Source organism: Azolla caroliniana, unplaced genomic scaffold, assembly GCF_043228905.1.
Source record: "Azolla caroliniana isolate FFs.n. ecotype wild unplaced genomic scaffold, voAzoCaro1.0.p SCAF_15, whole genome shotgun sequence".
NCBI classification, from domain to species: Eukaryota; Viridiplantae; Streptophyta; class Polypodiopsida; order Salviniales; family Salviniaceae; genus Azolla; species Azolla caroliniana.
In genome coordinates, this window is record NW_028230450.1 from 4875503 (window position 1) to 4947591 (window position 72089).

At 40.5% G+C, this 72089-nt stretch overlaps 2 protein-coding genes and 2 pseudogenes across 4 annotated transcripts; 3 read left to right on the top strand and 1 right to left on the bottom strand.

Annotated features, from left to right (window-relative positions):
• The first annotated feature begins 4288 nt into the window (after positions 1 to 4288).
• On the top strand, positions 4289 to 10183 carry LOC147854439 (CSC1-like protein ERD4). Its single transcript, XM_087331055.1, has 7 exons — positions 4289 to 4672; positions 4915 to 5063; positions 5139 to 5414; positions 5718 to 5993; positions 6146 to 6696; positions 8692 to 8950; positions 9403 to 10183. The coding sequence occupies exons 1-7, from the start codon at positions 4414 to 4416 to the stop codon at positions 9775 to 9777; spliced, it is 2145 nt and encodes a 714-aa protein (XP_087187181.1). The 5' UTR covers positions 4289 to 4413; the 3' UTR covers positions 9778 to 10183.
• Positions 10184 to 17185: 7002 nt separating this feature from the next.
• LOC147854440 (CSC1-like protein ERD4) lies at positions 17186 to 21408 on the top strand. The gene is made up of 7 exons (XM_087331054.1): positions 17186 to 17477; positions 18014 to 18162; positions 18275 to 18556; positions 18689 to 18964; positions 19233 to 19783; positions 20076 to 20331; positions 20894 to 21408. The coding sequence occupies exons 1-7, from the start codon at positions 17219 to 17221 to the stop codon at positions 21266 to 21268; spliced, it is 2148 nt and encodes a 715-aa protein (XP_087187180.1). The 5' UTR covers positions 17186 to 17218; the 3' UTR covers positions 21269 to 21408.
• A 29921-nt stretch (positions 21409 to 51329) lies between these two features.
• Positions 51330 to 58368, top strand: LOC147854441 (CSC1-like protein ERD4; annotated as a pseudogene). Its single transcript, XR_015531046.1, has 4 exons — positions 51330 to 51872; positions 52164 to 52282; positions 57235 to 57371; positions 58006 to 58368. The product of XR_015531046.1 is annotated as a CSC1-like protein ERD4 (transcript).
• Positions 58369 to 62025: 3657 nt separating this feature from the next.
• On the bottom strand, positions 62026 to 71388 carry LOC147854442 (CSC1-like protein ERD4; annotated as a pseudogene). The gene is made up of 7 exons (XR_015531002.1): positions 71116 to 71388; positions 70480 to 70604; positions 70100 to 70381; positions 64438 to 64713; positions 63670 to 64208; positions 63118 to 63373; positions 62026 to 62588 (listed from the first exon to the last, which is right to left on the bottom strand). The product of XR_015531002.1 is annotated as a CSC1-like protein ERD4 (transcript).
• Between the last annotated feature and the right edge of the window lie 701 nt (positions 71389 to 72089).

The window sequence follows — 72089 nt, forward strand, 5'->3', positions numbered from 1 at the left end:
TTGTGCACAACACTTTGTTGATGCTTTCTTCTTGTCCATTACAACAGGGGGTAGTAAGGGGAAATTTTCTGGCACGCTACCATGAACTTACTGAGGAGGTGAACAACTACTTCGTTTAAAATGTGGGTGTCAGGGCCGTAGCCAAGGACAAGTTTTAAAGTGAAGAAGAGAATGAGAAGAAGAAAATAGGAGAGAAATGAGAAACAAATAATATGAGGAAATTGACAACGTATTAACATTGAGAACAAAAGAATAACAATGAGAACAAAAGAATATGCCGAAGACTTGCGTTAAATTGGAATGGTTTGGATATATGCTTATATAGCATGGTTTGGACACATATATGCTGGCCATGTCATAGGTAGGCATGATCACCACTTGTTGTTCATGCAAGTATACCACTTGGCATTCATGCTAGCATGACCATTGGTGATCATGAGTTAACCCATGCTTGGTGGCAACATTTCATAATATTGTATTTCTATCCTAATGATCTAATAAAAGTTATAAATAATAGTATATACAATATAATTTATCATAGTGATTGACGTTACACATCTTCTTTGAAGAGGTCATGGGTTTAAATCTCTATTACAAGTTTGGAGTATAGTGGGAGCCTTGGTCGTTAATCAACTCCAAAGGTTTGCCAAACCATAGTATAATGGTTTCAGATAGGAACTTAGCATTTGCGGTTTGAGATGCTTTTGCTTTAACCCATTTTGTAGCGTAATCAACTGCGATGATGATATAGGGAATAAGTTTAGAAGCCAAACAAATTGGGTTGATGAAATTGATGCCCAAATTTTCAAAGGTTTGTCAAGCCACTACAGGGTGCAAGGTATTGAAATCCTCCTTTAATGGGTGTTTATATCATTGGCATTCATCACAACATTTGACATATTCATATTCATCACAACGTTTGCCAAAGGTTAGCATGGAGGATTTTATGGGTTGTGGCTTAATGGTTGAAGTGGTTTGCCTGTATGCATTGACAATGTGCTTACTCGATGACTGCAATCACATCGTAGTCAATGGTGACTAAAATTGTCATCGCTTTAGGTTGTCTCGAAGCATGGTGAAGGGCCCACACTACTCGGGCATTTGCACAACTTAATTGTTTAAGTACAATGCCCCTTCGATGAGTACTCAAACAATGTCAGTCGCCCAAGTTGGCACAACATTGATAATGAAGAGGGCTACATCAACTACTTCATCCTTGATGCCCATGTCCTCTTTGTTGATTATTAGCCTTGAGAAATGATTGCAAAGGACATGGTCTTTGCCTTTCTGTACTATGAACTTAAAATTGAAAACAAAAAACAACAAATATAAAAATGCTAATGCTGATTAACTTAATTAAACATGCTAAAAAACAAAAACTCTTCATCCCCTATGTATCTTCGAGCATCAGGAAAACTTGCTTCATGAGCTTTACACAAAGCTTGTCAATAACTTTAAGTGTCGGTCTTATCCTTGGCCGAGGCGCCAAATAGATGTGTGGGTTCCTCACACCCAAACATGTGTATACATCGATGCGGTATACCTCCCACCAATATCGTTGTGCCTAGGATCTAGATTGGCATATACATGGTAGCAAGTAGGGCAAGAGTGGTCCTCAATCACTCTTGAGCTACAAGTTTAACTAAGCTTAATGAATAGGGCTTACACACACGCACACACACACACGCACACACTCACTCACTCACACTCACTTTACTCCCTCTTATATTAGATATATATGCATAGACAAGTTCAAGGCAAAGATAAACATATACTACTACTTATTAACAATGAGATTTAGCACCATACAAGAGTAGAGGGATTAGTGTTTGACTCACTTAGATCTTAACCCTAATCACTCTAAGCTCTAACAGAAGATTAAGGGGATAGAGTGAAAGCTCTTAATGCACTAATGAAAAGGAGAAACACAAAGATGGAGAAGAGCTACAAAAGTTACCAAAGAGTGGCTTCCATAACTTTTTACAAAGGAGAGAGGGTCTTTTCACACTAGTTCCCCATTGGCTACAATGCTTCCTATTGGGGTACTCTATCCCCCTTTTCTATTGTCTTGTTGCACTCGGTGTCCCTTGTTGGTGGCGTTGTCTCCATAACTGGTGTCTTGGATGTCAGATATTTAACAATATACAATGTTGGCATCCACAAAAGGGAGGTGAAAAACCACATTCCAATACTTATGTAGTTTCGATGTCTTAATACAAATACACTTACGAAGAAAAAGAATGATAAGTATGAGGTTTAGGGAGGGAGCTAGAAATTGTTCTTTAGGCATGTAATTAAAATGAAATGCATTTTGAATAATTAAGTTATTTTAAACGTATCAAGCAATATTGCTTTAGTACTTAGTGTTCACTATCCTTGATTTTTTTATTATGTTGACTATCAATCTTTGAAAATTAAATGTTCTTGGATGTTTCTCCAACTCATGGTTTTGATATTTATGAACTCAGACCCTCCTTGTTATCTTTTCTATCAATGATTAATCAATTTATGCGGTTTCTTTTCCTTTGTCTTTGTCATAATCTTTTTTTTCTCACAAACCATTTATTGACTACTCATGACATAGCCTCAATTAATCATATGCCAAGTGTTTATGATGGTTATTTAGAAGAGTGAATATAAAGTTTTTGGATGTAGGCGTCAACAAGTCATGTTGTTGAAACTTATTCTTTACTCATTAATTGAGTTTCTTTTTTAGTAATAGGAAAATCATTAGAAAATATGAGAGAGTCATTCAAGTCAAGTAGGACAATGACATAATTTCTGCAATATTTATATGGATCACTCGGACAATAATTCAACTACTCAACTTTCCCCTTAGAACTCTCTATATATAGATAGATATAAATGGATATTGTATTCTCTATGTATGTGAACCCACTTGTGATATGGGACCCAAAGTATAGGTGATGGACGAAGTGTGTTATGGGAAAACATTTACTTTTCCATGTATTAGAGTTAGTACTAATGTGATAGCCTTAGGTGAGACACATAGTTTGTCCACTGAATAATATGCAGTTCAATAATATTTTGTTTGAGCAGTATTAAGCTATAGTTATAGGTAATTCCCCACTCTTCTAGGAGTGCTTGCATGCCATAAGATGAATGATAAACAATACCGAGGCAGGATGTCGGAATGTTTTGTTTGTGAAAACAATGCTTTATAAAATCAGCCAACTTTCTTATATTGAAGTTGTAAGAGAATAAATTGGAAAAAGTTCGAATCAAGTAGGATACGAGCAAGAATGGCGTAGGAAGCTTACAACTTTCCGATAGTCTTTACATTCATGTACATTTATATATGTATATAGATGGATGTTTTTGATGGAAATGTGTACTAAATTGATCTTGTTATCCAATATATACACATATATATGACATAGGGAAAAGTGGTGGAAAGAAAACAATACAACCACGCAAGCTCATCAACAAAAGAACAATCACAACTTTCTCTTGCTCCATAGCTCCTACTCATGCCACAAAGCAATCTAGGGCAATAGAAATGGGCTCCCGACCAAGACATAGAAAAGGGGTTGGGCTATAGAAATTTGTCGTGCACGTAGGCCTTGGCCTCGTGGACCGCAGCCAAGACCACAATCTTACCACACTTGGCATTGACAGATGAAGACCATTATTATCTCCTGCCGATGAACAAGAAGAAAAGGTTTCATTCACTTAGCGTTGGGCCTTGATTCAATGTATTGGTCCTAGTTCACAAGTGGCTACATCAAGCCAACTAGCTAGTTGCGGGTCCACGTGGAGGATTCCACATCACCGATACATCGAGCTCACTAACAATAAGTGTATGTACCCAGAGTGTCGAAACGCCGGCTCGGCGGAGGGTGCTGACTAATAGTTTTCCAGGGTCCAAAACATGTTGGGCCACTTTTAGTTAACTACTAATAAATTTCTAGGGTCGAGAACATGTTCGGACACTTTCAGTTAACGACTGATGGGTTTTCCAGGGGATGAAAACATATTGGGGGCACTTCTAGTTAACATTAGTGTGAATGGAGTAGGGAGTCCAAAGGCCATTCGTTCAATAATAATTACAAATAAGCCTGGCCAGCCAAGAAGGCGTGGATAAGACATTGACCACTGGAATACATTTAATGCGCTGACATTTTCATGGGTTCGTTAGGTTGCCACGTGGGCGTCCACCTCACTCGGGTGTGCCACGTGGACGGCACGTCACTTGGAGGCGCCACGTGGACACGACGACTCTGATAATGATAACAGTGCGCCTCCATAGCCAGAGCTCGCACTCTTCTTCTTCTTCTTCTTCTTCTTCTTCATCTTCTTCTTCTTCTTCTTCTGCTTCTGCTTCTTCTTCTTCTCCTTCTTCTTCTTCATCATTGAATGAGTAAAGCTTGATCCTTTGCTGCAACTGCTGCCATGGATATCTCAGGCTTCATCACTTCTCTGGCCACTTCTTTTCTCACCTTCCTTGCCCTTCTCGCCATTCAAGCCCTGCTCTCGCGCAGCCCTCGAAATGCTCAGGTCTACTACCCTCGCAAGAAAGCCAAGAAGATGGCTCCTCCTTACAACCCTGGCATCTTCTCATGGCTACGCGAAGCTTGGTCTGTTACTGAGGAAGACATCATCAAGCAGGCCGGCCTGGATGCTGCCATTTACATGAAATTCCTTGCCTCTGGTACCTAATTTAAATCCAAAATTCCATCATGTCGATTTCTTGGATTCCCTGAAGTCTTTCAATCGTCTTAATTAATCGCGTGCAATCAATCTTAATGGCCTTCCAATCCGGGCCTGCTTATGTGATTCCTGTGTTTAGAGTAGTATTCGCAGTCTGTGTGGCTTAATTCCAGCCAGAGCAATTCAAATTCATCCTGCCTTGGCTTGACTTCCTGTTCTCTGATTCTCATCATTGCTTTGCAGCCTTCTCAATTTGCGTGTGCACGGCACTCTACTGCGTTCCCGTGTTGATTCCTGTTTCCATAACAGACAAGAATTTCGAGCTTCAGGAACAGAAGAATTCGACGGTTGGGTCCACTGATTTCGACAAGGCTGCCATGGGGAATGTGCAGGTAATGTTATATATACGTAACATGGATTGTAAAGACAGAAAATGGATTGAAACTGTTGGTTCTTGACTGCTACAGGATAGGAGTTTACGTCTGTGGGCCTATGTAATTGGAGCTTACTGGCTCACCATAGCCACTCTGCATAGGCTCTGGAAAACCTACAAGCATGTTGTGGCCTTACGAATCAACGACAAAACTGGCACTCAGACAGCAAAACCAGAGGAATATGCTATTCTGGTGAGGGATATCCCTGCCCCTACCAATGGCACCATAGCTGAAGAGGTGGACAAGTACTTCAGAGCTCTGCATCCCGGAACATATCAGGCCTCCATCGTTGTCACATACAGATCCAAGGTATGTATTATCTATTAGGAAATCATAATCTCCTCCTGTTCTTCCTTTCTGAGAAGAAACCATTAGGTTTTTTCTCTGTATTAGTGTTTAGTAAAATTTAACATGGCTTTTCCAAAAAGCACAGTTTTTGTTAGGGTTTTCTCTGTATTAGTGTTTAGTAAGATTTAACATGGATTTTCAAAAAAACACAGTTTGTTAGGGTTTAGGGTTGTTGTGTGGGTAAGCGTTTTACATAGAAAGCATTAGCCACTATCTTTGGGCGATGCTCCATGGAAAAAGAATGGCTTGTGTGTACCATTTCAGGCTTATATGTTCTGGAAAAAGGCACAGAGAGCTAGGAAGAAAGTTGCTCATCTAGAGGCAACCAGTCAGGGGAAGAAGACTACACCTAAACACAGGACTGGATTTCTAGGCCTTTTTGGGCCTCAAGTAGACTCCATTGACTACTACAGAGCACAAGAGGAGAAGAATGAAGAAGCTCTTGAGGAGGAACGAAGATCTAACGCAAGTTCCACGACTCAGAAAGGCGCTGCGATCGTCATCTTTAATAACAGAGCGGCTGCCACTTGTGCATCTCAGGTACAAACATATTCATACTCAAGAATTAAAACTCAATTCTTTGTGTATCTCAATGTATGTTCTAAAAAATCAAACTGGTCTTTTAAAAATAAAAAACCAGTAGTCTGATTTAATGTTCTAATGTTAGTTACCTGGTCTTTTAACTATTGCAGGTTAGCCATAGCCTTTATGCGAACCAATGGATTACGTCTGCGGCCCCTGAGCCGAGAGAAGTGATCTGGACAAACCTGGCCATCCCATTTGTACAAAGGCTCATTCGACAGGCAGCGGTCTATTCCACGGTCTCGATCACAATCTTCTTCTACATGATCCCCATAGCTTTCGTGTCCGCCATTATCTCCCTCGATAACTTGAAGCTGAAGCTACCATTCCTGGCTCCTCTGGTGGATATCCCATCAGTCAATGCGGTACTCCAAGCATTTCTACCTCAGATTGTTCTCATCGTCTTCATTTACGTCCTTCCGTTCGTGCTCTCGAGGATCTCAGAAATGGAGGGGATTCTTTCGAAAAGCGATCGGGATAGGGCAGCTGCCGGCAAATTCTTCTACTTTAATGTTCTTAATGTCTTCTTGGGTGTGACTTTAGCAGGAAGTCTGTTCAGCTCCATGAAAAGTATCCTGGATCGTCCGAAAACCATAGTCGCATTGCTAAGTGAATCCCTCCCTGGGCAAGCCAATTTCTTCATCTCATTTGTGGCCCTCAAGTAAGTCTCTAATCTCTAATGTCTGTGTCTGTTGTTTCTTTCTTTTCCATTGTTGTGATGCAGGAATCCAAGGTCCCATCTCTGTGCTTTATTGGGATCAAGATTTTTGCCCCGGCCCTGCTCCTCTGTTCCAGAGGGTTCATCACCAACATTAATTGTGTCAAAATCTGTATCGTTTTATATTGCACCATCATCCAGCTCCGAAAAGAGCATGCAAAAATCTCTTGTTCTTTTCTCACACGACGCTTAGAAAAACATGGCCTCTCATCCAAATCATGACTCTACCATGTTTGATACCAATGATTCGTCTCCACGGACTAATGGACATTGGATTGATTCGTCTCTCCACGGATAAATGGGCGGATTGATTCATCTCTCCACGGACTAATGATCCGTCGCTCCACGGACTAATGCGTGATTGATTTGTCTCCATAGACCTAATCGTGACCCATTCGGCATCGGTTCGGCGTATGTTCTTCGGAGTTCCTCTCCATTGTGTTTACTAAGTTGTTCAAGGTTAGCCCCCACGATTTTAATTCCACAATTCCGTCCCTTTGACGAGGTGACTAGTTGTGGCGTAGAACACCTTTGAGTCGTCCCATAGTTATGGACTATAAAAAGCCTCAACAATCGTGGTGCTCATAAGCTTGTTGCTTGACTCTCATGATAAGATGGCCGCGTACCACTCCTAGAAGGTCCATCATTTGAGGAGGTGAGATGTGGCACATAAAACGTTTTGACTCGTGCGTGGGTATGGACAAGAAAAAATGAGAAACTTTTAAAATCCCAACAATCGTGGTTGAACGCTAGACTCCCATAATTAATAAGATCGCCTACCACTTACTTGTCGATTAAGCACTTCTACCTAGCATGTATGTCTAAGAAATTTTGCTTGTGAAGGAAGGACTCATCCTAGCATGTCAACAAGTTATAAGGTTCCTAATGGATCAATTCCAATTATGAAAATGTAATAAAAGAAGAAAAGGGTAAGCAATCAAAGTTGTGTTCCATCCATCTCAAGGAGGCGACCAAGATGTCTCTTATCGTGCTTGTGCCCAAGAAAAACATGAAGATTATAAGGGTATGTGTAGATTACAAAAAGCTAATGAGGTTACCATCTTGAATCCCTTCGCACTCCCATTCACAGATTTATTGATATCTGATGTAGTGAACCACGAAATGTATACTTTCAAGTTTCAATAGTGTTCATATCTAAGTGAAAATGGCGTTGAGAGACAAACTTTAATGTCATTGACTAAGGAGTCTTTGTAGCCATAATGATGATGTTTGGCCTAACCAAATACAAAATTAAAAAAGCAATCTCCATCCTTGAGTAGGGAGTCATGCTAGCCAAAACTCATGATGTTTGAGTTGAGGAAAAGAGAACATAAAAAACAACCTTTGTCACCAACTAGAGAGTCTTCATAGCCATATTAACGATGATGTTTGGGTAGTCCATAACTAAACATTATCTGTAATTGCTAATTGCACTACCCAAATGGGTACTACACTCCTAGGACCAATTTGCTAATTCCCGATCCTACATCCTTCCGATTGGTTTTGTGGAGTACCCAATTTGCTTGATTGTATCCAAGGTGCATGGCAATGTAGGGCTATTCAAGCTGTTATAGGTAGCAACCTAGAGCTATTCAAATTTGATTTCTCAGTCTCAAGAGCGAAAGCAAAATGGTTGGGTTGTGGGCATTCACTAAGCTCTAAACCCTAAACTGAACCCTAAATCACATTTTTTGGTATGGAAAACCATCATCGACTACATCCGAACTGAAACCAGCGTGTTCCTCAGACCGAAATCCCTGCAGAGGAGGGAAGGGGAGGAATGGCAATCTTGATTCCACTATATGTGTGTCTCCGGTATATGACAAGGGAAACATAAGAACAGAGATGTGGGCAAACACAAGAATTAACAAATTGAAAGGCTAATGCAGGGCGGTGGTTTATTGTGATGATTTCTAATGGGTTATTCATAATGTGCAGGTTCTTTGTGGGTTATGGCATGGCATTCTCGAGGCTAGTCCCATTCGTCAGATTTCATTTGAGGAAGAGGATTGGGTGGATTAGGACCAATGCCGAAATCAAGAAGGCCTTGCGCCCGAAGTCTTTCAAATACGGGACTAATATCCCCGCAGATATGCTCATTCTGACAATCACGTTTTGCTATGCAGTCATAGCACCACTGATTTTAGTATTTTCGATCATCTACTTCGCTCTGGGTTGGCTATTCATGCGGAATCAGGTAAGGCCAATGCGGGGGGGGGGGGCATCGGATAGAATTTAAATAAGAATGCCATGAATATATTAATCCTGGCTTGCATGCTAAATGCTGCATGTGCATCTAATTTGGGGATGTATACCATATGTATCTACTGGTTTGTTTACTTGTACTATACATCTAATTAGATGTTTAGATGAATCCATATGGATGCAGCAAGTATGTTTAGATTAAGTCAGAAGATTACATACTTGTAGTATACATCTAATTTGATGTTTAGATGAATGGATATGGATGCGGCAAGTATGTTTACATTAAGTCAGAGGATTACATACTCTCTGACAATGAGGAGGCTATAAGACATTCTAATTTGTCAGGAAATGATAATGCCCCTTTGGAGATAGGAAATATGAAGCATTGCTCAGTACTTAACCGGGCCTTCTTTGTGTCTAATATTATTGACTACTTCTCTGTAGGCATTGAATGTGATGATGCCGAAGTACGAGAGCGGAGGTAGGATGTGGCCTCACATCCATTCTCGGATAGTAGCTTCTCTCCTCTTATCCCAGATCACAATGCTGGGCTATTTCGGACTCAAGCAGTTCGTGTATGTGCCATTACTGACGCCGCCTATCGTGGCGACTCTCATTTTCGCATACATATGTCGAGAGTTCTTCTACCCGTCTTTCAAAGTGTCTCCTCTCTATGCTACTTGTGGAGAACCCATTGATCCTCCCTCTATTGAGTCAATAGTTAAAGCTTATACGCCTGCCTACCTCGCTCCCAAGCGTCGAAAACACGATCTTGAGGACATTATGAGTGACATGGAGGACATGGATGAAGGGCCATAGTAGTTTCTGGGAACCCACCAGTCATCATTAGAAGAATATTGAAGATTCTTACCATTCTCTCCTTTGTATTATATGTATATATATATCATATATGTAGCCTTCTTCTTATCTGGTTCATCTGATTCCCTTTCAATTCACCATTCTCTTGTTGCATCCTACACATGGTTTGCTTCTTACCCAATTCATCTCCAACCAATTGTCTACCCATTCGATTTGTTTTTGAGTGCCTGATTTTCTAGAGAGTTTTACTATGATTGCCAAAAACATTTATTGTAAACATTTATTGTGCATTGTTAATGAAGGTCGCATGGTATTGGTAACTCCCCTCTCCATGCTCATAAAACATTACAAATTGGTCAATGCTCATAAAGCATATCAAATTAATCCATGAAGTCTACGTCCAATAGATATGTAAAGAAGACAATGAATGGTATGATGTATGTGCAGTTAATATCAACATTCTCAAAGAAGTGGGGACAATGCATCATCACTTTGTGTTTGCACTAAATGCATTTTCTTCACACCTTGTTGCTTTTCACCATAGCTGCACTAATTAGAAGCTTCTGAATCCTCAGATCTCAGACCGCAATTTCGGAGAAATCAATTCAGGTAATATTTTGTCCACGTCATGGTAAATCTTTAGTCACCTTCTTCATGCCTTTAGGTCGACTTAGGCTTTTTTTCTTGAGTATATATTTAATCAAGCATTTCCACATAGTATGTTATGCTCCACATCGTCCATGATTGTGATTTCACTTACCACCATCTCATAGAGGAGCTATTGATTTTCCCCATTGTAACTTAATTAAATTTCGACATGGTTCTCATCATTATATATAAAAACAAGTTCGATTGATCGAAAAATTCCCACTATAATTTGGGCTGGTCAAGTATCACATCAAAGAAGAGAAGGGCCTAGCAATTACAATTTGGGTTGGTCCAGTATCATATCAACGAAGATAAGGGCCTAGCATCTATTGCTAGAATGAGTCGCAATGACAGCTCATTCGACATTTTGTAATCAATGACGCTAATTAATAAATAAAAAGATGGTATATGCATGTATCAACCTATTCGTAAATATTTAAAATTCTAAATATTTTATCCAAACACGAAAATTCTAGGACTGCAGAAAAAGGATGCTGCCATAATAAAGGAGTTTATGACCGAGTAGAAACCCTAGAAAAAAATGTGGATTTATCAAGACTTGTCTTACACCACTATATTAATATGCATGAAACATGGCACGTTACATTTATGTGGATCATGATCTTGTACTCTTGCAAGAGGTGAACTAAATGTGATGGGGAAGGAGTGAAGAAGATTCAGAAGAAAAAGAAAAAAGTGTGTTAATGTCTTGGCTTGTTGGCTTTTATATTTTATAACTTGTTGGCTTGTTTGAGAGAACTTAAAAAGATATGGTGTGAGGTAAGGAGGGAGTCCAAATTTATTCCTCTGGAGTAGTGGAAACGATGAAAAGCATTTTGAATGACTATGTCTCTTTAGGTGTAGCATGTATTCTTTATAGAACTCACAATGATTACTCAATATCTCTATCCGTTGACAATTATTCCACTAGCATTAAATGCTTATTTAAGTCAATAGTTTGACTTTCTAACTTGCTCCTCTTGATTCTTTCCCTTTTTCTTTAATACTCATTTTCTCATTACCAATTATTTTTTACTTGTGACCATGCCACAATCAATTTTATACCATTGGTTTCTTTTATATTTGAATCGACAACTTATGACTTTTGCAATTGCCATTGGAAATAGATAGTGTATTGTGTTGAGAATGTTATATGATGGAGAAATAGACGCACATTTATATTTATGAAGCAGGATCCATGGTCTTCATCACTCTTCTCAATATCTATCCATTATCGGTGATCACTAATTCTTTCTTTTCTCTCACTCTCTCTATCTTTGTAATTAAAGCTCTAATTTTGTATGGAAATAAGCATGAACCAAATTAGAACTCCATCACATGTTCCCTTCCTGTTCTTTTAACAAAGAAACCCACTCTCTTGAATGTTGAATCGACTATGATTGTTGGTTGAGTCCCAGCACAACAATATTAATACAAATATTTGTCCATGAATAATGAGGAAGACATCATTGATTTTTCAACAACTTAACTATTAGAATGAAACAGTCACTCGAAATCACTAAATTTGTTTGAATTGAAGTATTGAGGGGAAATTGTTTAGTTGCCCAAGGCTTCGCTCGTTCATTTAAAGCAAAATATTACATATGAATCCATAAGAGTACTTTTGAAAGACCATAATTTGTTTAACTTAATCTCCTAAACTAGGAAAGTAAAATACCCCAAGGAGATAATTTTAATTATTCACTACATGTGAATACAAATTTTAACAATGGCTAAACTAGTCAGAGCACAACATTAGTTTTTGTTTATTGCATTGTGATTGATTATTTGATGTGTAAATGCATCAAACAATGTTGGAAGATCGGGTTGAATAATGTCATCCTACGAACTATAATCAATGCATTGCAATAAGTCAATATTAGACATATTATCATGTCGAAAAAGATGATATTTTATTTGCTTTCTTATCCCTATATAAAGAACTCCCTTTTTCTTAGTCACTTTTAATGCTCTCATGCTTGCTGACTTGGTATTGCTCTCTCATGCTTGAGCTCTTGTGCTCTCTCTCATGCTTGGGATCTCTTGCTCTTGCTACTAAGCTATGTTGCTCTCATGCTCGAGCTATCACTTTTTCTCCTTAACAAACACACAGAGATATCAAGTGGAGAGAACAAAAATTATTTTGTAAGTAAAGAAGTTTTATATATTAACTAATCTTTGTCTTCTTTTAATTTATTTTTGTGCAAAGTTGCTTTAAACTATATGCATGATCTAATTAGAGAGTCATATAGCCTAATCTTCATGAGGTGATGATGACCTTGAGCTTTTGCCATTTTTATAGTCATCACCACCCTCAACCTCACCCACTTCATTCATTTCTTGATCCTAATGCTCTTGTATGTTAACTTGTTGTCTTGCCTCAAGTCTAGGTTTGATGGTATATTGTAGCCCATTGATACATAAAATACCCAACCATGAGGAAGTTAGTGAAATCTTTAATATGGTCTCCTAGCTCTATGATAAAAGGTTCAATCTACACAAACTCTCCATGAGTTGGATTGACATGATGTACGTTGTAAAAACACCACCCCATTCAATAACGAAGGCATTATTTTATCTTCCTTTCCTTGAACCCCTTTTTTGGTTATTATATACAATAAAAAGCACTATGGAGGCTAGATTTGTATGATTAGCGGTAATGGTGGGAACCCATTGTTTCTGGAGGAAATTGTTTGAGTACCTATTATAGGTTTTAGTTGGGGCAAGGATATTGGCATTGACATGCACTAAGAGAAAGACACATTGTAGAAGCTAGAAAAAAGGCATTGTGTCCCCATGAATGTGAAAGTGGACAAAGATCAAGTGACCTTGCAAGTTGTACAGTTGAGGTAAGGAATCAATTTTAACTCCTCCTTAAGGGTTCTTCTCATTCTTTAGGATTGAGCGCTCCTTTAAACCTTTTCTTCTCTCTCCCCCTCCCTCTCCTCGTGTATAGTATTAAGTGTTTTACCCTTATCTTAGCATTGATCCTTGCATGAACTTGAATTTCCTTTGATACATACAAGCATGGTTGATCGTAAGTGCATTTTTTTATAACTGTATATATGTTAATATAGTTGAGGATTAAGTTAACCATTATCTCATTTCAATTAAATACTAATTTTTCTTGAGTGTTAATGTCATCATAGTACACTTAGAACCTATTAAAAACTCCATTTAAAAGGAGATATAGGTACTCTAGCCAAGAATTAGCCATGCTCTAAATGTGGCATGGTATGTGGATTTGGAGGCATGCTAAGTCAATGCCTAACAAATGTATCAATTAGATGACCTATTTAAAGTTATTTCTTAGTCATGCAATTGTATGCTATTAAACAATCATTTTTAGAGAATAAGTTCATGAAGTCATTAGAAGGTTCTACTAATCAAGAGGAAAGAAAAGACATTGGTGGATAAATTTAAGAAAAAGGCTAGTAGACAAGGTGTATCATGACAAGATACTTACAAGAGCAAATGTAAAATATAGATGTATAGATGATGCACAAGAACTTATAGTTATGTTTTTATGGCTACGGAGATCAAGGTCTAACAAACAAAAAGTGCTTAAATATCCTAATCAAAATTGAACAAATGATCTTCAATCTTGGGCAAAGAGATATACAAAGATATCCTCAATGCTCGAATGCTATTGATGCAAGGTTGAAGTAGAAATGGAGTGGATATCCACAAGAAATCAACATAAGTTCAATCATGTTAACTTGTGTTATTGATGACAACCAAATGCATTCATTTTGGATGTCGAAGTCCATAAGCATGGAAAAAGATCCAACAAAACAAAAGAACATTTTGATGGAGGTTCATCGGTACTTGACATTAGAAGAAATATGCTTTCATAGGGGAATAATTTAGGAGATGGTTGATGCTAGGCTTACCTGAACAAAACAAAGAAGAAATTAAGGGCAAGTAGTAAGCTTCAATTGGATGATGCTAAAATACTTATCTATGTTTTGAGTTAACAAAGACCTCACATGTACAAAAACAAACAATGTATCTTTTGAAAGAGAAGATGTGCAAATTTGACTGTGTTTTTAAATATTTTGTAAATAAAAAGTATTTACTTATTATTTTCGGAGGTGAAAGGTTGTCAAAGGTATTTTTTGTTGGATTGACTTAGCATTTTTATAATTCGGATGTATGTTTATGGGATTTTTTAAATACATAAAGAATTTTGATTAATTTTTGTAATTCATTAAAAACCTAATCCTTTTGTTCATACAATGGGTTTTGTTGCTTCACAATGTTTAATGAATAAAATAATGGTCGAGAATCAAGATATAAAAACTTGAAGGATTTTCATATAATTTCTATGAATGTTTTATACTTGATTGAGGATATTTTAGCGTTTTGGTTAAAGAACTATGATTTTTTATGGAACAAATAGGAATATACCATTTGTTCTTGTTTATCTGAATAACCATTTGTAATGCATGTATGTCCTTTCTTGTTGACTCTTATTCAGCTTGCCTCTGTATTGAAATGACTGTGTGGATTAGTAGCATTAGTTAAATTCTTTCTCTATATATACCTTGGAAGGCTCTCTTATTTTGTTAGTTTCGATTTGTTTTTTTAGTACTTCTCTCTACATAATCTTGGCCTCTTTATCAATTCAATTTTGTGTGTGGGGTAGCACGATACCACTTTTCTATAGAGAATCAAATTTTCTTCTAATTTTTAGTATGTGTCTGGAGATCACAACACTTGAAGAGTCTTCACATTTTAAAAGTCGAATCTTTTTTATGTATTCTTTATGTTTCATAAGGATTTACATTTTAAATATTTGTTTTGGATACTAGAATTAAAATTTGAGTAATTGTCAAGTAGCACATGCCCCAAATCCACTAGTTCTGGTCATTCGGTTTTGTCAACACGACAAAGGATTTCAATATAGTTTGAGGATGCATGCAACTCTTATCACAAGTCATGAGTCATGACCTCTCTTAATGATTAAAAATATTAATTAAAATTTGTCAATTATTAAAAAGCAACCATTATGCCTAATTCCTTTTGTCAAACATGGAATTTTATTATCTTTACGATTTAGTCAGAAGAAGAAAACAAAGTTGATGTCAATCAATTGAAGTCCTTGACAAACTGAATTGGAAAATGAAAAATCTCCAACGTATTGTTTAAGGATGGATGTGACATACAATGACCCACACATGTAAATACCCATAGTGGTAAGGTCAAGAAACCTTCATAATTTATATATATCTATGGATGAACATTATGGATTCAACCTATGTTATGTAAAGTGTCAACCTAAGGAGACATTGGTATAGAAAACCACTTGCATTTACCATGCTAGACATTGACTTGCACCATGATTGACTTGAAGTTGAAAGAGGTGAGAAGGCAACTGGCACATATTGGTTGGGGAACTTTTATAGTTGGTTGGGGTATGAAAGATGAGGATAAGATGAACCAAGTGACCTCAAGGGCAAAATGATATGCATTTTAACGTTTTGTTTGCTTGTCCATTAGAGATGAGAAAGAAAGACATGGTCTAAGGTCACAAGGGGGAGCAACAGTTAGAAATTGCTCCTTGAGTTTGTGGTGACAATGAAACCCAATTTGAAGTGTATATGGTAGGTTTACATCAATGTTTGGTGTCCACTATGCTTAATATGGAATTTCACCATCAAACTTTAAACATTAAATGTTTTTGGAATGTTTGTTAAGGTCAATGGTTTTGGACTTTATGAATGCATTTCTTAGCTATCCATCATTGCATTTATTCATCATTTTATGTAAATTTTCCTTTTTCGTTGCGTCATATACACTTTTTTCTTACAAAACCATTCTTCGCCATGTGATAATTAGCCTCAATGAGTTGTATGTCGAGTGTTTATGAGTGTTGTTAGAAGAGGGACAATAAAGAGCGCAACTTGAAAGGTCATAAAAAAGTCATCGTTACTATTCAGCTTGACCTATTGATAAAAAAGTCATCTTTACTATTCAGCTTGACCAATTTATCAAAAAGTCATCTTTACTATTAAGTTTGACCTATTTATGGGGGGGGGGGCAATAGAAAAGTCATTGGAAACAAGTCGGACAACGATAAGGAGAATTGACGTTCCATTCGAATACCGCCAAATGACAAGTTGAGAGCAATTGAAATGTCACCTTCGTTGTGACATATACCCGCCCCCCCCACCCTCAAAGTCTTTGTCTTTGAAGAAGTCCTTGGGTTAATGTATAGGGCATAGGCGATTCACAAAGAAACCAGGCGTTGACTTTAGTACTCACATTTATTGCTGTGGGTGCCACGTGGACGGCCTGGATCGCCACGTGGATCCACGTGGTCAATTACATGCCACGTGGCACCTCCTGTCTGCACAGGCTTCCTCCTCTCTCATGACCCTTCATAGCCAATGGCCATGGCCACTCCATACCTCAAAAGCTCAGTACCCTTCTTCTCTCCTTCCTTCTCCATCCAACGTTTACGAACAAACTCCATAGCTTAGAAGCTCTGCTTTCCCCCTCTTTTCTCCATCACTTCTGTCCATAATCTCTCCATAATCTTCTTTCCATAATTTCCTGATTCCTGATTCCTGATTTATGATTTCTGTTTTCTGATGTTTAGTTGTTCCTGCTGCGTTTACCTGCCTTCAAGCACCTGTTTCCGCCATCGCCAATCTTAGCAGACTTAATCAATAACAACCTGCACAAACCTTTACTTCCTCTTCAGCCCTCCCTCCATGGCCGTTACATCTCAGGCCTGAACCTTCTCTTAAATTCCTTTCCAAGAGAAAAAGCTTGATCGTCATTGGACATGGAAACCTCAGGCTTTGTCACTTCTCTCACCACGTCTTTCCTAATCTTCGTGGTTCTTGTAATTGTCCATTCCATCTTCTCTCGGATCCGTATCAACGAAGTAATCTATTACCCTGCCAAGAGAATCAAGAATGTCCCCCCCTATTACAAGCCTGGCCTTCTCGGCTGGCTACGCGAAGCTTGGTTTGCTACTGAGGAGGACATTATCAAGAATGCAGGCCTGGATGCTGCCATATACATGACATTTCTTGGATCTGGTAACTAATCTATATGCAAAATTTCCTGTGTTCCACTCGTTTTAGCTGATTTGGTTCTTTTAATTAATCGCTGAACGAATTTCTCCCTCTGTTTAATCATTTCAGTTTGGAATGCGATTAGTTTTAGGATGATTAATTTGGGACTGCACCGAATAGGTTTCTGTGAATTGGCCTGTTAATCAGATGCAAAAAAGACCGGCCTGCCTGCATTTGTTTGATGAATATTCTGTGTTTTTGGTTGCAACCTAAATGGACTTCAAATATGAGCTCTAACTAGTGGATTCATCGTAATCTAGTGGACTCTAGGTTCGCATTAGTTCAATTAGTTTCATTCTTATTCCGTTTTGATTCAATTAAGTTCCTCTGATTCTCATTCAATTACTTTCCTTTGGTTCTGATTCAATTACTTTCCTCTGGACCTTCTCATTCAATTACTTTCCTCTAGTTCTAGTTCAATTACTTTCCTCTAGTTCTGGTTCAATTACTTTCCTCTGGTTCTGACTCAATTACTTTCCTCTGCTTTGAATTCCTTGCAGCCTTCTCCATTTGCCTGTACACAGCAATCTTCTGCGTGCCCATACTACTTCCTGTTTCCATAACAGACAAGAATTTCGAGATTCAGAGAGACAAGAATTCGACGGTTGGATCCAGTGATTTCGACAAGGTCGCCATGGGGAATGTCATGGTAATGTAATTATATTCATCTAATCACGTCTGTGGAATGGAATCGAACCAAAAGAGGGGGATCAATGGACTGAAACTGGTGGTTTTTCTCTTCTTCTTCACTGATTCTGCAGGATGGGAGCAAACGTCTGTGGGCCTATGTAATTGGAGCTTACTGGCTCACCATAGCCACGATGCATCGGCTCTGGAAAACCTACAAGCATGTGGTGCATCTGAGAAGCGTGGATCAATCTAACCCTCAGAAAGTAAAATACGAGCAATACGCAGTTCTGGTGAGGGACATCCCTGCTCCTGTGCCTGGCAGTGGCACCATCTATGACCAGGTGGACAAGTACTTCAAAGCTCTGCACCCTGAAACTTACAGAGCATGTGTCATCGTCACAAAGATATCCAATGTATGTACCTAAAGATCTCATAATCTCTGCAAATCTGCCCAAACCATTAGGGTTTTGCCTTATCTTTCTGAGTGTATGGTGTAGCTAATTGCGTGAATTCTTTCTGTATACTGACATGGTGACATGGTTCAGGCAGCTAAGCTATGGCGAGAGAGGGAGGAATTTAGGAGGAATCTGGCTCGTGCAGAGCTGGAATACGAGAAGAGGAAGATTGGGCCTAAGCTTAGGACTGGATTTCTCGGTCTCTTTGGTCCTGAAGAAAACTCCATCGATTTCTACAAGCGAGGGAAAGATGAGAAAGAAAGAGCTATCCAGACAGAACGAAAATCTGTCACGTTTTCTGTGTCGCAGAAAGGCGCGGCTATAGTCATCTTTAGTACCAGAGCAGCTGCCAACAGTGCATCCCAGGTAATCACCTCATGCAGAAATATTGAACTCCTCCAAGATTCGCAATGAGCGGTCTAATTCGGTTGATTACTAATCTTTAATCAACCCCTAGATTGTATGTTAATCTCCTCAAAGTCTGACGACAGAGATCATTTCTCTCTACTAAATCATCATCATCATCATCATCATCATTATGAAGATGATGATCATATTAAATGATCTTATGTTAAGTTAACTAGATAATCAGTCTTCCATTGTAATGACATCAAAACCATTGACAAATTTGCAGTCTATGCATAGCCTTTATGCCAATCAATGGACTACCTGTGCCGCTCCCGATCCGAAAGCGGTCATATGGGGAAACCTCGCGATACCCTTTGTACAAAGACTTGTCCGGCAAACTTTAGTCTATTTCGTGGTTACGCTCATGATCCTCTTCTACATGATCCCCATAGCCTTCATCTCGGCCCTTATCTCGCTCGACAACTTGAAGAAGAAGCTGCCATTCCTAAAGCCTCTGGTGGATATGCCATTAGTCAATACAGCACTCCAGGCTTATCTTCCTCAGCTGGTTCTCCTTATCTTCATTTTCTTGCTTCCATCTCTGCTCCTGAAGCTCTCAAGCTTCGAGGGGATTCCTTCAAAAGCCATTCGGGACAGGGCAGCTGCCGGGAAATTCTTCTACTTTAATGTTTTCAACATCTTTTTGGGTGTCACCATAGCCGGCAGCTTGTTCACTTCCCTTAAAGGCATCATCGATAATCCGCAATCCATCATTTCACTGCTAAGCGAATCTCTGCCCGGACAAGCCAGCTTCTTCATCTCATTTGTGGCCCTCAGGTAATATAACGCGCCATTTGCTACAACACGAGGCCTATATCTATGCATTTGTCTGTGCAATCCGCATCAAGAAATCCCTTAATTCTGCTTGTCATTTATATAAAGATATTGATCGGCACATTTATAACCTTAGTTTTGAGGACTTCTAGAATCAAACATGTTGCATTTTTTCTTTGTGGATTTTGATCAGCAATGTAATGGAGTACTCAAAAACAATGTGTATTAGGCATATATATGTTATCGGCTTGATTCTAATGATTCTAATCTTCATTCCTGATGCTTACTAATGCAGGTTCTTTGTGGGTTATGGCTTGGTATTCTCAAGGATAGTGTCTCTCATCAGATTCCGTATCAGAAAGAGGTTCCATTGCAAGACTGATGAAGACATCCAAGAAGCATGGGCTCCTAAGTGCTTCAAATATGCAATTCGTATCCCAGGGGATATGCTCATCTTGACAATCACCTTTTCATATGCAGTCATAGCACCGCTGATTTTGGTGTTTGCCATTGTCTACTTTGGATTAGGCTGGCTATTCATGCGGAATCTGGTAAGGCCATTGCGCACTCTGTCGACACAAGTAATTTCATAAAATTAATGTCACACAGATGTATGTTATATGTGCTAAATGCATACATCTGCAAATTTGGTGTTTATACCACATGTATCTGCGTGATTAATGCATGTATACATATTAAGACTTGTACTATAAAAACCTTGTTTGGTGTGTAGATTAATCTACATACTAATCACAGATGTATTATACAAGTATATATAGATTAATCTATGTTAAAAGAATGGTATACATTATGATATGCGGATACTTGGATTTGAGCCAAATTCAGTATCCACATATAGAGATTATATGAGACAATTCAGTACCCATATATAGAGCATTCCAAAGTTAAGCCTCCCATATATGAGTTATTTCAAAGAATGATTGGGGATAGGATTATTTCTTCCTTACCTGTTCATGATTGAGCCCCACCATCTGGGTCCTTACATTGTCAAAGATTGCTATATGTACTTCTTTTGGAGCAAAGATATTATACCAAGGATTTATTAATATATGAAAAGCATGTTAAAATAGGTCCTCCTTTGTGATTTTGTAGGCGCTCAACGTGATTTTGCCGAAGTATGAGAGCGGAGGGAGGATGTGGCCTCACATTCATTCCCGGATAGTGGGTTCTCTCTTCTTATCCCAACTCACAATGCTTGGCTATTTTGGAGTGAAGAAGTTCGTGTATGTACCACTATTGTTGCCACCTTTGGTCGCAACTATCGTGTTCGCATACATATGTCGGAAGTTCTTCTACCCATCTTTCGATGTGACTCCTCTTTATGCTACTTGTGAGGAACCACAGAATCGTCCTAGTGTTGAGGAAATCATACGCGCGTATACGCCTTCCTATCTGTCCGACCATATTACACGTGATGACGAGGAGATCGGCAGGCGTTTACAAGATATGATACAAGATGAAGATTAGTTTCAGGAAACTCATTGCTCCATTAGAGAATATTGAAAATTTTCACCATGCTCTGGTTGATGTATTATACATGAAGCTTGCTGGGTTGCTTGCTTCTTATTCAATCTCTCTCTTTCTTGTAATGATTCCCTTTCATTTCACCATTCTCTTGTTGTGGTGTATGGTTGCTTATTCAATTTCATCTCCTTGGAACTCATTTAACTCCAGCCTCTGTAATATCCATTCAATTGGTTTTTTGAGCCACTGGCTCTCTAGAAGGTGGCATGGTATTTGTATAAGAATTTAAAGAGGAAACATGAATAACAACCATCATAGACTTTTATTTGACGGTGACTCCGACTCTTGTAATTTCAATTACATTAGATTGTGATTATTAGTAGTAAACTCAATTCTACCAATTTGCTGGATTTCTCTAATTTCGATTTTATCTAGTATAGTAGGTTCAATGATTTTGTTCGAATGCGAGTTTTATAACAAAAAATCAGTTGATAATATAGTGGTGCTTGAGGTATAATGAAGTGGCTGTGGAAAATAAGGGAATATGGAATGGAAAGAGAAGGAGAGAGGAAGAGAGAGAAAGAGAAGAAGAAAACTTAATTGAATGATAGTTTCTGTCTCTCTCTTACAACCAACCGACCACAAAGAGAGCAAATGTGGTGGTTATAGGTGCACCCTATTTTTGGGGTGCACCTTTTCATATCATAAGGTTACGTTTTTATTATTTAGTTTCCTATTTATTTATTCTACACTAATTAGTTTATTACAACAGCCCCCCATAAACTAATTAGTTGTGAATCATTGTAATCCTAAATTTTCAGAACAAGCTTCAAATTTGTCCGGAGGTAGAGCCTTTGTTAGAAAATCAGCCCACATATGATTTGTCAATGTAAACTCTAAGGTAGGCTTGTTTTCTTCGGCCAACTCTCGTATAAAGTGATATTTTAAATCCACATGTTTTGTTTTCTCCGAGTGCTTTGGATTCTTCGTCAAGTAGATACATGATATATTGTCGTAGAAGATTTTCAATTGGAGTGGTTCACATAGTTGGAGTTCTTTTAACACTGTTTGCAACCATAATCCTTCTTTAGCAGCCAATGCCACAGCTACGAATTTAGCTTCAGCAGATGAGAGTGTCACAGATTCTTGTTTTTTCGATTGCCACATCACTGTTGCTCCTGCCGTTATAAAAGAAAAACCAGCAATAGATCTTCGAGAATCAACGTCCCCCCCCCAATCCGAATCAGACCAACCAACAAGTGATTTGATTGGTCTTTCGGATTGGGATCGTTTATATGTTAATCCATAGTTAGATGTGTGTTTTAGATATCACATAACTCGTTGAAGTGATTTCCAATGCATAAGGCCGGGGTTATGCATAAAGCGCGATAGATAATTAATTGCAAAACAAAGGTCAGGACGAGTTCCTGTGACTAAATATCGAAGTTTTCCTATTAATTGTTTAAAGGGAAATTATTGCATAAAATTAATATCTCTTTTTGTCGTTGGACCATCGGATATGCTTAAGTTACATGTTAGTGATAAGGGAGTAGGGCAAGGTTTAATGTTTAACATTCTGAAGGATTTCAAAATTTCATTAATGAATTTATTTTGATGAATGATCAAGGTGCCCATACTACGATTACGCGTAACTTGCATGCCTAGAAAATAAGATAGGGGACCTAAATCTGTTATTGAAAATGCTTTGGAAAGTTCTAGTTTTGCTTGAGTAATTTCAGATGGTGTTCCAACTATAGGAATGTCATCCACATATAGTGCTACCACTAACAACCGATTAGATGTATGATTATGTCTAATGTATATATTTGGTTCTGATAACAATCTAGAATAGCCATGTGAGAGCATAAAATTGTTAAATTTTTGAAACCATAACCTAGGAGATTGTTTGAGTCCATAAAGTGACCAATGTAACCGACACACATAGTTTGGTTGAGAGCGTGACTCAAACCTAGGAGGTTGTGACATGTAGATTTCTTCGGGTAAATCACCATGTAGAAATGCCGTTTGTACATCCAAATAATGTACCTCGAGGTCAAGAATGGTGGCTAGAGCCATTAGGAGCCGAAAAGATGCCATGCGAAGAACGGGTGAGAATGTCTCAGAATAGTCAAGTTCTTCAACTTGAGAAAAACCACGAGTGACAAGTCGAGCTTTGTAACGTGCAACAGTACCATCAGGCTTTAGTTTTTTCTTCAACACCCATTTGCATGAAATAGGTGAGCATCCCATTGGGAGTGGTACTAGGGTCCACGTTTTGTTGGCCTCAAGAGATTCAAGTTCTTTTGCCATGGCAGGTTGCCATTCATTATGATCTGGGCTTTGCAATGCCTCATTGATAGTTAAGGGATCATCAGAAATGTCTGATGTGGTTGAGGGGGAACCAAGAGCCGAAAATGCAAACTCAGGTTCAAATTGATTGTCCGCAACAAGAGCGTCTATTTTTTTTGTGTGATCATAAAGATCTTGAATAGTACGAACTTTCTTTGGAGTAGATGTAGAGCTAAGTGAACTAGGTGATTTTGCAATGTCAGAACTATTTGTATGCTCTACATGTTGATTATTAGTGGAATATGAAGTATTTCTACATCCTATTTTAATTACTTTTGCATCATTGTGACCAATGGTTTTCAACTTGCCATTAAGACGTGAGGATCGTCGTAGTGGAATAAGGAGATTTTTGATAGGATGGGAGCATGAATAATCAATATGAGTCAGTTGTGTTCCATCTAAAAGTTTTTACTTATGAGTGCTATGGTGATTATTAAGGCTCTTTTTACTTTGGTTGGGGTTACTGTTTAAAATTGGAGTATGTACATCAGTTTGTTGGGATTGTTTGGTTATTAAAGGCAATAAGTTGGAGTCATTGGTTGAACCTGAGACTTGTGGGAGGACCTCTAGAGATGAGGGTATTAATGGAGGAGAGTTAATTGTGACTTGTTGAATTTCTGAGGACATTTGTGGAGCCCGCCAAGAATTAGTAGGTGATGATATTACTTCTTTATTGGATTCAGTGTTAGACATGGTAGTCGTTTCTTGTATCTTTTCATAACCATGATGTGAATGAGGATTAGATATGAATTTGTCTTCATCAAATATCACTCGTAGGCTAAATATAAATCTTTTGTAATTTGGGTCGTATAATCGATAACCCTTATAGCCATGAGGTTCGCCATACCCAACAAATATTGTGCGAACCGTGTGATTATCTAGTTTTGATCGAGTTTCTAGCGGTGCAAGTGCATATGATGGACATCCAAAGATTCTTAGATGTTTATAATTTGGATTTTTTCCAAACCACAAGGAAAATGGAGTTGTCCTAATTGATCGACTATATGTTCTATTGAATATATAACAAGCGGTCAAAATAACCTCTTCCCAATATGTTCGGGGAAGGTTTGCAACGGCGAGCATGCAACGAGTGGCATCCATATACAACCGGTTTCGTCGTTCAGCCCTTGAATTGTGTTGTGGTGTATATGTAATGGTAAACCGTTGTTGAATCCCATGATTTTGGCAATACGTTTGGAAGTTTTGAGACTTGAATTCTCCACCATTATCTGATTGGAGTACTTTAAGGGGTAATTCTTGTTGATTTGTTGCAAGTTTATGATAGGCTTTGAATTTCTCAAGGACTTGATCACTACATTTTGTCTTGAGAAATGTGACCATCGTGAAACGAGTAAAGTCATCGATAAATGTTAGGAAATATACATTTCCAGATAGGGATGGGGTAGACAAAGGACCACATATATCTGTGTGCACTAGTTGGAGGGGTTTAGTGGTCGTTGTAGGATGGGATGGAAATGGCGAGTTAGAGAGTTTTCCAAATATACACCCTTCGCAAAGGGATAGTTTCGATTTACTAGGAAGAGTAAAACCAACTGCTATATGTTGTCGGGCCATGTGAACCATTGTTTGATGGTTTAAGTGGCCTAATTGATAGTGCCATAATAAGGTCATATAGTTTGATGTGTTTGAATCATCCATGTGGTGTGCTTCTTCGGTAGGTACCACAGAGCGACCTAAGAGGTAAAGATATCCTTGTCTTGGACAGTTAACGACATAGCCTCGTCCAGAGGGTGTCTTATGACGAATGATACAATATTTGTGATAAAACTCGACGGATGTATTATCATTTGTGAGTTTATTGACAGATATCAAGTTTTTTGCTATGTTAGGTATATGGTAAACTTCATTGATTTCAATGAAGTTCCCATCAGAAAGTTCAAGATGGGCAGTCCCATGTCGAAGGGCATATTTGTTACGGGCATGACCATATAATATCCCGTGGTAAGAATTTACCGTAGTATTCTATACACGTGGATAAGTGTGAGGGTTAAACGAGAGTGTAAAGGAGGGGAGGATTACTTTTAATCCTCGGGATTGAGACAACCCATTAGGTCAAGTGTGAACTTGCCTGGGGGCCTTGGGTATCGCTATAAATAAGAGGCCTACCTAGCCTCATTTGATCATCTTTTAACTACATCGAGACTCTGCTCGTGTGGTGGGTCAACTCTTGTAGCGAGCGCGCCAGCACTAGGTACGACTCGACGCCACGGCGGTGGTATGGGACGCCGATCGAGGCTCGAGTCCGTCTCGATCCCTTCGCTCGGGGGTGGTCGGGTGGATCGGCACCCTTCTTTCTCTTTCTCCTTTCTATCTATCTTTTCATTATCCTTATCTTAAGCTTACGTTAGTGCTATGATCTATAATATTTGGTATCAGATTTTTGTACTAATGTTTCTTTGTTTTTCATTTGTCTTTTGATTGATGCTGATCGATCATTGTGCGGTTGGCCTTGATCCAGACAACGATCAACAAAGAACTTCGGTAACTCTTTCCATAATTTTTCTTTCTATTCTCTCTTCTCTCATCTAATCATGTGTTTAGTTTATATGTAATTTTTTTTCATTAAATCAATGATGTTGTAGTGGTCTTTAATTGATTATCTAAAACGTTTACATATGTGCACGAGGTCAATACCTCGTTTGACATATTAATAATATGTGATGAGTGTCGTATGCGTACGAGGTTAATACCTCAATTACGTTTGCGTATGAGTTCACGAACATATGTTACGTTTGCGTATGAGTTTAAGACCTTGATTTGTTGTAAACGATATGCGTTTGGTCTCGTATGCGTAAGAGGTCTATACCTCCATTGCGTATTACGATGATCTCTTATTTGTGGATGTTTCGTGTGCGTAGAGGTATATACCTCGATTACGTATCTCGATCACATCATTTGTGGCTATTTAATATAACGATATGTTTAATATAGGCATATGTGGTCACATATATACGTATTTGATCGTATATATGTGATAAGTAAACATATGTGTATATTCGTTATTACGTGATTATCTCGAAAGTTGTCCTTGTCGGGAAAAGGATGTTGGTGGCTGTTCTCACATTTTTGTGAGAATGGCGTTGTCACCATCCCTTTTTCAACATTTTTTTATTGTTGATAACCCCGTTGACGACCTCGATTTCGTTACGTAAAGAAACGCCAATAGCCAAAATGATGTTGAGTACGTAGGGCTTGACCCAATTCAAGTGAGGTCGCTCCAATGACGCACGTATCCAACATCTCTCCCTCGTTACATGGATACGATGCCACCATGAGCTCGTTCTTACGAGAGGCATTCGTAATGACGTGACCATGTGTTGGCCCACGTGAGCCTACTACGAAACAAGGGCTCATTTGGCTTGACCATTAGGTTGCACTTTGGCGTATGCCATCGTAATTACGAGACTTGAGGTTAGGTAACGTACCAACATAGTTTTGGTAAATGAGGGCGAAATAAGGACCCTTGACATATATGTTCTTTTAAAAAAACGTATATGATCAATTGCCTCACATATCTCTTATACGCATCAAACATTAAACATTCGAGAAGAGCAACTTACTTGGTTGGCTCAAGTGTTTAATGTATTTGTTCTCGAGGTCTCGAGTTCAAATATGACCAAGACCATACAACATCCTTGATACATATGACTATAACACATGTTTAGACTTAAGGTCTAAGTGCACCTCGGGGTCCTCGTAATAGGACTTAAAGAGCCGAAACCACATATGTGGGCACCGAAACATAGTTTATTATTAACATTTTTTTTCGTGTATAAACTATTCATGACGCGAACATACATGGTTGAGCCTCGGGGAGCCACCATGAAAAAATCGATATAGAGATCAGGGAAAGACATTTATTTGTCACCCCCATGGTTTTTAAAACACCTTTGTGTTACCATAGTAACCTGATCTTGAACCTCATCTCATACGTCTAGAGGGGTATTGACGTGAGATAATGATATCGATTAATGCTCGCCCATGATATGTTTACATCACGACATGATGTTATGACTATATCTCTGACCTTATCCTATTTCTTTTCCAGAAATAATCTTTAATGGCTCAAATTAACGACCCGATGTCATCCGCTCAAGCGGAAGGAACTCAAGGGAATCCTCCTGGACAAATGTCCACTGAGATGTATTTGGCACAAATAACCCAATACCTTAGTTTCACCGCTCAACAGATGACCGAACTTCGGCAATCTCAGAGTGCTCTTGAGGCACGTGTCATTAGTCTACAACGTGAGACTAATAGACCTGATGAGCGACAAGGTGAACCATCATTTGTCGTTAAGCCATTTACGGGAGACAAAAAGGAAAGAACCGAGGAAGCAATCTGCACATGGCTGGGACGATGGGAATCTCATTTTGAGCTCTATCCCACGCCAGATAGTACGAAGATTGCATATGTCGGCCGAGAACTCGGGGGTAAGGCCGCCGCCTGGTGGCGTGGCCTCCGTACTATGGGGAAATTGCCCGATACCTGGACAGATTTTGTCACGGTTTTTAAGGGCCAATTTCTGCAACCTCCCTCTCGATCCGAGGCAGCACAAGCTTTAATGAACCTCTCTAGCAGGAAATTTTCCTCGCTAGAAGACTATGTTCACCATGCTAGAACCCAAATCCAAAAATCGGGTCTAGAAGGGGACAATTGGTTGATAGCTTGTTTTGTCAATGGCATCCCCAATTCGGACTATCACTGGATAGTGCACGATAAGGATCCAAAATCCTTCGAAGAGGCCGTTGAAATAGTTCTTCGCTATCAACGCACTTCGAAGAAGGACCATAACAAACCCAACGAAGCGCCCGGGACTAAGCAGTCGCAATTTGTTGGGAAACGCAAGACACCCAACGAATTCCTGGATCGCGATTGTAAGCGACAACATCCTTTTTGTGTATTCTGCAAAAAGAAGGGTCATACAAAAGATCAATGTCGAAAGCTCCAACGGAAAGAGCACGACAACAAAGCTAAAACTGCAGACCATAAAGGTCAGATTCCTAATGTCCTTCAGGTCTATACACACCATTTAAGTAATTGTCATTGTTCTTTTCCTCACTATGTATTGGGTCCCAATGATTTACTACGTGCAAACGGGTATATCAATGGATCTCCCGTACAATTTTTATTTGATTCGGGAAGCTCACACAATTTTGTGAATGATCGTTTGGTTCAGATATGGGGAATCCAACCCACCGTAAGTGATCACACCTACACGGTGCACTTGGCTGATGGAAGAGTACAATACATCAACGGGGCGATTCATTCATTAGGAATTTCTATTGATACTTATATAGAGGAAGTAGACTTCCATGTAATGAATCTTTGTACCACCGATGTAATACTGGGTTATCCCCGGTTTTATAATAAAAACTCTTCTTTATTTATTGATTGGGTTCGTCATTCCATTTCTTTTGTACTGAACGATTGTACGCATTTTATTCAATGTGTAAAAAAACAATCCCTCTCGATTGTTTCCTCGTGTCCATCAATATCCGAGTTGTCTTGTTGTACATTATTTTATTGTGTACTTGATCCGGACATTCACGTTTACAATATCGATAATGTCCCGATTCAATTAACATATTTTGAACAACAACAACTTGATGAAATCTTAAATGATTTTCATGATGTTTTTCCAAGTGAACTACCTGATGGGTTACCTCCTAAACGTAATATAGACCATCGTATAGATATTGTACCTGGAGTTGCACCAATAAGTATACCTCCGTATCGCTTAAGTCGATCCGAAGAAGATGAGGTATCTAAGCAACTCAAGGACTATTTACGAATGGGTTATATACGTTATAGTAAATCTCCATGGGGTGCACCAGTTCTCTTGGTTAAAAAGAAAGAGGGCACATGGCGTATGTGTATTAATTACCGACGCTTGAATAAAGTGACGATCAAGAATTCGTATCCATTGCCCCGGGCTGACGATCTAATTGACCGTCTCCAGGGAGCTCGGTATTTTACGAAACTTGATCTCCGTACTGGCTACCATCAAATACGAATAAGTGAGGACGATGTTCCTAAAACGGCATTTCGTACGCGCTATGGCCATTACGAGTTTTTGGTTATGCCTTTTGGTTTGACCAATGCTCCGGCTACTTTTCAACAAGAAATGAATGACATTTTCCGAGAACAACTTGGAAAATTTGTCGTTATTTTCTTGGATGATATTTTAGTTTATAGCCGTACATTACAAGAACATGCTAGACATGTCCGCTTTGTTTTACAAACATTGCGTGACAAACAGTTTTATGCGAAGATCTCAAAATGTGAGTTCTTCAAGAAATCAATTACTTATCTAGGACATCTCATAACCGAACGAGGAGTTGAAATTGATCCTTCTCGCATTGAGAAAATCAAGCTTTGGCCCACTCTTCGGAATATTCGAGAAGTTCGATCATTCCTTGGTTTTGTGGGGTTTTTGCGAAAGTCTCTTCGTAATTACTCCCAATTGACGATGCCGTTTACTGATCTTTTAAAAGGTCAAACGCGTAAGTCTACAAAACCTATTGTGTGGAATGCTACACTAGACCTTGCATTTAAGGAACTCAAGGACCTCGTTTGCAAGGCTCCTTCACTTCTTTTACCTGATCCTTCAAAACCTTTTGAGGTTGAAACCGATGCAAGCGATTATGCTATAGGTGCTGTCTTGTATCAAGATGGTAAACCAATAGCATTCGAGAGTAAGAAACTTGATTCTGCTCAATGTCGGTATACCGTTCAAGAAAAGGAATTATTTGCAGTTATACATGCGCTCAAAACATGGCGCCATTATCTTTATGGAAATCACTTTGTGGTAACTACGGACCACGAGTCCTTGAAATATTTTTGTGACCAACAAGACTTGAAAGGTCGTAAGGCACGATGGGCTGATCTCATCCAGGACTTTGATTTTTCCATACGATATCGTAAAGGTTCCATGAACATTGTCGCTGATGCACTAAGTCGCATCCGTGAAGTTAACACGCTTAGCTTCACTGAAATATCATCAGATCTTTATGATCACCTTCGAGGAAAGTATCCTGATGACAGTTATTTCGCAAAATACTGGGCTAGAGTTGAGTCTGGAACAGACACCACCACATCCTCGAAGGAATACTTCCACATTGCTAACGGTTTGCTCTACCGTAATGGGAAGGTTTGTGTTCCAAATTTACCCGAGGTCAAAAAGAGGATTCTTTTTGAATGCCATGATGCACCCTCAGCAGGGCACCCTGGAATACATCGTACACTCGTTCTCATCTCCACTCAATTTTATTGGCCTAAGATGCGTCCTGACATACATAGCTATGTGACTAAATGTCACCAGTGTCAGGTTAACAAAGCCGAGCGACTTAAAGCCGCAGGACTTTTACATCCCTTGGACATTCCCAATAATAAGTGGGAAAGTATATCCATGGATTTTATTGTTAGCCTTCCTCGCACCCAAAAAGGTCATGATGCCATCTGGGTTGTCGTTGATCGGCTAACTAAAATGGCCAGATTTATTGCTACTAAAACCACGGTAACAGCTTCTGAATTGGCTTACCAATTCGTTGACGAATTGTTTCGTTTTTATGGGTTACCGATGGATATCGTGAGTGATCGAGATCCAAAGTTTACTAGTGACTTCTGGACACAAGTCTTTAAGAAGTTAGAAACTACGTTGAGCATGAGCTCCACGGATCATCCTCAATCCGATGGACAGACAGAACGAGTAAATCAAATTATTGAGGACATGCTTCGAGCATACGTTGGTGCAAAACCAACAAAATGGGAACGTTATCTCCCAATTTTGGAGTTTGCTTATAACAGCTCCAAGCATACGTCGACGGGATATAGTCCTTTTATGTTGATGTATGGTTTTCAGCCACGAGCCCCGATTGATGTTACTATACATCATGATGAGTTGCGAAGTACGCAAAACTTTCTTCGGGATATGCAAGATATGTTGCATATTGCACGAGATAATATAAAAACAGCTCAAGATAGAGCGCGTTTTTATGCCGATCATCATAGGCAACCTCGTGTATTCAACCCTGGACAGAAGGTATTTTTACGTGTACCTCACAATTCTAAGACATTGTCTACGGGTAAGTGCGCTAAGTTAGCCCCACGGTTTTGTGGACCTTTTACAGTCCTCAAACGCATTGGGTCATCAGCCTATCGTCTCGCTCTTCCCGATGGTGTCGGAATTCATCCAGTCTTTCATGTGAGTCGTCTAAAAGAACTTCTAGGTTCTGGCGACAATACAGTTACGACTGAAACTCTGGTTACTTCGGAAGAATTATCTTCTAAACCACATGTGCCAGAAAGAATTCTCGATGTTAAAACAACAAAATTACGTACTAAAGAAATCCGAGAATTCAAAATAAAATGGATGGATAAATCAATAAAAGATGCCACATGGGAACGTGAAAATACTCTAAGAACTAACTTCCCTAACTTTCCATTGCAAGAGTGCAATGTTTTAAAGAGGGGGAGTATGTTACGGGCATGACCATATAATATCTGTTACCGGCCGGCAAGGAGTCCAAAATACGGAGTGAAGGAATTAATTAGATATGGTTGTAAATGAGCATAGTGTGGACGGACGGACTGGAAACGGTATGCCGTTCCAGATCCGGACGGATCCCGAATAGGTGCGAGAAGCACCGTTTTGTACTACGGGCCGGAAACCTATTTAAAGGCCCGGACCCTATTGTAATGACAGCGGATAATTAATAGAGATTATGATGTTTATACTTCTGTCTTGATTTCCGTTCTGTAATCACTGTTATATCTTACGCGTGTAATTAACCAAAGCAATCTAATCGTGTAACCTACGTAAGTCGGTGTAATCGTTGAATCTTAATCCTATGCCGTAATCACCCTTTGGTGAAGTGTCTCCGTGACACCTTGTGTTAGGCCTTGTCCGGCTAAACGAATAACACAGTTTTGGCGACCACGATTCCTGCTTTCTCGCAGCGAACGACGGTAATGGATGACTAGACCAACGCACGACTTGGTTACAGACCGAGCTCGACGCATCGCCGAACGGCAAAGACGGCGTGAGACTTTCCAGCAAGCAGCGCAGGAAATTCGCTCGGATCGCTCGTTCTCCAACGAGATCCGGAGAGTCGCGGAGGAATCTCTCCGGTTACGGCAAACTCGCAACCAGGACGACGGAAGCAGTCTAAGTAGTCTCCGGGAAACCGAACGACTCCTGGAGGCGCTGGCAAGCGGAGAAAACGAGGCAGAAGCCTTTTCAGCCTACGAATCAGATTCCGAAGGGGGATACAGCGTGCACACGAACTACCGAAGCAGCAACGATACCCCCGGCGGGCCGGAAGACGACGGGTCGGATACCGTGCCGACTCCAGAACCGGAACCGCTCAACCAGGGCTATCCGGAACCGCAAACGGAAGCCGTCAACCCACCAACACCGGAAGTGGAAGAAGCAAAGCCACCAACACCAACGAAAGAGCCGGCAAAGGTACCGGAAGAAGAGCCGGAAAAAGAACCGGAAAAAGGACCGGCAAAAGAACCGGAAGTGGAACCGGAGAAAGAACCGGAAAAATATCAACAAACGCCACTAAACCGCGGCTTAATACTGGACGACGACATGCCGTTCCAATACTCAAAGTACCGCGATGATCCGGATGCGGAAGCACATGTGGATGACTTCGAGCAGACATGGGAAGCAAATCACACGTCCCAGCGAATGACACCGGAGGAAGAAGAACGCTCGAAGATAGCGGAATTCGGAGTCACGTTGGAGGGACCAGCGACACGATGGCGGCGGTCGCAGGACCCGGCGACCATCACAACATTTGCAGAATTAAAAGCAAAATTCTTGCATTTTTTCCACAAGGAGGTCGACCAGACGACAATGGTGGGCCTGTTTTATACGATCCGGCAGGAGGCAGGGGAAAGCATTCCCCAATTCGTCATCCGTTTCCAACGGATGCATAGCCAGCTTGCCCGTGCACCCCCGGAGGAGGAATTACGGACGATATTTTTAAACGCACTCCGGGAACCGTTACGCACGGTGTGTACGGTGATCGACTTTCGAGGATGCACCATCGATCAGGTCATTGACCGGGTCAGAGAAATGGAAAAGACAAGCTCATGGCTTACGCTGGGAACACTGCAACGGGCGTTACCCACCGAGGAAGATCTCCAGTTCCGGCAGGCAATTCAATGCACAATCTGCTTGAATGCCGGACACTCGGCAGTAGAGTGCACCATGCGCACTCAGTGTGTGATTTGTCAATCCAAGAGTCATACAACGGACCGGTGCGAGTACAACCTGTTAAATCGACAAGCACCACCCGTCCGACGGATCGAGCCAAGAAGCAGCCGAGACGAAGATGACGATCGTTGGCAAAGAGGGAACCGGTACCCACCGGCACAAGATGTCCGGTACGGAGACAGGCAAGAGAATGATGGCCGGTACGGGAATCGGCGTGATAACTACGACCGGTATGAGCGATCGGACCGTTATCGGGAGCCCAACAGGCGACACGAGCAATACGACAGAGACCATTCGCCTAGTTACCGACGGCACCAGGAGGACTATGGCAGATTTTACGATCCACCACGACCGGACTACCGAAATAAGAATAAGAATAATAAGAAACGTAATTTCAAGAAAGGTGGTCACCCTAGGGACCCGGAACATGGAACCCCAAGGAACCAACCGGCACAGAACGCACCACTCGCTACGGGACCGACTCCGGCTACCAGCAATGCTGAATCCAGCAATAACCGTAAAGAGTACTGCTACTACTGCAGGCAGGAAGGCCACTACAGTAACCAGTGCCCGGTAAAGAGCTACGAGAAACGACCAGCAGTTAATATGGTGGTTCCGGAAGTGACGGATGTACAGCAAGTAACCACACGGTCGAAAGGCATGGCCAAAGAGTGGGAAACACAAGAGGCCATACGAAAACAAGCGACGGAATGGGTGAAGGAAGCCAATGAAAAGAACGTCGCTGACGCGGAACGGCAAAAGGCAAATAGCATAGGGAGTGCCGGCGGTAGCCACCCAGAAAACGAGACATGGCAAGCACTGCAAGAATGTCAGATCACGTTGCCGTTAGGAAGACTCTTGCAGCTCGTGCCGCGATTTACGGAAGGGCTAAAAACGGGCATGACAGACGGCATAGCCCCACCGGCACCAGTCCTCTTCTCATACCCGGAGGAGGGACCGACGGTAGTGGACACTAGCAGTCCGGTGATTACAGCTATTGTCAAAGGGCACGAACTTCCCGGCACCGTAATCGATGGAGGTTCCGGGGTGAACGTAATAAGCCTCCGTACGTGTGATGCCTTGGGTATACATGAATGGGAGCCATGCCCGTTCTGGCTACGGATGGCGGATACGAGCTCGGTACGGCCGACGGGCTTAATACGGAAATTGGAAGTCACCATAGGAGGCCACACATTTCACATCTCGGCTGTCGTGCTGCAGCTACAGGCGCAAGGCGCGTACCCACTATTGCTGGGCAGACCATGGTTGAAAACAGCACACATCAAGCAAAATTGGCGGAAAAATATGATTACCTTCCGGCGCGGAAAAGCCAAGGTCCGGGTACCGACACAACCACGGACGAGCAACGGTAAGGAATGCACACCGCTGTATGCGGAATGTGTGAACATGCTTGAAGGATTGGCAGACGACGAAGAAGCCCAGTACTTGGAGGAACATCCGAAGATCGTACCACTCTTCGAGATCGACATAGCTGAAACCGTAGCCGCATACTTGCCGCAGCGGGACGACACCGAAGCCGAACCAGACAAAGATGCGATTCGGGAATTACGGCAAGCACAGGAAGCGTTGGAACGGGAAATGGCCGTTTCCCAACGGGTAAAAGCATCCCAGCTCGACGAAGTAAACCTAGGAAGCAAGGACGAATCAAAGCCGGTACACATCGCCAAAGAAATGAAGCCGGAAGATAAAGCGGCGATGATCAAACTTCTCACGGAGTTTCGCGACGTATTCGCCTGGTCATACGAAGACATGCGAGGGCTGGACCCTCAATTATATCAGCATCAGATCCACTTAGGCAAGGACGCGAAACCAGTGGCGCAACGACGATACCGAATGAACCCCAACTACGCCGCCAAAGTAAAAGAGGAAATCGACAAACTCCTAAGAGTGGGCTTCATCCGGCCGGTAAAGAAAGCGACGTGGCTGAGCCCCATCGTCGTCGTCCCCAAGAAGAACGGTAAAATCCGTGTGTGTGTTGATTACAGGAAACTAAATGCCGCCACAATTACGGATGCCTTCCCTCTTCCGTTCACGGACGGAGTACTGGATGCCGTCGCCGGTCATGAAGTTTATAGTTTTTTAGACGGGTTCAGCGGGTACAATCAAATCCGGATGCACCCGGACGACCAGGAAAAGACAGCGTTCGTCACCGAATGGGGGGTGTTTGTGGCCGAAGTCATGATGTTCGGTCTAAAAACGGCACCAGCAACGTTCCAGCGAATCATCATGGAGATCTTCGGCGAATACATTCCTGCCTTCATGCAAGTTTTCCTGGATGATTTTGCAGTTTATAGCCGGGGAAAAGACCATTTGCAGCACCTACGGTTATGCCTTGAAAAGTGTAGGTTGTACCGGCTAAGCTTAAACCCAGCGAAATGCATCTTTGGAGTCTCAAGTGGAATATTGCTGGGACACATTGTAAGTAAGGAGGGCATTGCGGTCGACCCAGACAAAGTAAACGCCATACTAGGGGCACCGGCGCCGAAAACGGCCAAAGCACTAAGCCGATTCTTAGGACAGATCCGGTGGCACAGCCGGATGCTCCGTCACTTGGCTGACTTGGCTACACCATTACACACCGCGGTACATCGGACACCGTTCCAATGGACGGATACGGAGGATAAGGCATACAATGCCCTGAAGGTACTTTTATCGCAAGCACCCGTCGTGCAGCCTCCGGATTGGAGCAAGGAATTTCATGTGTTCGTGGACGCTTCCGACATCGCTATTGGCAGCGCCTTAATGCAACTTACGGAGCCTAAATGGTACCGGCCGGTATATTACGCCAGCCGGAAGCTGTCCCAAGCGGAGAAGAACTATTCAACGACGGAACGGGAGGCTCTGGGCATGATCTACAGTGTAACAAAGTTTCGTCACTACCTATTGGGAAGGAAGTTCTCCTTCCATGTGAATCACTCGGCGCTCCTCTACTTAGTTTCCAAGGCGTCCCTGACCGGTAAGTTGGCCCGTTGGACCTTACTGTTGCAGGAGTTCGAATTCGAGATTTTCCACCGGCCCGGTATCCAGCATGCCGTAGCAGACTACCTGAGCCGGTTAGAGTCCGGAGAACCAGGCGACGGAGTAGCGGATGAATTCCCGGACGCGGAGTTATTCCGTATCACCCCGGAAACGGCAGCGGACGACACGGTGGCATCAGAAGATAAATGGCTGACAAACATGCACCAGTTCCTAAGCACGGGCCTGCCACCGGAGGAAATGAACCGGGACGAGAGGAAACGACTGGCGGTGCAGAGCCGCAATTTCTGTCTGTTACGGGACACTCTCTACCACAAAGGAGCAGATGGAATATGGAGACGGGCAGTCCGTAGTGACGAGAAAGAAGTAATCTTACGGGAAGCACACTGTGGGGTTGCCGGAGGACACTATGCCGGAGAAGCGACGGCGAGGAAAGTATGGCAGAGCGGCTTATGGTGGCCCACGACGTTAAAAGACGCCGTCAAGTATGCCAAGGAATGTGACCTATGCCAACGAATGGGCCAGCCTACGGAGCAAGCACGGATGCCACACCAACCGGTACTTCCACTAGAGCCATTCCAGAAGTGGGGGTTGGATTTTGTCGGACCGTTCAAGCCACCGGCAATGAGAACGGGTAATCGTTATGTCATCGTGGCAACGGATTATTGCACGAAATGGGTGGAAGCTAAGGCCCTGAGAGACAACACCGCGTCATCCACAGCAAAATTCCTGTACGAGAACATTTGGTGCCGATATGGATGTCCGATTGAATTGATCAGCGACCAAGGAGGCCACTTCCTCGGCCAGGTAGTGGAAAGCTTAACAACGTTCTATGCTGTGGTCCATAAAAGAAGCACACCGTACTACCCACAGGCGAACGGGTTAGCGGAATCCACCAACAAAACGCTGCAGAACATTCTCCGCAAAATCGTCAACGAAAACCGGACGGACTGGGATACAAAGCTCCATAGCGCGCTATGGGCGTACAGAACGGCATACAAAACAAGTATCCGGACAACGCCGTTCCGGTTAGCATTCGGCTTAGAAGCGGTCATGCCGGTCGAGTTTCAGGTACCAAGCTTACGGATCCAACTACGGGAACGGCTGAATGAAAAGAAGTCTGAGGAAATACGGCTAGCAGCACTATGCGAACTGGAGGAGCAACGGCTGGCCAGCATCCTCCACATGGAACTGGAGCAACGACGACGGAAAGCGTTCGTTGACCGTCACCGGAAAGGTAACGAAAAGATGTTCGAAATCGGAAAGCCGGTTCTAGTATTCCAAACGAGGATGGGCAAAATGCCGGGTAAACTCCGGTTCAGATGGACAGGCCCGTATTGGCTGACACGGGAATACAACGGGTCCTATCAGATAGGGACACTTGCCGGTGAAGTACTAGGCAAGTGGGTGAACGGATTTCGACTAAAGCCCTATAAAGGACCGATGCCAAAGAACCCGTTTATGCAGCGCACCGGCACTACACCAGTAACCTGTCCGGGATCGGTACGGATCGATCCGGAAGAAAAAGACGACGGGGAACCCGTAGCAGAGACAAAGGAAGACACGGCAAACCGTAAGGAAAACGGTAAGGGTCCGAAGGGACCTACGGATGTGTAAGGTCACACACCGTCATTAAAGATTGGAAAAAAAAAAAAAAAAAAAAAAAAAAAAAAAAAAAAAATCATTAAAAATCGAGGTGTGAACGGGTGTAAAAGCAAGGCGCGAAAAGGTACGTAGTGGGCATTTAAGAGACGCCACGCTACTTAATACTAAATTGGTACACGACGTGTACATGCTCGAAAAAGGCGCCAAAACGCACAAAGAAGAAGCAGAACGCATGGAGACCTTTTCATTTCGCGAGCCAAGAAGCACAGAAGCACCAAGACAGTGGAAGCTGAGCAAACGCGAACCTGCACGCAGAGAACCCCCGCGCTCAGAGCGCTCTCTCTCTCGCTCTCACTCTCATCACCACTCTACCTCGCCATCTTCCCTCGACCTTGAAGCAGACATGGAACCGCAAACGCTGTCGGAAGCGGCCAGGAAATGGTTCAGGCAAAACGGACTGGAGGGGTTCTTGGCCATCATGGAGGCACCGCCGCACAGAGAAGCCGACCGGGTCATCAAGGAGCTCGCCACAGAGGTCATCACCGAGGAAGCGATCCGCGCGCTAACAGGCCTTCCGGAGGGAGGAATCTTTCAGATCGATAACCCAACCTCGGAGCAACTCACCCGATATTTCGGTGAGTACTCTGTTGCCGGCAAAGGCTATCGGACGCAGGGCGGCGAAGATCCGCTATTCAGGGAGATAGCTCGAGTGCTCCATGAGTACGGTCACGTGTACCCCCGACCCCCTGTCATGCCAAAAAATCGGGCAGGGATGATCATAGCCACCTATGAAGGGGTCAAGGTGGACTGGCCGGTGTTGATTGCAGACGGGTTGTGCATGGCAATCGACATGGTACGAGGGAAGGACGGCAAGGAGGGCCGGAAGCTGTGGCACGCCGTAGCTCAATGGATAACATTGCTCGTGCTGCCGGTCGAGACCGCCCAGCCAAAGAAGCGGCCAAGAGTATCGGAAGGAAGCACCTCGAAGCCGGCGTCCAAACGACAGCAGCTGCTGGCGTCGAAGGCGACGAAAGGGAAGAAACGGGTCCCAGAACCGGAGGAGGTGTCTCCGGTCCGACCCGTCAAGATAACCTTACGGAGACCGGGACAGAAGGAACCGGAACCCTTGACGGCACAGAAACATGCCGTGACACAGGAAGAGGAAACGGAGGAGCCAGAGGAGCACCTCCAACGACGGTCAAGAAGTAGGACCGCCGAGATAGGAGGGGAGCGGTCGTACCCGCGAGAGGCCGAAACGCCCCCAACTCAACCTGAGCAAACCACAAGGGAAGAACCGGAACCGGTGCGTAGGGAACCGGTCTTGGCGACTTCTATAGAAGAAGTCATGCCAACGGCTGCGGAGACGGCGGGAACCAGAACGCAACAGCCGGCGAGCACAGCCAGCACACACGGCGGCCAAGGAGTAGAACCAGAACGGCATATGCAGGCACTCAGGCCAGACAATTCCACAGGGAATGAGCCGACCCGACCAGTACAACAACAAGGCACCAGTAGCATGTGGCTACGGTGGGTAGGCGAGCAAATCGCCGGAGTGGTCGAGTATATAGAGGCGGAAGAAAGAGCGCACCAGGAACGGTTGCTCGTCACAACCGTAGATCTAGAGACGGCCCGGTCGAGAATCCGGAGTCTTGAACAAGACTTGGACAGGGTCACAAGGGAAACACAAGTCCAAGCACCGGTGACTCCGGGCAATGTACAGAATAAAGTATCAAATCAACCTGTACATAGCAATCAGACCCCGGCAACGGAAACCGTTCCGGAGAGAAATGCGGCACAAGCCCAAGAGCTTGCGGATTTAAAGGATGAGCTAGCTGCCCAAGAAGCGCTGAGGAGCCGCGAAAGAGAATTGAAGACGGCAGCGGAGGCAGAACTCAAAAAGACTGCTGAGAATCTACGCCGGGCCGAGGAGAGCTTACGGAAAGGCCACCAAGCATACGACCGGCTCAAGGAGGAAAAGGAGAAAATGCTGCAAGAGAAGGACAAGCTCCGGAGGAACGCCGAAACAGAAGTAGAGCGCCTGAAAGAGGAACTCCGGCAGGTAAAGGACCGGGAGGACCGGAACCATCGCCAAATCAACGGCAAGCTCAAACAAAAAACGGAGGAATTTGAGCAATTGCACCGGGAGTATAAACGGTTGGAAACGGAGCACAAGGAACGGACGGATGAGCTCCGGCAAGCCGTTGATCGGACCGCAACCGCATTCGCCAAAGAACAAGCGGAAAACAGAAGACGGTTGGAAGAGGAGGAGAAGGTTCGGACAGAGCTCCTCAGGCAACAGCAGGCGGAAAAAGAAAGAGCGGCGGAGGTACTGCAGAGGCTGCAAACGACATATCAAGGGCAGCTGACGCGCTACAGGGAGCAGGCGGAGGATACGGCAAATCTCATCAAGCAGTTGAAGGAGGAGCGACAAGTGGTGGAAAGCAGAGCACAAATGGGAGCAAGTCGCATCCAAGATATAATGCGGGCCTGGTTGAACCAGACCAAGAGCTTGATTGACAACGGTTCCGTCAAATGGTGGACCAAGTGGGCCACGAACGCGGCGGAACTCCAATTGCTCCGGGCTGACGTAGAAAACCGGCGGAAGGAGGGAGATGATTGCTATATGCTGAATTCTGAAGACTTCACCGGCATAAGAGATGAGCTGGCCGAAGACTTTCAAGCCTTGGCGGAGGACCAACTAGAGCAAGTCCGGCAACTGGTAGCTCAGCTGGATGACGACAGGCTGGAGGCGCAGATCCAGTTTGAAAGCTACGAGAGGTCCCGGATCCGGGGAGAGAAAGAACAAGAACCAGTTACGGTTAACCTCAGTGATGAGGAACCGTTACTGGAAGGAGACCGTACCGGAAGCAGTCAAACGGAGATGCCGGAGCCAGAAAAACAAACGGAGCAGCAGCAGCAAGCAGAGCAGCCGGAGCAGCCTCAGTCCCAACCGCAACCACAGCAGTAGCAGCAAGCACAGCCGCAACAACCACAACCGGAAGAACAAGTGGAAATTCTTGAACAAAGTAATTTGGACAATTTGGGTGAACAATGAAGGGGCCGAGAAGGGTTCGACGTACAAGGTACTGTCCCACGGGCGTGCCATGTGTTACCGGCCGGCAAGGAGTCCAAAATACGGAGTGAAGGAATTAATTAGATATGGTTGTAAATGAGCATAGTGTGGACGGACGGACTGGAAACGGTATGCCGTTCCAGATCCGGACGGATCCCGAATAGGTGCGAGAAGCACCGTTTTGTACTACGGGCCGGAAACCTATTTAAAGGCCCGGACCCTATTGTAATGACAGCGGATAATTAATAGAGATTATGATGTTTATACTTCTGTCTTGATTTCCGTTCTGTAATCACTGTTATATCTTACGCGTGTAATTAACCAAAGCAATCTAATCGTGTAACCTACGTAAGTCGGTGTAATCGTTGAATCTTAATCCTATGCCGTAATCACCCTTTGGTGAAGTGTCTCCGTGACACCTTGTGTTAGGCCTTGTCCGGCTAAACGAATAACAATATCCCGTGGTAAGAATTTACCGTAGTATTCTATACACGTGGATAAGTGTGAGGGTTAAACGAGACTGTAAAGGAGGGGAGGATTACTTTTAATCCTCGGGATTGAGACAACCCATTAGGTCAAGTGTGAACTTGCCTGGGGGCCTTGGGTATCGCTATAAATAAGAGGCCTACCTAGCCTCATTTGATCATCTTTTGACTACATCGAGACTCTGCTCGTGTGGTGGGTCAACTCTTGTAGCGAGCGCGCCAGCACCAGGTACGACTCGACGCCACGGCGGTGGTATGGGACGCCGATCGAGGCTCGAGTCCGTCTCGATCCCTTCGCTCGGGGGTGGTCGGGTGGATCGGCACCCTTCTTTCTCTTTCTCCTTTCTATCTATCTTTTCATTATCCTTATCTTAAGCTTACGTTAGTGCTATGATCTATAATAATATTCAACCCCATTGTTCCCAAATCTAACCGGGAAAGGATGCTCTAAGACCTTATAGTTTTTGAGCCATTCAACTCTTGAGGTGAGGTGACATGTGGCACCTGTATCAAGAATCCACATTGAAGTGGGAGAGTTGTTAAATGAAGTGAGGGCCATGAAGGGAATGAAAAAGTCTTCATTATCCTCATCGGAATTTTGGTCACCATGACATATGTCATTATTTTGATCGTAGTCATCACGTGATGCATTGTAAGATTGGTCTTCTTTATATGTTCTTTTCCCATTGTTAGGATTCCTATATCAATCTTTTGTTTCATGTCCACTCCTTTGACAATATGTACAAAAGGATCTAAGGAACCTAGATTTATTATGATTCCTTGAATCATTAAATTTAGAAGTTCGTGAATAAATTTGGAGTTATTAGGTTGGTATGTTGATCTAGGTTTACTGTAAGGTTTTTTATTGTAATTTGGATGTTTGATATAAAGTGCGGTGTGAGATGAGGAGGGTTGATTTATTGCCCTACGAAGTATGTTTTCTTGTGAGATTGATGCCACTAATGTTGGGATACTAATGTTGGCTAATGTGGATTTTGTACTTATAAATGGTTTCCATGATGGGGGTAGAGCGGCTAACAAGAGGGCGGATTGAACGGAACTTGGCAAACTAAGTCCTGAAAGGATCACATCATCAAGTCAAAGTCTCCAATTTTTAACAAATGTATCAACATCATCATTTTCATTCATATTCATATTTATTAAAGTTTTTAAATTTGCAACTTGGGACGTAACGTCCGTATGGAGGTAATCAACCTCTAATCTATCCCATATTTGTTTGGAGGTAGTCAAGGTTCTCACACTTTGCTTAAGTGTGTCCTCCATATGAAGGAGAAGTTCTAAGCGAGCGTTTAAATCACGCCGCTTCCATGTTTGCATGTCAAGTGCATTTGTGGGGACATTAATGTCAGGGCACACGTCGGTTCCATCGACGATATTTAACAAGTCATGTTGTTCTAATATAATTTCCATGGTCATACGCCATGGTTGATAGTTTTTATCATTTAATTTTTCGATGTGATAAGTGCGAGATGATACTTGGGCAGCATTTGCCGCCACGTTCGTTATTAACATCGCGACACAATTCTTGGTGGGGTTGGACTCCTTCACCGCTCTGATACCATGTGGAAAATAAGGGAATATGTAATGGAAAGAGAGGGAGAGAGAAAGAGAAGAAGAAAACTTAATTGAATGATAGTTTCTGTCTCTCTTACAACCAACCGACCACACAGAGAGCAAATGTGGTGGTTATAGGTGCACCCTATTTTTGGGTTGCACCTTTTCATATCATAAGGTTACGTTTTTATTATTTAGTTTCCTATTTATTTATTCTACACTAATTAGTTTATTACAATAGTGGCGTTTCTTTTATCTTCAAGAAGATCTTACATTATGTAATGGAATGCTCGCATATGCTTGTTTTGATCAATTATGAACGCGTTCCTTGTTATCTATCATTGCAATGATTCATCAATTTATGTTTTTTATCTTTTCCTTTGTGTCATACACTTTTTCTCACAAAACCATTCTTGGACCTATGATAATGCCTCAATTAAACAATAGAAAAGTCGTGAGAGAAAACGAGAAACTCATTGGAATCAATCGATAAAAATTTCCATTGAGACTTGGCATTCCCTGGGAAAACATATATAGGTCCAAATAACAAGCTTTAACAGTCGAAATGTCACCATTGTTGTGATTGTTATCATCCAGACCATCCAAAGTCACAAGCTTCACAAATGCCTATATATTTACGGGACGCGGACACCCCCATGTGTTTGAACAAGTTCTTGGTTACTATAGTATAGAGAGTAGGGCTATACGGAAAAACTAATTCTTTTTACTAATGATCCTAGTTTGTAATTCCATGGCCACGAGAATTTGGTAAGAAGCTTGCGCAAAATATACGAGAATTTGATATCATAATATGCCCCGGCCCAAGGGACAAGTATGGGTCATGCATTATACAATGAGCTTGTTTGGTTGCTTACTTCCTATTCAATTCATCTCCTTGTTGTAATGCTTCCCTTTTTTTTCATGATTCTCTTGTTTTCTTGTGTGGTTGTTTATTTATTTTCATCTCCTAGGACTCATTCAACTCAAACCTCTCTAATATACATTCATTTGGTTTTTTGAGTGATTGGCTCTCTTGAGGGCCACATACAAAAAATAAAAAATAGTATTGTTATGTTTAAAAAGAGAATAATAAAATAATTAAACTAATAAAAAGTTATAAATATTAATATATATGGCCTCTCATCTAAGGGACACATGAAGAGGCATTGTGTCTTATCATAAAGATACAAACATCGTTGGGAACTACTTGTATCATTGTGCATTTCTATTGAATTGAATGAAATCAATACATTAAGTCTATACAAAACTATCATATATTCTACATTTATAGCCATGGCCCTTGCATCATCCTCAACATCCACTATAACCCTAAATTTTGGAAACAGAAAAGGAAGCATCAACAAACTTTTGAACACAAACCACTGTGTATGGAGCAGTAAAATGATAATTTTATTTCACCAAACAAAACTATGGACTGTAGTAAAGGAACCATAAACCAAACCAGATGTTTGTGACCCAACATTTGAAGCATGAGAAGAGAAAGATCTGGTAGCACAATTGGAGATTATGTCTCATCTATGGATCTACAAATGAATTCGAACCAAAAACAGATGGAAATCAAACTATGACATTAAATATACTTGTAACCTTAAAAAACGAAATATGATGATGAGATGAGAGAATTCATCAATACATGGAAGACCAAACTCGATGATTGTCTTATAGCACGAGTCAATATTAATAAAAAATTTCAGTCGTTGCTACTTCTTAGTGCCCTCCCGAACTCTTGGAGGATTTTTGTCATTACTAAAAATTCAAATCACATTTTAATTCTCAACGACTTAATAAAGTGCAATCTTAGGATTTGGTCAGAAGAAGAAAACAAATTTGATGTCAATCAATTGAAAGTCCATGACAAACTGAATTGGAAATTGAAAACTCTCCAATGTATGATTTAAGGATGGATGTGACATACAAATGACCCACACATGTAAAAATAGCTATAGTGGTAAGGTCATGAAAGCTTTATAACTTATATATATATGGATTCAACTTGTGTTACGTATAGTATCAACCTAAGAGATATTGGCATAGAAAACCACTTGCATTTACTATGCTAAACATTGACTTGCACCATGACTGACTTGAAGTTATGAGAGGTGAGAAGGCAAGTGGCACATATTCGTTGGGAAACTTTTATAGTTGGTTGGGGTATGAAAGACGAAGATAAGATGGATCAAGTGGTTTCGAGGCCAAAATGATATGCATTTTATCATTTTGCTGGCTTGTTCATTAGAAATGAGAAAGAAAGACATGATTTGACGTCATAAGAGGGAACTAAAAATTGCTCCTTGAGTTTGTGGTGAAAATGAAACCCAATTTGAATGGTAGTCTTTCGTTAATTTTTGGTATCCACTATGCTTATGGAATTTCACCATCAAAATTTAAACATTAAATGTTTTTGGGATGTTTGTTAAGGTCAAATGGTTTTGGACTTTATGAATATTACATTCCTTGTTATATCCATTGTTGCAATGATTCATCATTTTATGCATTTCCTTTTCCTATATGTCATACACTTTTCTCTCACAAAACCATTCTTTGATATGTGATAATTAGCCTTACACTTTTTTCTCTCAAAACCATGTTTCTTTGATATGTGATAATTAGCCTCAGTCAAGCAGAGAGTTTATGGGTATCGCCAATCTTAGCAGACTTAATTCAATTAATAACCTGCACAAACCTTTACTTCCTCTGAATCAGCCATCCCTCCATGGCCGTTACATCTCAGGCCTGAACCATCTCTTAAATTCCTATCCAAGAGAAAAAGCTTGATCGTTTTTGGACATGGAAACCTCAGGCTTTGTCACTTCTCTCGCCACATCTTTCCTTGTCTTCGTCGTTCTTCAAGTTCTCCATTTCATCTTCTCTCGGATCCGCGCAAACCAAGATATCTATTACCCTGCCAAGAAACACTGGAAGATCCCCCTTCCTTTCAATCATGGCATTTTCGGCTGGCTACGCGAAGCTTGGTTCGCTACTGAGGACGACATTATCAAGTTTGCAGGCCTGGATGCTACCATTTTACATGGCGTTTCTTGGATCTGGTATTTCATATCTACATAAATTTCCTGTTTTCGACTCGTTTAGCTGATTCGGTTCATATGAATTAATTAATCGCTGGACAAGTTTTTCCCTATGCTCAATCATCTTAGTCTGGAATGCGATTACTTAGATTGATTAGTTTGGAACTGCAGCGGATCCAAATAGACGGGCCTGCCTTTGCTTTAAAACTGGTGGGATGAAACTGGATCAATGGGATGAAACTGGTGGTTTTTCTCTTCTTCTTGACTGATTCTGCAGGACGGGAGCAAACGTCTGTGGGCTTATGTAAGTGGAGTTTACATGATCACCATAGCCACGCTGCATCGGCTCTGGAAAACCTACAAGCATGTACTGCATCTGAGAAGCGTGGATCAATGTAACCCTCAGAAAGTAAAACCAGAGCAATACGCAGTTCTGGTGAGGGACATCCCTTGCTCCTGTGCCTGGCTCTGGCACCATCTATGACCAGGTGGACAAGTACTTTAAAGCTCTGCATCCTCAAAGCTACAGAGCATGTGTCACAAAGACATCCAATATGTATACACTAAAGATCTCATACAACACAAATTTTTTACGTGGAAAACCCTCACACATTCATGGGACCTAGTCCAAAACTAATTCACTATCAATATAAATCTAATACACCAAAGTTCTACTCTAAACAAGTTAAGTGTACTATGAGAAATCGAGGAATATGATGTTTCCTCAAAAACTAAACACAACAAAAGGACACAAAAACCACCAAAACTCACAGAACGTGGCTGATGACAGAGGCGACGATGTTCGGATGTCTGAGTGTGCTGGTGTACTTTCGAGAATGCTTGAAGGAATCAGCCAAGAAAGCGAGTATGAGCTCTCTGAAATCTGTTTTTTCTTTGCTACGATAGAGAAATGCACGTTTCCCCCTTTATAACTCTCAAAACAAAAATGAGTTACATAGTGTAGATATGTAACGCCTTCTTGTGTGAGCCCCTTTCACACTATATTTAAAAAATTACAAGTTTTGGGCATCCAAGGACCATTTGCATAGAATGTGGACAGAAAAACTTAACAATCTTCCCCTTTGGCAAACTTAACAAAGGAGAAGTTTCCATTGAACCACTTAGTTTCTGTTCATTCGGCAACATGTCAACATGATTTTCCTTTGTGTGAATTTTCTTGAGTTGTAGAAGTTGATCTTCAATTGCCGAGCGTAGCCAATGATACCTTACATCAATATGTTTCGTACGAGAATGGTACATTGAGTTCTTGCTTAGATCCATTGCACTTTGGCTGTCACAAAATATCACATAAGTTAGGTGACTTAAACCCAAATCTGAAGCAAACATTTTCAACCATAGCATCTCTTTGGTAGCTTCAATGGCTGCAATATATTCCGCTTCTGTTGTAGACAAAGCAACACATTTTTGCAACTTAGATTGCCACGATACGGCTCCCCCTGTAAATGTAAATAAGTAAGCCGAAGTAGATTTTCTCCCATCGAGATCCCCTGCCATATCTGAATCTGAGAAACCTTCAAGAGTTTGTTTAGAATCTCCAAAACATAAACATAATTTTGATGTACCTCTTAAATATCGAAAGATCCATTTTACGACATCCCAATGAGACTTACTCGGATTGGAGAGATATCTAATTATAACACTAACAGCATGAGCAATATTTGGCCTTGTGCTAACCATAGCATACATCAATGAACCAATCGCTGAAGAGTAAGGAATTGAAGACATCACTTCTTTCTCTTGCTAGGTATGTGGACAATCTTTTCTAAATAATTAAAAATGGCTAGCAGGGGGGGTACTTACTGGTTTTGCATTATGCATATTAAACCTCTCTAATACTCATTCTAGTATGTATTTTTCTTGAAAAAGCCATAACCTTCCACATTCCCTATTGCGAGTACTTTTCATGCATAAAATATGTTTAGCACGGCCAAGATCTTTCATGTCGAAGGCCTTAGATACATCCACCTTTAACTTGTGGATATTGTCTACATCTTGGCCTACAATTAGCATATCATCGAGATACAATAAGAGAATTATAAAATTACCTTCAGAAAAATGCTTAACATACACACAATGATCTCCATTAGGCTTGGTGTAGTTTTGACTCGCCATAAATGCATCAAACCTTCTATACCATTGTTGTAGTGCTTGTTTTAGGCCATAAAGACTTTTCCTCAACTTGCATACCATATGCTCCTTTCCTTTCTCTTCGAAACCCTCCGGTTGTTCCATGCAGATCTCTTCTTTCAAATCTCCATGCAATAAAGTTGTCTTTACATCGAGTTGCTCAATCTCGAGATTTAAAGTGGCTGCCAAACCTAAAACAACTTGAATAGAACTCATTTTCACAATTGGTGAGAAAATTTCATCAAAATCAATACCTTTCTTTCGGCCAAAACCTTACAACTAAACGAGCCTTGTTTTACAAGGTTACCATCACCTTGTTTTAACTTAAACACCCATTTATTTTTTAAACCTTTTCTTCCCTTAGGAAGTTCTACTAAATCAAATGTATTATTTTTCTTTAATGAGTTCATTTCGTTGTGCATGGCTTTTATCCAATCATCCTTATCTTTATGGTTTAAAACGTCATAATAACTTTCAGGCTCCCCCTCGTAAGAGATTAAGACACAATCGAACTAGGATACCTTACAGATGGTTTTCGATCTCTTGTAGACCTTCTAGGTTGTTCATTGACCACCTCTTGGTAGAAAATGTGCTCCCCCCGCTCAAAACCTGTTTGTGGTAAAATATCATCATGATTAGCTTCAACCCAATTATTTATAATACTTGGTTCATCAACATCCTCGCGGTTTTCGTCTTGTTGGGCAACATCTCCATATGTGACATCTTCGGTCGTGGGAATCGGGTCCAAATCTATAAGCCCACCATCTACTTGAGTGTTGGATTTGTTGACCTTTTCAATATCTTCAATAGTTTGATCCTCAACAAATACCACATTACGACTTCGAATAAGCTTCCTTTCTATTGGGTCATAACATCTGTAACCAAACTCATATTGGCCATAAACAATAAAAATACATTCTTTAGATTTACCATCTAACTTAGACCGTTCATCTTTAGGTATATGTGTCAGAACCAAGGATAAAAGATAGAGTGATGGAAGAAGGATATTAGAGAACACGAGAAGAAAGGAACGAAATACTAAGAGAAGAATGGAGGTATAAGATAGAGAAAGAAAGAGAATGGATACAAGATATGTAATGAGAGCTAAAGACTGGTGTTGATTCGAATTGATTTGAGAATACATGTATGCCCTTATTTATAGGTTCCTATAGAATAGCTTAGAGATTTCTAGAATGTTCTAGAATGTTCTAGACCTAGAATGCTCTAGGACATTCTAGAACATTCTAGAATAATCTAGAGGTTTTACAATAATCAATGTAATACAAGAAGTAGCTTTTATTGTTTCATATAACAATAAGCTATCTTAATGGTTGAGGTTTTCACTTTTGCAAATGTTACAATAAGACTTAATGAACTTCATTCCTCCTTTAGTCATAGGTGCATTAGTCCACTGACTCTTGAAACTCTTGTATCTTGCTTGTTTGTAACGAGGTCGATAAGCTGCCATAACGATTGCTTGTGTTGATGTGTTTTCTTCTCTTGTCTTTCTCATCGAGTCTTCTTGTCTTATGTCTCCCATGAGATCTTCCACAGTAGCTTGTTTATTTAAATTTTGTGTAGTCACAAAAGATGACCAAGAAGAGGGTAAAGCGCCCAATAATAAACATCTTTGTAGTTTGTTAGAGATGTCCAAGCCAGATGTAATTGTATCATCCAATTTCTTTTCCCAAGTTATTAGAAAATTATCTACATCATCTTCTTCGTTCATTGTAGATGTGACATATGCACGTAGTGTTCGCACTTGTGCTACATCCGTCTTTGGTTCGTATTGTGTCTTTAATTTCTCCCAAATTTGATGTGAAGTTTGCAACTTTCTAACCACTTCTCCTTGAACATTTGATATATGTGCTAATAATTCCATCTTTGCTACAACATCTTTCTCTTCCCAAATAACTTGATCAGGTCTAGGGAGTTTAGGTTTTGTTGATAATCTTGACACTACATCCCAAAGTTTGTAGTGTTGAAATAATAATTTGAGTCGAGCACTCCAAATGCGATAATTTTGCTTTGATAACTTTTCTAATGAAAGTTTATGTGTGTTGAGAATGTTGGTAGGAGTTGAGGATTGTGCCATTTTTATGAAAGAGGGCTATTCGGCTTAGCGCTTGTCTTGATGACAAATCGATCAACACTCCTGGGATTCTCAAGTCTTATTTGATAGATGCAGAAATCTATAAATTTGATACCATATAGAATTCGACAACTATACAAATAGAGAATGATTGCTAGAGAGAGATCACACATACATAAATTTGTTCTACATTGATTGTGTTATAGTTACATTAGCCAAATGACTTGTTTGTAGAGCCGATGGACAAAAAGTTATGTTCCTTCAATGAAGAGTTTTCTCTAAAGTCTTATAATAAATAACTCTTTGTAATTACTTATTTTTAATAATATTAATAATATAATATTTAGATTAAATATTTCCACATTAAGAAGCTGATGGTCATGATGCATACTCTTCTGTAACCTAGAATAATCAGACTTCCATTGTATTGACATCAAACCATTCATGAATTTGCAGTCTATGCATAGCCTTTACGCCAATCAATTGACTACTTGTGCTGCTCCCGATCCTAGGGTAGTCATATAGGAAAACCTCGCCATACCGACAAACTGTAGTCTACCTTGTGGTTTTACACATGATCCTGTTCTACATGATCCCCATTGCCTTCATCTCGGCCCTTATCTCACTTGACAACTTGGAGAAGAAGCTACCGTTCCTAAAGCCTATAGTGGAGATACCATTTGTCAATACAACACTCCAGGCTTTTCTACCTTAGCTTGTTCTCCTTGCCTTCATTCTTGTGCTTCTTGATCTGCTCTTGAAGCTCTCAAAGTTTGAGGGAATTTCTTCAAAAGACTTACAGGACAGGGCAGCTGCTGAGAAATTCTTCTACTTCAATGTTTTGAACATCTTTTTGGGTGTGACCATAGCCGGGAGCTTGTTCACTTCCCTTACAGGCATCATCGATAATCCACAATTCATAATTTCACTGCCATGCAAATCTCTCCCTGGACAAGCCAATTTCTTCATCTCATTTGTGGCCCTCAGGTAATATCGCGCGCCATTGCTACAACACTAGGTCTATATCTACGCATTTTTCTATACAATCAGCATCTGGAAATCTCTTAATTGTGCTTGTTATGTTTATAAGAACTGGGATGGGCACACTTATACCCCGACTTTGGAGAACTTCTAGGATCTAAGATGTTGCAATTTCTCTTTATGGATTTGGACCATCAATATAATGCAGGACTAAAAAACAATGGGTGTATTAGGCATATATACTTTATAGCATGACCTAATGATTCTAATCTTCATTCATGATGCTTATTAATGCAGGTTCTTTGTGAGTTATGGCTTGGCATTCTCAAGGCTAGGGTCACTTCTCAAATTTCGTTTCAGAAAGAGGTTCCTATGCAAGATTGATGAAGAGATCGAAGAAGCATGGGCTCCTAACTCCTTCTCTTAGGATGACACTTGGATCAAATAGTACATTAGATTAAATAGAAAACAATAATATGATAATATAGGAGCAGAGAAATAAATGACACGAGTATTTACGTGGTTCGGCTAAATTAGCCTACGTCCACGGAAAGGAGAGTGATTCCACTATAAGAAAATGTAATAGAGAGTTTACAACAATTAGAGAAATTATTCTCTAATTAAACCCAACACCCAAGAGAATAACCTCACAATTCTCTCACAAGAATTCTCTAAAATGGTGTTTCCCAACTCTCTAATTCTCTCAAATCTCACAAGCATACAACTCTTGGTGGTCATCCTATTTTTTAAATGACTAAGGCTGCCTTTATATATATAGCCCTCACTTCATTAACTTTTGCATGATAATGATGTTTGCATGGGCCTTTATATATACTTTATGGAGATGAGAGACGTGGCTTTTCATAAACCACAAAAATTAATTCAAGTCATTTAACAAATCTCCACGTTGACTTGAATTTTATAGTAGTCTCACTCCACCTTTGCCAGATAACTCAATTATCAGCAACACCAATCAAATTCAAGCAATGCTTGAACTTGATTCTTGTAAGAGGCTTCGTCAACATATCTGCGGGATTTTCATAAGTTGAAATCTTTTTCACTAAGATATTACCCCGCGAAATAACATCACGAACAAAGTGATACTTGATATCAATGTGCTTAGTTCTTTCATGGAACATCTGATATTTAGTCAAATGAATGGCATTTTGACTATCACATAAAATGTCGATCTTGTCCGAACAAGAATTGAGCTCACCAAGTAAGCCTCTTAACCAGATCCCTTCTTTAATCACCTCTGTCACTGCAATGTACTCAGCCTCTGTCGTTGATAACGCAACCACGGGCTGCAACGAAGCTTTCTAGCTAACTGCACTTCCACCTAGAGTGAATACATACCCTGTCAGTGATCTTCTTTTATCAAGATCACCAACATAGTCAGAGTCAATATAGCCAACTAGAGAACTACTACTCTTGCCAAACTCCAGATAAGCGTTTGAAGTCCCACGCAAATATCTTAGAATCCATTTCACTGCATTCCAGTGTGATTTTCCAGGACAAGCCATGTATCTTCTGACCATACTCACAACATGTGAAATATCTGGACGTGTACAAACCATAGCATACATCATACTACCAACTGCACTGGAGTAGGGAACTCTTGCCATGTATCTGTTTTCATTATTTGGCTTTGGTGATAAAGAAGCTGCAAACGGAGTCGATACTGGTTTAGCATTTTTCATACCAAACCTCTCCAACACTTTCTCAATATAACTCTTCTGAGTTAAATACAACTTTCCACCAATACGATCTCTTTCGATTTTCATGCCAAGGATCCTTTTTGCTGCACCAACATCCTTTATCTCGAACACTCTATTCAACTGCTTCTTTATTTCTTCAATATCCGACATATTTTTAGCTGCAATCAACAAGTCATCAACATAAAGAAGCAGATAGATAAATGAACCATCATGAGTCTTCCTGAAATAGACACAATTGTCATAACTGTTTTTTGAGTATCTGCTGCCAACCATAAAGGAATCAAATCGCTTGTATCACTGTCTCGAAGACTGTTTTAAACCGTATAACGATTTCTTCAATAGGCAAACATGATCTTCTTTTCCTTCAACAACAAAACCTTCTGGTTGTTGCATGTAAATGTCTTCTTGAAGTTCACCATACAAAAATGCGGTTTTTACATCAAGTTGTTCTAACTCCAAATCATGCATAGCAAATAATGCAAGCAAGACACAAATAGAACTATGTTTCACAACAGGTGAGAATATATCATTAAAATCAACACCTAGTACCTAACTGTAGCCTTTATCTACTAACTGTGCCTTGTACCTTGCTTTCTCCACTCCAGGAATTCCTACCTTTATTTTGAAGATCCATTTACAACCAACAATCCTTTTTCTAGTTGGTGGCTTCACAAGTACCCAAGTTTTGTTTTTATAAAGAGACTCAATTTCTTCTTGCATAGAAAACAACCACTTGGTGGAATCAACAGAAGAAACGGCTTCAGAGTAAGAAGCTGGCTCGCCAATAGAATTTGTTTCTTCTCCAACTGATAAAGCATATGCAACCATATCAACATATCTCTGTAGTGGTCTAATTTCTCTTCTTGGTCTATCTCTTGAAATACTTCGTTCTTCCTCAGGAGGTGCTTCTTCTACGACATCAAGCTCCTCTTCTACAAATTCAGAAGTAGGTGTTCAGCCATCACTGGTGGACTTGGAACTTCAAGCCCCACCTACTTTGATGTACTTCTTGTCTTATATGTATCAGAAGAAAACACAGGTTCCTTTTGAGGATTTAGTAGAGCAAATTCATCAAAAGTAACATCTCTACTAATTACAAATTTAGGTGACTTAGGATCAGGACACCACAATCTATATCCTTTCACCCCAGAAGCACAACCAAGAAAAATACATTTTCTAGCTCGAGGCTCCAATTTTCCTTCACTAACATGCATATAAGTAGGACATCCAAATATTCTCAAATTTGAATAATTAGCAGGACCATACCTCTTCAGGAGTTTTAAACTCAATTGCCGTTGACGGTGAACAATTCACTAGGAAACATGCCGTGGAAACTGCTTTAGCCCAAAAATGTTTGGACAACCGAGCATTGGAAAGCATACAACAAGCCCTTTCCAAAAGAGTTATGTTCATGCGCTCAACTACGCCATTCAGCTGCGGTGTTTTAACTACTGTGCGATGTCTGGAAATTCCTTTAGCCTCACAAAACCTGTTAAAATCTCCTCCGCAGAATTCCAAACCATTATCAGTTCGAAGTCTTCTAATCTGCTTTCCCGTTTGCTTCTCGATCAGAATTTTCCACTTCTTAAAAGTATCAAACACATAACATTTGTGTTGAAGAAAATAGACCCAGACTTTTCTTGAAAAATCATCAATAAAAGTCAAAAGATATCGAGCTCCTCCTTTTGATGGAACTGGTGTTGGTCCCCACAAAATTAGAGTGAATATAATCCAAAGAACCTCTAGTCTTATGGATTTCAGTGCCAAAGCTGAGTCTCTTCTACTTTCCAAATACACAATGCTCACAAAAATCCATCTTTCCTGTACTTTGGCCACAAAGTAGTCCTCGTTTGCTCAATAAGGTTAAACCTTTTTCACTCATATGCCCGAGCCTCATGTGCCATAACTTCGTAACATCAGAATCTGACATAGACGATAAAGAAACTGCTACAGAAGCCGTCATTGTCGAGCCATGTAATACATACAGGCTTCCTACTTTTCTAGCCTTCATCACAACCAACGCACCTTTGCTAACTTTTAATACTCCATCTTCAGCTGAGAACTTGCAGCCGTTGGCATCGAGGGTGCCCAATGAGATGAGATTCTTCTTCAGATCAGGAACATGCCTCACATCAGTCAATGTTCTAACAATCCCATCTGGAGCATTATTCCCCATCAAAACTACTCCTCCATCAATAGACTCGTATGATGAAAACCAGTCTTGATTGGGACACATATGATTAGAACAACCATTATCCATAATCCACTCATTATTCAACTTGATTGACTTTTTTGTCACAAAGAGCACATCAACATCACCTCCTACTTCAGCAACAATAACTTTACCTGCATCCTCATTTCTATCTCGTGGAGTATTCTTTTTTCTCTGCAACTTATCACAATTCTTGCGAACATGACCTGGTTCCTTACAATGCCAACACACAACAGATCTACTTCTAGATTTAGATCTAGATTTAGGCCTATCTCTATTGTTCCCTTTTTGTTTAGATCTACCCCTTACATATAAACCCTGTGCCTAACTATCACTAGTTTGTCCAGTGATATCATGATCAATCTTTTCTTTAGTTTCCAAAGAAAATTTAACATGTTTTAGAGAAATAGTATTTTCCCATACAACATAGTTTCTCTAAAATGTCTATATGAATGGGGTAATGAACACAACAACAATGCCTTATCTTCATCATCAATAGTAACATCGAGATTTTGCAAATCCATGATAATAGATTCAAACTCATCAATATGAAAACTGAGAGATGTACCTTCATTCATCGGTGGTGAATACAAGCATTGTTTCTTATAAAGCTTGTTCGTTAGAGCCCTTTTCAGATAGAGAGACTCCAATTTTTCCCATAGTGCCTTCGCTATCTTCTCAGAGATTACCTCTCAGAAAACTTCATTTTCCAAAGACAAATGAATCGCTGAGCGGGCCTTCTCGTCTATATCCTCCCACCTGGAGTCCGTCATACCGTCGGGCCTTACATCTAAAGCCTTCTAAACATGTTCTGCTCAAGGATCGCGCGCATCCTTACTTGCCAAAGAGAGAAGTTGATTTTTCAATCGAACTTCTTGACATCAAATTTTTTTGTCGACATCTTGACTTAACAAGAAAATACCAAAACTAATGTACTAACAACCAGGGCTCTAATACCAATGTGTTAGGATGACACTTGGATCAAATAGTACATTAGATTAAATAGAAAACAATAATATGATAATATAGGTGCAGAGATATAAATGACATGAGTATTTATGTGGTTCGGCTAAATTAGCCTACGTCCACGGAAAGGAGAGTGATTCCACTATAAGAAAATGTAACAGAGAGTTTACAACAATTAGAGAAATTATTCTCTAATTAAACCCAACACCCAAGAGAATAACCTCACAATTCTCTCACAAGAATTCTCTAAAATGGTGTTTCCCAACTCTCTAATTCTCTCAAATCTCACAAGCATACAACTCTTGGTGGTCATCCTATTTTTTAAATGACTAAGGCTGCCTTTATATATATAGTCCTCACTTCACTAACTTTTGCATGATAATGATGCTTGCATGGGCCTTTATATATACTTTATGGAGATGAGAGACGTGGCTTTTCATAAACCACAAAAATTAATTCAAGTCATTTAACACATTCAAATATGCAATTCGTGTGCCAGGGGATATGCTTGTCTTGACAATCACATTATCCTACGCAGTCATAGCACCGCTGATTTTGGTATTTGCCATCGTCTACTTTGGTTTAGATTGGCTATTCATGCGGAATTTGGTAAGGCCATTGCCGAGTTTGTGAATACAAGTAATTCATAAGATTAATGTCACAAAGACGTATGTTATATACTGGGTTATGTGCTAATTGCATACGTCTGAAAATTTGGTGTTTATTACACATGTATCTATGGGGTTAATGTACGTATACACGATACTTGTACTTTAAAATCCTTGTTTGGTGTATAGATTAATTTACACACTAACCAGAGATGTATTATACAAGTATGTGTAGATTAATCTATGTTAAAAGGATGGTATACATTATAATATGCAAATACTTGTGTTTGAGCTAAATTAAGTACCCATATATAGAGATTATATAAGACAATAATATGTTCCTTTACCATAGGAAGTGAAGATCATCCCTGAATTCAACCTAATTATATGAGCTATTTCAAAGAATGATTGGGGTTAGGATGCTTTATTCCTTAATTGTTCATGATTGAGCTCCCCAATATGAAAAGAAGTTACGCAAAGGATTTAATATAAAGAATTAAATTTGTTCATAATTCAATGAAAGGGTTGCTATACTTCTTTTGGAGCAAGGAAGTCATAACAAGGATTTATTGATATATGAAAACCATCCATAATGTTTAATCATGTTAAGTTGTCCTTCTTTTGTGATTTTGTAGGCAGTCAATGTGATCGTGGCAAAGTATGAGAGCGGAAGGAGGATGTGGACTCACATTCATTCCCGGATAGTGGGTTCTCTCTTCTTATCCCAACTCACAATGCTGGGCTACTTTGGAGTGAAGAAGTTCGTGTATGTACCTTTGGTTGCAACTATCGTGTTCGCATACATATGTCAGAAGTTCTTTTACCCATCTTTTGATGTGACTCCCCTCTATGGTACTTGTGAGGAACCACGCAAGCGTCCTAGTCTCAAGGAAGTCAAAAAATCCTATATCCCTTTGTTTCTCTTTGATCGTAATGTATTTGAAAATGAGGAGATAGGCAGGCATTTTCAAAGGACCTGGGTAGAAGATCAATTTTAGTTCTAGAAACTCATGGTTTAGTATAGAATACTGAAAATTTCCAGCATCCTCTAGGTCATGTATTATACAATACACTTGTGTGGTTGATTACTTTCTATTCAATTCATCTCCTTCTTGTAATGCTTCACTTTTATTTCACCATTCTCTTGTTGTTTTCTATGGTTGTTTATTCAGTTTTATTTCCTTGGACTCAAACTTGTCCAATATCCACTCATTTGGTTTCTTGGGTGATTGGCTCTCTAGAGGTCCACATACAAAAAATAAAAATTAGTATTGTTATGTTGAAATAAAGAATTATAAAATAATCAAACAATAAAAAAAATATAATCATAAATATCAATTTATATGGTTTATTATCTAAGAGACACATGAAGAGGCATTGTGTCTTATTGGAAAGTTACTTGAACATTGTTGGGAACTACTTGTTGAGACACATGAAGAGGCATTGTGTCTTATTGGAAAGTTACTTGAACATTGTTGGGAACTACTTGTTGTATCATTGTATGTTTCAATTGAATGGAATGGAATCAATACATTAAGTGTATACAAAATTATCATATATTCTACATTTGGAGCCATGGCCCAGGCATCGTCCTCAATATCCAGAACAACCCTAACTTTTAGAAACAGAAAAGAAAACATCAACAAACTTTTGAACACAAACTAATGCGTATGGAGAAGTAAGTTGATAATTTTATTTCAACAAACAAAACTATGAAGTGTAGTAAAAGGAGTAGAAGCCAAACCAAATGTTTGCGACCTAACATTTGAAGCATGGGAAGAGAAAGACCTTGCAACACAACTAGGATTTTGTCTCACCTCTAAATCTATGAATGAATTCGAACCAAAAGTAGATGGAAATCAGGTTATGATATCATATGTATACTTGTAAACCTAAAAATGAAATATGATGATGAAATAATAGATTCATCAATACATGGAAGAGGAAACCTGATGATTGTTGTATAGCTCGATATATGTGCATGTTTATCATGTTATCATGTCCATGTTATCATGCCACTAACCCCGACTTCAAACGATGAGTATTATGAGTCATCATTGATTGCGGATCTTGTTTGTCTAGGCATTGTTGATGAAATTCTTCAACAATTGTGAGAGCATTTGCAACATTCTGCACCAATTCCCAAGTGTAGTCACTTGAACTATAGCCTAGCCAAATCACCAAATAATATAATTTGTTGTGAACAATATTGGAATCAAGAATGGAAGCAATGTCGTAGTCCACCTTTAAGTTGAACAATAGGTGGAGCTTGTATAATATGATTTGGAATGTAACTTATATGGCATGCTTCTAAGAAAGAACAATGCAATACTAGATGTGACCGTCATTATGAGGGTAGATCAAGGCAAAAGGTTATGTTATTGATTTTTCCATTAATGACAAAAGGGCCTAACCAATTATAATCCAATTTGGCAAAGGGTCTAGCCTTTATAGGACATCATCACAACTATACTTGATCTCCAACTTGAAAAGTTGATGCAAGCCAATGCCGATCTACATTAGCTTTCTCTATTACTTGAAAAGTTATGGCTGAATTTGCTTACTTGATCTAAATGATCCTGAGCACTAGGATTTGTTGGTAATTTAGGAGCTTCGAATAAGCACCATCGAGGATGGTAACATTTGCGGGGATAGAGTGGAGTAACCCTCATAGAGGAATGTATAGAATTACTATATGCAAATTCTGTTTGACCTTTAGTTTGTGGATGATAATCTTAGGAGACTTTGAGCATTGTGAATGAATACTTCCAAAATACAGATATAAATTGTGGTCCACGATTACTAATTATGTTTTCTAGAAGACCATGGTGATGAAATACTTTGCGCACGACTAGATTGGTTGTTTTTTCATTAGTGACATCTTTAGTGCATAACAATAAATGTGTCATTTTGGCTTATCGATCAACTACTAAATACTAGCATTGAGCCCCATAGAATGTGGAAGATCTTTAGTAGAATCTAAAGATATAGATTTCTATGGCTTGCTTGAAATCGGTGATGGTTGTACAATAAACCATAGGGATGATATCGAGGCATCTTTTCTCCACAACATGTGTCACATGTGCGAACATAATCTTCGAGAAATTTACGTTGATGAGTCTACTAGAATGATCATTTTAATAAATCCAAGATCTAATTCACACTAAATTGCTCAATTCTGTATGTATCATAGCAATGTTGTCTGACTTGGAGGTGGGATGACCCATCATGAACATGAAGAAGATCGTTGTAGAAAAGTAATCCATCGTGCCACTTGAATTGCTTATAATCCGTGTATGAATGTTGTGTGTTATAGGTTTTAGGGTTAGGGTAAAGGATGATAGGATAAAAATGGAAATAGGGTTAGCGATGATGACGATAATGAATTTGTGTGTTGATGATGGATTGATGATTAGTGATGGAGATGATGGGTGTCGCGGAGTAGTAGCATGATTGCGATGTGCATATAGAAGCATTGCGGGGTGGGGGGTGGTGCCTAGAATGGCTCCACCCCCTCCCAAGGGGGTTCAACGTAAGGGAAGAGAGACAGAAAGAGAGATGACAAGAGAGAATTACTCATCCTTCATTCATTCCCTATAAAGGGTTTATATAGTACAAGAGGGGGTAGATACATACTCACTAATCACTCACTCACACCTCCACACTAATCACTCACTCACACCTCTTCTCATCTGTCCATATGCACACATGTGTGCATGTATTCACATACGTATCGACTCACACTCACAATTACACTTATGCACATTTAAACATGCACATCAACCCCTTCACTCTTTCACCCTCGTTACACTCAACTCTCCATACATCTCATACGATAACATTGTGACTATGAGGAAGATGTATCATTTGGATCAATATGAGCTAAGATGTCTTGAGCGAAGACATTTGTCTTGAGATCATGAAAAATAATATCAATAATGCTTGAATCTAATGGAGTATCAAAGCCTGTCGTTGCTTAAAGTCGTGCAAGACCTAGGATTACTTGTTTCTTATTATCAAAGGTGTTAAGTAGATGGCACATGGGTACTATTCATGAAGATATGGGCACCAACAAGGAACACCAACGAACTAATCTAAAAAAAGAGGGATAGAACAAACTGAGTAGGACAAAACGCAAGCCAATGGGTAACCTAGTGTGAAACAAACACATTCACTAAATGTAAAAGCTACAAAAGCCACTATGTAGAGTCTTTTATATTAACTGTTCTCAAATCTTAAGAGTTTCTCCTAGTGATTATTATGCAAAGCCTCCTTTTCTATCTCCCTAATGGGAATTAAGAGCTAATGCTAGGTCATCCCAAGGAATATTGGTGACGAAAATCCGCAATGTAAGCTGAGGTTGGACGATCACCTTGACGCAATCTTCAGATTTTATTGATTGCCATCCTAAAGTCATTGGTGTCTCTGAAACAGGCTTTAAACTTGCTAATAAATTCCTCAAAATTATTTATCAATGGAGATAATTTCTCTAACAAAGGAGCGAACCATGCCAAAGTTGTGCCTACTAGTCCCACTCATGATGCATTAATGGGATATTGGGAAGGATGCATTTGAATCACTAGACATGCTTGATTAATAAATCCTGTGAATTGTGATCACGTTCCATCAAATTTCGTAGGAAGACTGATCTTGGGTTCATGAAATTGAATAAGCAACCATACACTACAATATGAGAATGGTTGAACGAAACGGAATCATTACAAGAAGGAGAAAGATTGAATAAACAGCAAGCAACCATGCAAGCTTCATACCTAATGCTTCAACCAGAGTATGGTGAAAATTTTCAATATTCTCTAATGAAGCAATAAAGAGTTTCCAGAAACTAATCTTCATCTTATATCATATCTTGTAAACGTTTGCCTATTTCCTCGTCTTCACGTGTAATATGGTTGGACAGATAGGAAGGGGTATATGCACGCACGATTTCCTCAACACTAGGACAATTTTGTGGTTCCTCACAAGTAGCATAGAGAGGAGTCACATCGAAAGATGGGTCGAAGAACTTTCGACACATGTATGCGAACACAATAGTTGCGACCAATGGCGGCAACAATAGTGGTACATACACGAACTCCATAACTCTGAGATAGCCAAGCATTGTGAGTTGAGATAAGAGGAGAGAAGCTACTATCCGGGAATGGATGTGAGGCCACATCCTACCTCCGCTCTCGTACTTCGGCACGATCATGTTGAGCGCCTACAAAATCACAGAGGACTAATATTAACATGCTACTCATATATTAATAAATCCTTGGTATCATATCTTTACTCGAAAAGAAGTATGGCAATCTTTGGCAATGTAAGGACCCGTATGGGGAGGGGGTGGGGAGGTCAATCATTGAACAATTAAGGAATAAAGCTTCCTATGCCCAATCATTCTTTGAAATAACTCTGGGTACTGAATCGTCTCAACACTCATATTATCTCTATATGTCGGTACTGAATTTGGCTCCTAATGTATCATAATGTATACCATCCTTTTAACATAGATTAATCTACATATTATACTTGGATAATACATCTCTGGTTAGTACGTCGATTAATCTACACATCAAACAGGAATTTTATAGTACATGTCTTAATATGTATACATGCATTAATCACGCAGATACACTTGGTATAAACACCAAATTTGCAGATGTATGCATTTATCACATATAACATACATCTGTGTGACATTAACTTTAGGAAATTACTTGTATGCACAGAGTGCGGAATAGCCTTACCAGATTCCGCATGAATAGCCAGCCTACACCAAAGTAGACAATGGCAAACACCAAAATCAGCGGTGCTATGACTGCATATGAAAAAGTGATTGTCAAGATGAGCATATCCCCTGGGACACGAATTGCATATTTGAAGCACTTAGGAGCCCATGCTTCTTGGATGTCTTCCTCAGTCTTGCATTGGAACCTCTTTCTGATACGGAATTTGATGAGTGAGACTATCCTTGAGAATGCCAAGCCATAACCCACAAAGAGCCTGCATTAGTAAGCACCGGGAAAAAAAATTAGAATCATTAGAATCAGGCTGACAACATATATATGCCTAATGCACATATTGTTTTCGATTACTCCATTACATTGCTAGTCAAAATCCCCACAAAGAAAAAATGCAACGTGTTTGATTCTAGAAGTCCTCAAAACTGAGCGTATAAATGTGCTGATCGACATCTTTATATAAATGACAAGCAGAATTAAGGGATTTCTGGATGCGGATTGCACAGACAAATGCATAGGTATAGGCCTCGTGTTGTAGCAAATGGCGCGTTATATTACTTGATGGCCACAAATGAGATGAAGAAGCTGGCTTGTCTGGGCAGAGATTCGATTAGCTGTGAAATTATGAATCGCGGAGAATTTATGAATTGCGAATTATTGATGATGCCGAAAAGGTAAGCAAACAATCTGACGGCGATGGTGACACCCAAAAAGACGTTCAAAACATTGAAGTAGAAGAATTTCCCAGCAGCTGCCCTGTCCCCAAGGGCTTTTGAAGGAATCCCCTCGAAGCTTGAGAGCTTCAGGAGCAGAGATGGAAGCAAGAAAATGGAGATAAGGAGAACCAGCTGAGAAAGAATATACTGCAGTGGTGTGTTGACTAATAGCATATCCACCAGAGGCTTGAGCAAGATGGCGGCCGAGATGAAGTAGGCGGGGATCGTGTAGAAGAGGATCATGACCGTAACCATGAAATAGACTAAAGTTTTCCGGACGAGTCTCTGTACATAGGGTATAGCGAGGTTTCCCCATATGACCGCTTTCGGATCGGGAGCAGCACAGGTAGTCCATTGATTGGCATAGAGGCTATGCATAGACTGCGAATTTGTCAATGGTTTGATGTGATTACAATGGAAGACTGAATATTTAGTTAACAGACGAGCATTTAATATAATCATCCTCTTCATAATGATGATGATGATTAAGGCAGAGAGAAATTATCTCTGTTGTGAGATTTGGACGACATTAACATACAACTTAGGGGTTGATTAAAGATTAATAGACCGAATTAGACCACTCATTGAGAATCTTGGAGGAGTTGATTACCAGAGATGCACTGTTGGCAGCTGCTCTGGTACTAAAGATGACAATAGCGGCGCCGTTCTGCGACACGGAAAAAGTGACAGAATTTCGTTCAGTATCTAGAGCTCTTTCTTTCTCATCTTTCCGTCGCTTGTAGAAATCGATGGATTTTTCTCGACGACCAAAGAGACCGAGGAACCCAGTCCTATGCGTAGGCTCGATCTCCGTCTTCGAGTATTCCAGCTCTGCACGAGCCAGTTTCCTCCTAAATTCCTCCCTCTCTCGCCACAGCTTAGCTGCCTGAACCATGTCAGTATACAGAAAGAATTCACGCAATTAGTGTTGGGAATGGTTCCGACATGATGACAAAATGTTTCTCAAAGGGAGAAGCTTGAAGTTTGCAAACAAAAGGCAAACCTAGTTGTGCCCCCCACTTGAGATGGAGGGGGAGTATTGTTGGGGCTTGTCCACTCAAGTGGAGCCCACAACATTAAGTCGGGTGAACGCCGAATAGACTTAATACTAATTAGTTGTATTTAAATAAATAAATATATATGTATGTATGTATGTATGTATGTATGTCTCCTTTTTTCTTTTTGTATGTTTTTTTTGGGCATGTGTCTTTTGTGTGTGTGAGTGTGAACACAGGTTTGTAGACGTTGGACAAAGAAAAGAAGAAAAGGAAAAAGGAGAGACAACGTGACCTGTTTTTTTTTCTGTGAGAAAGAAAACAGAGAGCAAAAACTGGTTTTTCTGAGAGAGAAAACAGAGAACGAAAACTGATTTTTCTGAGAGTACAGAGAGAGAGAAACAAAAATCGAAAGAGTGAGCAAGGGGAAGAGTGAACTACTATCACAAATATAGAGACCTACGAGGGGTTGTTCGTGCTATCGAAGAACCACGATTGAACAACACCTCTCCTATCTACTTGTTTCAGGTTTCTTCGTTTTATATTTTTCTAGCTTCTTTTTTATTTGGTTTTCTATCCACCCAATTGGGCGAGGAATTATAATTTGGGTCATTGTTGTATCCACCCAATCGGGTGAAGAATTGTAGTCGAGGTTGTTGCCTTGAAGTAGATACATTCCTCTAGTGAGGTCGTATTTCATTGTAATCCAAATTATAGTGAAATTGTTTGGAACCTACGGTTCCCGTGGTTTTTCCCTATTTTGGGTTTTCCACATTAAAATCTTGGTGTACTCTCATTTTCGTCTTGTGGTTTCATCTATTGGTTATCAAGTGTTAATTGTGCTGGAAGTTTTAATTATCCTGATTCCGCTCCATATTCCCAACAAGTGGTATCAGAGCAGAGGTTCATACCTCCGCAAAGACTTGGAATATGGATGAATCATTAGGCGGGATGATTAAATTGACGGGTTCTAACGACCCCATTTGGAAGTCCAAAATGAGGGACATGTTGGTATGTAAAAACATGAGGTTGCCTGTACTACATGGTACGAGCAAACCCAAGAACATAGATGCATTAACTTGGGACGCTATGCATCTAAAGACATCTGCATACATCCGATGTTTTATAGACATGAGTCTATATAACAATTTCTGTGATGAAACCAAAGCAAACGAGTTATGGAGAAAAATCGAGAGTATGTTTCAGACCAAAAATGCTTTGAATAGAGTCTCCGTGTTTAGGAAACTTTTAAGACTTAGGTATCAAGATGGCTCTAGTATGGCAGAGCATCTTAATACGTTTCAAGGATTTATAAGTCAAACTGTCTCTCTAGATATACCTCTAGCAAATGATGTGTTGACCTTGTTATTGTTAGGCTCTCTCCCAGATAGTTGGGAAACCCTTGTTGTGACGCTTGGGACTGCAACACAACAAAAAGACCTAACATTGGACATGCTTAAGTCGAATCTTCTACATGAAGAAGCACGATGAAAGGAGCATGAGTCCAACTTTGATCATAAAGCCTTAGTCATAGAAAACAACTCCTCTAGAGGAAGAAACCATGGTAGGGGTCCACAAAATCACAGAAATAATTCTAAGGGGAGGTCTAAATCTAGAAATAGGAAAGACTCTAAGAAAGATTTCACGTGTCACTATTGTGGTGGTCTAAACCACTATGAAAGAGATTGTAGGAAGAAAAAGAGGGACCAAAAGAGTGGAACTACTGACAACAAGAAAAATGATTCCACGACAGCCGCATGTGATGGTGATATCATCATTGCGTGTGATGATGCTTGTGTCAACTTAGCATCCCAAGAAACCGATTGGATTATCGATTCGGGAGCCTTGTACCACATTACCCCATATCGGGAAATGTTCTCGTCATATGCCAGTGCTGACTTTGGTAAAGTCAAAATGGCAAACCACGGCGTGACTGAGGTCGTTGGCATAGGAAATATAATTCTGACCACGGATATGGGTTGCAAACTAGTATTAAAAGATATTAGGCATGTGCCAGACATTTGGCTGAATATTATTTCAGCCGGTAAGCTTGATGATGAGGGTTACACAAATTCCTTTGGTGAAGGAAAATGGAAGCTCATCAAAGGCTTGCTAGTATTAGCAAAATGTCTAAAACAGAATTCCCTCTATGTACTTCATGCTGTGGTGTCCGGCGGAGAGGTAAATGTAGCCAACAAGGATGCCTCGATTGAGTTATGGCATAAGAGACTTGGGCACATGAGTCAAAAGGGACTCGATGTTCTAGCAAGGAAGAACATCTTGCCGGACATAAAAGGGATGCACTTGGAAACTTGTGTTGATTGCTTGGCTGGCAAACAACACAGAGTTTCTTTTCAACATCTGCCCCCCAAAAGAAAATTTCAGCCATTGGAATTGGTGCACACGGACTTGTGCTATATGAAAGATAGAACTCTTGGGGGAGCATTGTACTTTGCCACATTTATCGATGACTTCTCGAGGAAGTTGTGGTGCTTTGCATTAAAGACTAAAGATCAAGTGTTTGAAATCTTTAGGAACTTTCATGTAAGTGTGGAAAGAGAAACTGGAAGAAAACTGAAATGAATCTGTGCCGATAACGGTGGTGAATATCAGGGACGATTTGAGGAATATTGTCGTGAGCATGGTATTAGACTAGAGAGAAGTGTCCCGAAAACACCTCAGCACAATGGTGTGGCTGAGAGGACGAATAGGACAATTTGTGAGCGGATAAGATATATGTTATCCCACTCAAAGTTGCCTAAATCCTTTTGGGGTGAAGCAATGAGGACTGCAATTGACCTCATAAACTTGTCTCCGTCAGCCCCCTTGGATGGCGATGTTCCCGATAGGGTTTGGACAGGCAAAGATGTGTCATACAAACACTTGAGAGTATTTGGTTGTAGGGCCTATGTTCACATCCCAAAAGATGAAAGATCCAAGCTTGATGACAAATGCAAACCATGCATATTCTTGGGATATGGCCATGAGGAATTCAGCTATAGACTTTATGACCCAGTAGAGAAGAAGGTCATTAGAAGCAGGGATGTGGTATTCCTTGAGGATCAGACCTTACAAGATCCGGAGCCGAATGAAATGCCGGATCTCACCCCTGATTTTTCAGTTACCGAACACCCAATGCCTGCCCCAGACACACAAGGTCATGGGGGAGATACCGAGGAGTATGATGATACGACTGATGATGCAGCCGACGACGATGATGGGAAAAATTATGACCAACATACTCTATGTGACATTTCAGCAGCTCCTCCGGAAGAGGAAGAGGTTAGAAGGTCTATGAGACATGGAAGACCTTCTACGAGATACAGCCCACATGAATATGTGATGCTTTGAGATGGAGGAGAGCCAAAAAGCTTTAGAGAAGCTATGGAAAATGATCATAAGGAGGAATGTCTTGACGCCATGAATGATGAGATGAAGTCTTGGCGAGACAATCACACTTATGATCTTGTAAAGCTGCCCAAGGGCAAGAGAGCGCTGAAAAACAAATGGGTTTACAGGCTCAAGATTGAGGAACATTGCTCACAACCAAGATACAAGGCAAGATTGGTTGTGAAGTGGTTCAACCAGAGAAAGGGAATTGATTTCGAGGAGATTTTCTCACCAGTGGTGAAGACTTGGGATCACACCCAGTCTCGATCTAGAAATCGAGCAACTTGATGTAAAAACCGCCTTCCTCCATGGCGATTTGGAAGAAGAGATTTACATGGATCAACCCAAAGGGTTTGGAGTCAAAGGTAAGGAAAACCTGGTATGCAAGTTAAAGAAGAGCTTGTACGGCCTAAAACAAGCTCCTAGACTTTGGTACAAAAAGTTTGACTCCTTTATGTTGAACCATGGGTATAATAGAACAAACACAGAACATTGTGTGTTTGTTAAGAAATTCCCAGATGGGGATTTTGTCATTTTGCTCTTGTATGTTGATGATATGTTGATTGTTGGTCAAGACACCAACAAGATTGAGAAGCTGAAAAAGGAACTCAGCAAATCTTTTGCAATGAAAGACTTGGGACCAGCTAAGCAAATCCTTGGGATGAAGATAACCAGGGACAGGTCAAGCAAAAGACTTTGGTTGTCTCAAGAAAAATACATTGAGAAGGTACTTGAGAGTGGTTCCGACATGATGACAAAATGTTTGTCAAGGGAGAAGCTTGAAGTTTGCAAACAAAAGACAAAATGTTTGTCAAGGGAGAAGCTTGAAGTTTGCAAACAAAAGACAAAATGTTTGTCAAGGGAGAAGCTTGAAGTTTGCAAACAAAAGACAAAATGTTTGTCAAGGGAGAAGCTTGAAGTTGTGCCCCCCACTTGAGATGGAGGGGGAGAATTGTTGGGGCTTGTCCACTCAAGTGGAGCCCACAACATTAAGTCGGTTGAACGCCGAATAGACTTAATACTAATTAGTTGTATTTAAATATGTATGTATGTATGTCTCCTTTTTCTTTTTGTATGTTTTTTTTGGGCATGTGTCTTTTGTGTGTGTTAGTGTGAACACAGGTTTGTAGACATTGGACAAAGAAAAGAAGAAAAGGAAAAAGGACAGACAACGTGACCTGTTTTTTTTTCTGTGAGAAAGAAAACAGAGAGCAAAAACTGGTTTATCTAAGAGAGAAAATAGAGAACGAAAACTAATTTTTCTAAGAGTGCAAAGAGCGAAAACAGAAAATAGAGAGAGAGAAACAGAAATCGAAAGAGTGAGCAAGGGGAAGAGTGAACTACTATCACAAATATAGAGACCTACGAGGGGTTGTTCGTGCTATCGAAGAACCACGATTGAACAACACCTGTCCTATCTACTTGTTTCAGGTTTCTTCGTTTTATGTTTTTCTAGTTTCTTTTTTATTTGGTTTTGCATCCACCCAATTGGGTGAGGAATTATAATTTGGGTCATTGTTGTATCCACCCAATCGGGTGAAGAATTGTAGTCGAGGTTGTTGCCTTGAAGTAGATACATTCTTCTAGTGAGGTTGTATTTCATTATAATCCAAATTATAGTGAAATTGTTTGGAACCTACGGTTCCCGTGGTTTTTTCCTATTTTGGGTTTTCCACGTTAAAATCTTGGTGTACTCTCATTTTCGTCTTGTGGTTTCATCAATTGGTTATGAAGTGTTAATTGTGCTTGAAGTTTTAATTATCCCGATTCCGCTCCATATTCCCAACAATTCCCAACAATTAGCTACACCATAAACTCAGAAAGATAAGGCAAAACCCTAATGGTTTGGACAGATTTGCAGAGATTATGAGATCCTTGGGTACATACATTGGATATCTTTGTGACGATGACACATGCTTTGTAGGTTTCAGGGTGCAGAGCTTTGAAGTACTTGTCCACCTGGTCATAGATGGTGCCACTGCCAGGCACAGGAGCAGGGATGTCCCTCACCAGAACTGCGTATTGCTCGTATTTTACTTTCTGAGGGTTAGATTGATCCACGCTTCTCAGATGCACCACATGCTTGTAGGTCTTCCATAGCCGATGCATCGTGACTATGGTGACCCAGTAAGCTCCAATTACATAGGCCCACAGACGTTTGCTCCCATCCTGCAGAATCAGTCAAGAAGAAGAGAAAAACCATCAGCTTCAGTCCATTGATTCGATTCCATTCTACAGATGTGATTAGATTAATATAATTGTATTACCGTGACATTCAGCATGGTGACCTTGTCGAAATCACTGAATCTATCCCTCGAATTCTTGGCTGTTATGGAAACAGGAAGCAGTATGGGCACGCAAAATATTGCTGTGTACAGGCAAATGTAGAAGGCTGCAAGGAATTCAAAGCAGAGGAAAGTAATTGAATCAGAACCAGAGGAAAGTAATTGAATCAGAAACAGAAGAAAGTAATTGAGTCAGAACCAGAGGAAAGTAATTGAATGAGAACCAGATGAAAGTAATTGAATCAGAACCAGTTGAATGTAACTGAATACGAACCAGATGAAAGTAATTGAATACGAACCAGATGAAAGTAATTGAATCAGAACCTGAATAAGAATCAAACTAATTGAACCAAAGTGAAGTTAGAGTCTAGTAGATTACGATGAGTCCACTAGTTAGAGCTCATATTTGAAGTCCATTTAGGTTGCGAGCAAAAAAACACAGGAAAATCATGAAACAAATGCAGGCAGGTCGGTCATTTTGGCATCTGATTAGCAGGCCATATCACAGAAACCTATTCACTGCAGTCGCAAACTAATCATTCTAAAAGTAATCGCATTCCAAACCAAAATCAGCAAAAACGAGTGGAACACAGGAAATTCTGCTTATAGATTAGTTACCAGATCCAAGAAACGTCATGTAGATGGCAGCATCCAGGCCTGCATTCTTGATAATCTCCTCCTCAGTAGCAAACCAAGCTTCGCTCAGCCAGCCGAAAAGCTTCGCTTGTAATAGGGGGGGACATTCTTGATTTTCTTGGCCGGGTAATAGATTACTTCGTTTTCAGGGATCCGAGAGAAGATGGAATGGACAATTACAAGAACCACGAAGATTAGGAAAGACGTGACCAGCGACACGACAAAGGTTGAGGTATCCATGTCCAATAACGATCAAGCTTTCTCTCTTAGAAAGGAATTTAAGAGAAGGTTCAGGCCTAAGATGTAACGGCCATGGAGGGTTATTATTGAATTAAGTCTGCCTAAGATTGGCGATGGCGGAAAACAGAAACAACTCAACATCAGAAATGCAGCAGGAACAACTCAACATCAGAAATCAGAGATTGTTTGTTGGACTTAAGATTATGGACTGACCTTGTTTGTTGGGAGATAGGGGGAAAGTAGAGCTTCTAAGCTATGGAGGGGGGCTGGTGTTGGGTTTATCCACTGAAATGGAGCCCACGATACAGAAAAACAGCATATATAAGGAAGAATTATTCCTTTCAGTCTAAGTCAAAACACATAGATCTTAGGTACCATTGGATTAGAGATGTCCTTGAAGAAAAGCCGATGTGGATTGAAAAGATTCGTACAAATGAAAATGGCTCCTACATGAGACACGAATTGAAAACATTCGTACAAATGAGAATGGCTCCTACATGAGACGCGCATTGAAAAGATTCGTACAAATGAGAATGGCTCCTACATGATGACAAGAGATGTTCTTGAAGAAAAGCAGACGCACATTGAAAAGATTCATACAAATGACAATGGCTCAGACATGATGACAAAATATTTGTCAAGGGAGAAGCTTCAAGTTTTCAAACAAAAGGAAAACCTAGTTGAAAAACAGAAATAAAGTTGAAAAATAGACATCT

Bases quoted from the DNA above. Each gene is read 5' to 3' on its own strand.
- LOC147854439 (XM_087331055.1), top strand. From the start codon at position 4,414: ATGGATATCTCAGGCTTCATCACTTCTCTGGCCACTTCTTTTCTCACC. The intron at 5,415-5,717 runs GTATGTATTATC...GTACCATTTCAG, and splicing joins TTGTCACATACAGATCCAAG to GCTTATATGTTCTGGAAAAA. The intron at 8,951-9,402 runs GTAAGGCCAATG...ACTTCTCTGTAG, and splicing joins GGCTATTCATGCGGAATCAG to GCATTGAATGTGATGATGCC.
- LOC147854440 (XM_087331054.1), top strand. From the start codon at position 17,219: ATGGAAACCTCAGGCTTTGTCACTTCTCTCACCACGTCTTTCCTAATC. The intron at 18,163-18,274 runs GTAATGTAATTA...CTGATTCTGCAG, and splicing joins TCGCCATGGGGAATGTCATG to GATGGGAGCAAACGTCTGTG. The intron at 20,332-20,893 runs GTAAGGCCATTG...GTGATTTTGTAG, and splicing joins GGCTATTCATGCGGAATCTG to GCGCTCAACGTGATTTTGCC.